We start from the raw sequence: 71,381 nt of genomic DNA, 5'->3' as shown, positions 1-71,381 counted from the left end.
GGTCCGGCGCCGTCGTCGGTGCTCCACGGCCGCCGACACCAGCATCGTCGCGACGGAGAGCGCCAGCCCGACGCCGATGCGCTGGAGCAGGGTGATGCCGCCCTCGTGCTTGGTGAAGCGGCGGAGCGCCGGCACCACCAGCCGGTCGTACACGGGTATCCATAGAGTGAGGGAGAGCATGGAGAAGACGATGAAGGAGCCTTGCGGGATCTCGAAGCTGCTGGCGCTGCTGATCCGGCGATCGGTTTGTGCTGCTTGGAGCACGACGTAGGTGCCAAGCTGGGTCAGCACCACGAAGTAGACGATGCCCGACGACCACACCGGGATGATGCGCGCTAAGCACTTCACCTCCTCCACCTGTTGTATCGTGCACAACCTCCATTGGTTCACTGGCGTCTTCTCGTCAGAGCAGAGCGCGTCCTCAGGGGTCCGCATGGCCGCCTTGTCGAGGCATGTGAACTGGTCGGTGTAGGCCAGCTTGGAGACAAGCTTGCTCCGGTGCGGTGGGTCGAACAGCTCGGCGACGCTACGAGCTCGCCGGAGGTGGCGCTTGCGGGCGGCGGCGACGAGGACCTGTGCAAAGCTAGTCAAGGGGCTGCCCTCGGGGCGGACACGAACATAGAGGCGGGTGCCCATGAAGAAGACGACACATGAGATGCCCATGAGCACGGCGGGGACGGCGAGCCCCAGCGCCCAGTTGACGTTGCTCTGGAGGTAGATGATGACGGTGGCAGAGAGCATGATGGCGATGGTGAAAGTAAAGTAGTACCAGTTGAAGAAGCTGGCGATGCCGCGACGTCCGTCGGCGGTGCGCGGGTCAAACTGGTCTGCCCCAAAGGCGAGGCTGCAGGGCCGAACGCCGCTGGCGCCGACGACCAGGAAGAAGAAGGAGGCCAGGAGAGCGGCGAAGTGGGAGGCGGACGGGCCCTGGCACTGTTGTTGCCCTTTGGATGCGTTGCAGGTGGGAGGGTGGAGGGAGGGGAGCGCGGCGGTGAGGGTGAGCAGGAGCATGCCGAGGAAGGAAGCGATGATGGAGATGGCAATGGTGGTGTAGCGGCCTAGGTAGGTGTCGCTGACGAAGGCGCCGAGGACGGTGGCGAGGTTGCTGGTGCCGGAGAAGACGTTGAGGAGGGTGGCGGCGCTGACGCTCTGCATGTGATACACCGTCGTCAGGTACACCAGCATGTTGGACAGCGTCCCGATGGTGCCAAGCTTCTCGAACGTCTCGTTCCCTGCAACAAACATGTCATTTCGCTGTTACATAATTGCATGATCCCAGTCAAATCCCAAAATTTTAATGTAACCACCGGTTGTGTAGCTAGCTAATCCATCAATATCGTCACAAGCTACTTACTTTCAAAATTAAATCCATAAATAAAACTTAATTGATTACTTTTTTATTAGAAGTCAGTTGCCATTTGCCAAAGTTTGTCCAAGTTGCATCAAACATTTGTCACTATATTTTGTGGACTTTGAGCACGAAAGCTTTGCTTTGCTCTAAGACTTGCTTTTTTTTTTTGCGGATTCTAAGACTTGCTTTTACTTAATTAGCTTACGAAACTTCCCAAATATGGCCAGCATAAGAATTATATTAATGATATAAAACATTAAAATAATTACCAATGAATCTCCGGCAGATAAATACTATAAGCAATCCCTGCTTGAGTCTGCAATATTACTCTCATAATCAAACATCACCGTCTAGAAGGGAGGGAAAGAGCATAACATGTCACTGCATTCATTTTTCCCTGCCTAAAAACTTAAGGTTCCATATTAAGTTCCTTCTTCGTCCTCTGTCCCCAACCCACCTTTGTTTCTGGTTTTGTCGATTTTTTCGTCGAGTTTTCTTGTTTTTCCTACCCAAAAAATAAGTAAGGTTCTTTTGTCCTCCCTCTCCACCTTGCCTTCGTTTTCGGTTTTGTCGATTTTTCGAATGGGCTTTCTTTTCTTTCCTAACTAAAAATAAGCATGGTGTTTGTTTCTTTTGTCCATCCTCCCACCCCCACCTTTGTTTTCGGTCTTATCGATTTTTCCTCTTCTTTTATTGAAACCAGCTCTCAGCAGCCCCATGTCTCATTGGCTTAGCAAATAAAATCATGCTTTCTTTGCTAAGCCAATAAGTACCGATAATTATTAGTTAAAATTCATTTTTGGTACCGCGTGGGACACATGGTTAGCAAAATCAAAGTTCATATAAATTCATTTTTGGTACGTAACCAAGTTGGCCAGTAATTTATTTTGATTGCGTACAAAAAAAACTTGTGCATCCATTGCAATGCATGGGCAATTATGAATTATCTAGTATGGTTAAGAAACTAAAGCTTTTCTTCAATTGTGCGAAAAGAAAACGTTGCTCCAGAGAAAACAAAGAAGGCTCTCTGCTGTGAGAAAAAGAGGGTTTTCTCAACAACAAAATAGGCAAAGAATTTTATCAAAAAAATAGGCAAAGAAGCAATCCTAGGATTCCCATGAGTTTGTCCTTGGTGGTTGAAATTAGTGAATACAGGACCCAATGAGTGATTGAGTTGGATCCTTAGAACCTCAATTGATATTGATACGCACTCGATCCATTACTGTCTGCTTTTTCGGTCGGCTCATCAGATCGATCGGCAGGCAGGCCGAGAGCTTGCTAAGATCGATCCAGTACAACTAAAATAAGAGCAATCTCGCAGAGATCAAGCTATGCAGATTGCTACGCTACTGAGTTGAGCAGAGGGTGATCTGAGAGAAGATGTGGGCATATGCCATCTGCATGCAGAGGAAACAAACGGAGGTGGCAATCACCTATGACGTACGGCATGGCCTTCCATCCGCGGTGGTTGTGGACGGGCTCGGCGTCGGCGCCGTTGCCAGAGTCCTGCTCCTTCGTCGTCCCCTCCTCTTCCTCCTCCTCCTGTTGCTGCCGCCGAGGCTCAGCGTCCATCTCTTACTTGGAGCTGTGCAAGCATGAAACACACATAGAAACTGGAAGATGTGGGTAGGTGGCTAGCTAGTGTGCTTGCTGGCTGAAGATGCAGTGCAGGAAGCAGAGGAGGAGAGGCCGGCCGGCTTAAATAAGCCAACCACCGGCCAGACCGCCAGAGTGTAGGATCTTAACTGCTTGAAAGATACTGACAGAGTGCAAGAGTGTGGCGCCCACCTTTTTTTCAAGTGTCATTTTACATTGAGGCTTTGGGGCTTGATCAAAGCAAAATTACGACTTACTTTGACGTCACTTCTTGGCACTTGGAAGGCTCCGTAAAAAAGTGGTGGGAAAGTCGTGCCGGCACGGGCACCACTCAGAGGAAGGCCATGGCTTCGCTTACCATGCTTGTCTCATGGACCGTATGAAACGAAAGGAACGCAAGGGTCTTCCGCAACAAAAGCGCGCCACCAACCATTTTGCTCAACAACATCATGACGGAGGCAAATCTTTGGGTCACCGCCGGGGCTAAAAACCTAGGGTCACTCATGTCGCGAGAGTAATAATCCATGCCGATTGTTTTGGGTCGCTTGTAATAAACTCTATTCTCTTCTTAATTAATAGATGAGGCAAATCTTTTGCCTCCGTTTCGAAAAAAAAAAGATACTGACACACACACATACCCCCCAAGCGACCGTAGCAAAGTTTTGTATTTCCAATTTGACTCCTGGGAACATATGTTCCTGCATGCCAGAAATGCTTGCATGAATGTAGAAAAAAAATACAAAAACATTACATATACATGTTCTTGTCCTTTGATTGTTTGTTTGCAATTTTTTTACATTCACTCAACTTTGTATTTTCCATTGAGGAAGCATAAGTGTTCTGTTTTGCATAAACAATTTCACAAACTGGCACAATGCCCGTGCGTTGCTACGAAGCTATAAAATGTCACTTCTTACGAGCATAATTTTGAGCTGGGATCATATTTTTGCATTTGTTATTTGTGCATTTTGCAAGTGTTCGTCTCACATGAAAGTAGTATTGTACTTGTTTATTTGTTTTAGGTCTCACATGTGAGTAAAAATATATTTGTTTATTTATGTATCTTGGAGGGTTGTTAGTCCTACATGTGGGTAAGGGTGTAATTTTTATTGATCGATGAAGGTTGTTCATCCCACATGTGAACTCACCACCAACTTCAATTTTTATAAGTAGGAAAGATATAACACACACACACAGCCAAAACGCCATCCTCTCGCTCTCCCCCTCTCTCACACACACACAGTGAAACCTACTGTACATAAATGTAGAAAGGAACAGCCTGAGTTAAGTCCTCCATCTGATTTTGTGGAGCCATAGCCATAGCTGGAGCTCGAAGGCAAATAATTGGGGTTCATAATTTGCTTCATAAAAATGTGCGGTTGACGGTTTCTACATGCATGTTTGTGTGTGTGAATGAGAAGCACCCCATGTCGATTATCATTAGTTCAAACCAAAAAAACCATGCATAGAGGAGCTTGGGCCGAGCAGGGCAGCTGCAATCTATATTGGTGAGGCGTCTACATGTCCATGCCCACTGTGCATCACTCACTACCGTTGTGCACTCAATGCCTAGCAAGGGAATTCAGTCACAAGAAAAGTGCGCGCCTGTGTGATCTATATTAATTGCATGTTAATGCACACGTGCAACGCATGTTAATTTTAGGCAATATATTAATTGCATGTTAATATTAGGTATGTTATTATGTGTTAATCCTGTGATTAGTGTAATATTTGGTATGATATTAATTACACGTTAAACACATTTAACGCTTGCCATTGGAGCAGTCTAGGTCGTTGGATTGACTTAGTTCGATGGTCGAGATCAGTTGGAGCTGCCCCTTTGGGCCTTTTTATATTGGTATAGAGGTATAGATTAATTAACTAATTAGTCAATTAATGCCAGTAGCTAGATGCACCAAATTGGGAACACTGCTACATAACTACCTGTCTTGCAACAAATCACGGGCACCAACGGCGTCTGCAGTAGGTGTGTAATTTCATTTTACAAATCTTAGTTTCTGCTGGGTCCAATCAGCGATGGTTTTGCTCAACCATCCACCTTGCAATATTTTCATCCATACATGATCTTTCATGTATGCAACAGACCACCATTGCTTGAAACAAATCGTACAACAAAAAAACATCCACAACATATCCAACATAGAAGGCAAGGTTTGCAACAACGGGATAACAACTTTGTAGGATAACGCGTCCACTGCAAACTGTGATGCCCAAAATCATTGCAGCATGTGGCCTACATGTACACGGCCAAACCGATACATGTTTGTAGTGTACTGGAAAACCTTTCACAGCATAAAAAATCATCGATTTCACTAATTCCACACCAAGAATCAAATACTGGTGCTAGAAATGTTAACTAGTTGCATTTAACCATTGACATTGTTAAAAAATAACCCAATGCATACTTAGATGGGGTTGACAATGCTGCGAGTGGGAATGAAAACTTGGTTGACAGCGACAATGTTGCAAGTGCGCATGAAAACTCAAGATGGGGATGATAATAATTTGAGTGAGCCTGTACATGAGCCACCAACTTTATTTGTCAACGTTTATGATACATGCGATAATCTAGATGATAAAGCATGGGAAATTTAAGTTGAAAAGGGACCCAATTTTTTTACATTATTTAAATATACTCATTTTTTTATTAATGTTCATATATAGTTTATTTTTATCAATATTGTTTTATTACTTTATGTTTCACTTACATTTTAATTACTTTATTTACATTTTAATTATTTTTACTTTTTATTGTAATTTTTAAATATAGTTTAATTTAATTATTTTTATACACTTTATTTTATTTATATTTTTAATATATAGTTTATTTATTCCAATTTTTAGGTAATTTTCTATTCACTTTTTATTTTATTTGTTTTATTTAATTCATTTTTGTTTAGGTTTCATTTATTTCTGTTTATTTTTAATATTGTTGTTCTAATATATTTTTTAGATTTTATTTTTATATATAGTTTATTTTTTGGGTTGATTTTTTTACATTCTATTTTTTTGCTCTTAAGTATACTCAACAAAATTAAATAGTTGAAGACGATGGATCCCCGATCTTTCGACACTCTTGGCGAACATGGGCTCGCACAAGGGGCTCATGTTGATTCTACAAGCTCTGATGGGTCCTTTACCGGCCACACAGCTACTAGGTGAAGATCAGAAACTAAGAGGAGCTACTTAGGGAGAAAATTTTTGTGGACAAAGTGAAATTGTTTGAGGAACAAGGAGGCTGCCAATACTCTTACATATGAAAAGGTTAGTGGTTGCATGCGAGAACAAGCATGCCACCACTAGTATAAGTACCTACGGCGTGCATAGGAGTCATACACCACCACTAACTTATCTCTGGCCAGTACACCTGGTCCCACAAACTTGTGGCGTGTTACAAAAAGTCACGCCACCACAAAACTATAAAGGAGTGTCCCAAATATATCAACACCACTACTATTTGGAAAAAAAAATGACGGCATGGATAGCTGGCGCGCCAACAATTAAAGTTGTGGCTAACCATTTCTCTACTAGTGTCAAGTTAAAAACACATGATGTGAGAAGACCTAAGTTGAGTACTCAACAAATTATCAAGAGCTTTGACCAATGTGGTCCTAGAGAACCGACTTCAAATTCAAATTAATATACATGCAATTTTCATTTATATTTCTTAACACATGCAATATTTTGACTATCTAGACCTTACGATGTTTGCAATGCTATGTGACTATATATTCTATGGTTTTGATGCTTATAGTTCTTGCCCCCTTCAATAAGGATTGGCCCTTTTCTTTTAAAAAAAGAATTGACCCTTTTTGTCTAAAACTGATTGAAAACTGGTTAAACTTAATTCAAACTCAAACTTCAATTCCAAGTAGATAGGTAGGGTTTTAGTCTTCGCAGGGGCGGTGTTTGGACGGATGGCGACACTTCTTCTTCGGGTCAGTCTTTCGGGCTCCGGTCCTCCTCAAGTTCGACTGTTGGGATGGATTAGACGGAGCTCAGGCGTAGATTCCTGCCAGCTCTTCAGGGCAACGAGGTTAGGTTTTCTTGTCATATTTGGTGTCAGGTTCTTCACATCTATTCAAGGATTCAACAACGACGACTGCGGCTCCGGGGCGCTGGTCCTTAGGGGGACGTGCATGCAGACTTTCCGGCTGTCATCGACAAGGTCAAGCTGGCTTTGGTCTGGGGGCGGCGACAGCGGCGCGTTGGCGACTCGTTCTGGCGGCGGCAATGGTCGTACGGTGGTCCATGGAGCTCAATGTAATTTTTATTATGTTTGAGGTGTTTTGTACTTTCGATGAATCTTTATAACAAAATATTGGAATCTCGTCACCTCGCCGGGAGCCGACGGCGGCGCCGCGTCCCTCCTGCCTGCCGCGCCCCTCCATACAAGCGCTGACCAGGTACTCCGCAATTGTTGATCCTCTTTCTCATCCCCGTCGTCCTAGGTAACCAAAAATAAAATATGTTATAGATTTATCATATGACAATAAATGAATTTGCCATGTGACCAAAATTGAATTTGCCGTTTTATGAACAGAAAGCCTATAGAAAAATAAAATGTTACTAATGTGCCATGTGACCAATATGAAATTTGCTACATGAACAAATATGTATTTGCCATGTTAGGGATATAGAGAAGAAAATTTTACCATTATGCATGGCAAATCTTGTATGAAAACCATTGCAAAAATTGTGGCAAATTTGCCATGGGGGAAACAACTAAAGTAGAGCACAATTTGCCATGGCAAAAATCAACAATGGTCATACTATGACATGGCAAAACTATGACAAAAATACTCATAGTTCTCAACCGACGTGGCAAAAACCTATGACAAAAACCATGACATGGCAAAACAGTAAAAACTCACGACAAAACTCTTGTGAATGGTGCGAAGGCAAGTGGATGCGTTGTGTTTTCCCCAATCAATTTAGTTTGCCCGACGTAGCTGCTGTCCTCTGCTAGAAGATTCACGCTCAAATCGATCGAACGGTTAAAAAGACGTTCGCCCCTGTTTCATCTCCTAAAATTCCGCGCTTGCAGTTTGGTCAAAAAAGTTAAACCTAATCCAACAAACAAATACGTGTGGTTGAGTTAGTTAGGTGGACAGTGGTACGCCAACCCACCAGAGTTCAAATCCTGGTGCTCGCATTATTCCTGGATTTATTTCAGGATTTCTGGCGATACGCTTTTAGTGGGAGGAAACGTTCCCGTCGACGACGAGGCGCCTACGGTGACTTTGTAAATCTCAAGATGATATGCCGGCTCAGTCTATCGAAGGTGCTCATAGGAGTAGGGTGAGTGTATGCGCGTGTATATAAACGCTTGTGTCTATACTGATGCTAAAAAAAATCCAACAAACAATACAAGGAATCTCTAAAAACTTTAAAAAATGAATTAGGCCAAACCTAGAACCTGATGTATTTTAGAACTAAAGAAATGTACTGTGTTTGGGATAACAAATAAATTAAGGTATCTACGAGACCGGATGTCGTACACAACGACAGCCCCCTCGGTCCTCGCTATCTCACTCCCCAGCCCCACTCCAGTCCACCCGCTCTCGCTGAGCAAGCCGGCGACCGGAGCAGAGCCCGAGATCCCTCGCCACCGCGCCGGGCCGGGGTTCCCACTAGCCGAGCTCGCAAAAGCCGCTGCCTTTCCTCCCTCTCCTCGCGCGCTCGGGGGAGCACCGGAGCCGGCGGCGCGCGCCATGGGGTCGGTGTCCCTGAAGCTGCCGGCGTCCCGCCGCCGCCACGGCGGGCCCCTCTCCTGCCTCTGCTCCCCGGCGCCGCTCAACCTCCTCATGCTGCTCTCCCTCCTCTGCACCAACCTCCTCGCCTTCTTCGCCTTCTTCGCGCCCCCTCCCCGCCACGACCCCGCCGCCGGCGCAACCCCCTCCTCCTCCGCCAACCTCTCCGCGCACGTCGCCGCCATCGCGCTCGAGATCGGCGGCGCGTCCTCCTCCTCCGGCGCCCGCCTCCCGGACGGCCTGCCCCCGGAGCTGCTCCTCTTCCTCACCCCGCACGCGCTGCCGCTCGGCCGCGACGCGCGGACGGGGCTCACCCACATGCCGGCCTCCGTCGCGGCGTCCTGCCTCCGGTCCCCGTCCGCGCTGGCGCTCCTCTCGGCCTTCATGTCCTACGCGCCCCACTCCGCCTGCCCGCGCAACGCCACCCTCCCGCGCCGCCTCGTCTCCAAGGGCTGCGAGCCGCTGCCCCGCCGCCGGTGCCTCTCCCGCGGGCCCCGTGCCCCGCTCCCGGCCTCCGGCATGGGCCTCGACCACCGCCGCTGGGCCGGCCCCGCGCGCGGCGGCCACGAGTTCCTCGCCGACGACGTGCTGCGCCTCAGCGCGTCCAAGATCCGGATCGGCCTCGACGTCGCCGGCGGCGCCGCCAACTTCGCGGCCCGGATGAGGGAGCGCGGGGTCACCGTCGTCACCTCCGTGCTCGACGGCGCCGGGAAACCGATGAACGAGTTCGTGGCGGCGAGGGGCCTGTTCCCGCTGCTGCTCTCGCCGGCGCACCGGTTCCCCTTCTACGACGGGGTGTTCGACCTGGTGCACGTCGGCACCGCGGCGCTGGACGAGGCCGGGGCCCCCGCGATGGGGCAGGCGGCGACGCCGGAGGCGCTGGAGTTCTTCATGTTCGACGTCGACCGGGTGCTGCGCGCCGGCGGGCTGCTCTGGATCGACAGCTACCTGTGCCAGATCGAGGAGAGGAGGCGAGCGGTTGCCAAGCTCATTGACAGGTTTGGTTACAAGAAGCTCAAGTGGGTCGCCGGAGAGAAGGCCGGCGGTGCGACAACATCAACCTACCTCTCCGCGGTGCTGCGAAAGCCGGCAAGAAGCTGAAATCATACAGAGGATGGCCCATCCGGGCTCCTTGATCGGAGGTACGACTGTACCTTCAAATTGTTTGTAGCTCGCAGAGTTTGATGAGGGGAATGTGAATGTGAATGCCGTATAGGTGCCACAGAATTTTTTAGATTACGGAAGAAACCGGTGCTACGGATTAGCTTGATTCCATTGGTTGTTGAATGTTGAGAGATAGTGACTGAAAATAACTGCAAGATTGTACAACTCTTCTACATTGGTTGTTGAATGTTGAGAGATAGTGACTGGAAATAACTGCAAGATTGTACTCCCTCCGATTCATATTACTTGTCGCTCAAATGGAAGTATCTAGATGTATTTCAGTGCTAGATACATCCATTTGAGTGACACGAAATATGGATCAGAGGGAGTTTCTACATTTGTTGATGCTATTAGGTCGGACACAAGCCGTGCAGTGCTACTTTTGTTGCTCTATTGGTGAATTGCAATTTGTGGAAGAGGTTGGCAAATGGTGTAAACTGTACTGATCTTCCATTTCAGGAAGAACGCGAAATTAATTGACGCTGTTCGAATCGAGCTAGCTACCCATGATATGGTCCATCCAGGTCTATCATTGATATTATGTTGTGCAGCTCCTTTCAATCCAACTGTCTATCATTAATTCCCATCTAGCTTATGCAAAACTGTAAGCAAAATAGTCCGACAATTGTTTATCGTATTTATCACAATAATTATTAACTGACAAAATTATTGACATCTTGTGCTTGAAGCTTGATTACGAATAGTTTTTATTTTCTGAAACAATATATGTTTTGCGCTAATTTGCGTGTCATGCGAAAAATATCATGTCATATTTTGTTGTTTTTCTATTTGACACTGGCCTACAGATATGAATTCATTATAGTTAGTTGTATGAGTTTACCATGTATCAGAGTTATTATATGAGCTGTTCCTGTCCAATTGTCCTAAATTATAGCAACACCATGTCCATATGGATCAGGTTATTACGGTGCTTTGCTTCTTCTGGAGCGGGGGAAACACAACCGATTTTTATCATCAGAAACCAATCAAAATATAGTTGTCGGTGCATTTCATACAGCCATAGCATCACTGATTTTCAGTCTTCGGATTTCTGATGGTCTAAGGCGTCTAGAAAAGGAGGATACACTATATCTCCGAAGTACATGTGAAGTTTTCTTAACCGCAGACTGAAGAGTTGCCATGTAAAAGTTTTTTGCCGAACATAAAACTATCAATTCTAGGAGCACCATCTGATGAAATCAGGGATTTCTGCGCTTTCCTTCCCTGTACATACACAATCTGCTTACCTACAAAATGAAGGTCAGGATGAGTGAATGACTGTTTCAGCCGGGAGCAGCCCTTCCTTCTTGGAATGTAAATTATGAGCTTCCACATACACATCTCCTCCAAAGTGTAAAGGCTGCCTGAAATGCTGCATTGTTACCGTTATGCGACGTACATCATGTTAAGGCTATATAGAACTGTTATAATGTTCCCCCCCTGTTTGCTCTCAGTCTTCGTTGTTACTAGGGAGTGGTTGCAGTTTGAAATGCTAATTCCTTGGTGAGGATTTGTGGCATTTTAGTCGGTGAAATGGTTCGTGGCTTCATATTTTTGATCTTTCATGTTCAGTGCACACATTGGTCCTACTGATTTTGGCAACTGGGTAGGAATAAGTTATGAATTTTGGTTGATCGGCTTTCACCACTTGGCAGAAAAAAGGTTGGTACTTCGGTGATATAAATCTTGTATAAGTGTTGCTAGCTGGGGGTCTTTCTTTGCTGCTGCTTCTGTGACAAGGTTTGTGTTGGCCGGCGTTAATTTTCTGTGACAAGGTTAATTTTCTGTAAGGTTCCATGTCTTTTTGTTTTTGTTCATCATGGTGGAACCTAGTTTGTTCCTTTTACCCCCCAAAAAATGGACCAGGTATAAATGTGTTAATTCCCAGTTCATCTTTATCTGGTTGAAGATTTGTAGCTTGCATGGTGACAGTTTCACCATGGTGTTTCCATTATTTATGTATCTTCAGTCTTCACCATGTTATGTTCTGCTGGAAGGCTGGTATTAGACGGCGTTAATTTTCTGTAAGGATGCTGTTGCATGTCTCTTGTGTTGTTAGTTTACCAAAAAGAAAGAGAGGGCCACTCATGGACCAGGTGAATGTGCTAATTCAGCAATTTCAGTGATCTTTCTCTTGTTGTTTACTTCAGAGATGGTGAGCATTAGATTGACCATTCGTTTGGGAATGTTCAACATTTCGGAAACTAAAATTATCAGAAGTACTTCACACACGATGCTTTGGTGAATGATACTGGAACGATGCCCAATCGAACCGACTGGAGCTGTTTAGCCTTGGCCTTGGACGGATAGGATATGACATGTCGTCTGTATTTCGTCTGGGAGTGTCGTGTGTGAAGCAGTGCTGCTCTAAAATTATTGATGGATACTGTAATCTGGAGCCTTTTTTTTTAAATCCTGGAATGTTGCGACTGTCTCTTGATGTGGATGCTGAATTGGCGAGATTGATTGGCTTTTTTTTGGACATTCGATTTGACTGAATAAATTTGTTGACCAGTGTTTTTGTTCATCATAGTGTAACCTGGTCTTGTTCCTTTTACCATTAGTGTGCTGATTCCTAGTCCATCTTTATCTGGATGAAGTTTTGTAGGTTGCTTTGGTGACAGTTTCACCATGATGTTTCCATTATTTTTACCAATAAAAAAATGATGATAATTTAGCTGATTCAGATGGCGACAATTTCCACAGCAACACCTCGAGAAGTCGAGATGTATAAAAGAACTTAAACTTACAAAAAGATTAAGGTGCGAATCCAGGGAATTAAACTTACAAAAAGATAAAAAAAATGAGAAGAAATGCGCATCCACTAGATTCTAAAGTATTCAGATTTGCAAAAAGGAAGCGAAACCTTAAAAAGTATTGGAGAAGTGGGGTATCGATCCCCATACCTCTCGCATGCTAAGCGAGCGCTCTACCATCTGAGCTACATCCCCTTGTATGCTGTTAATGGTAATCTAGGAACTCATCTAAGCAATGTAAGGTCCATGCAAGAACCATGTTATGTTAACCAAAGCAGGTGCAAAACTGCAAATGGAGGTCAGTTTGGATTGTTGGTCCTGTCCGAGAACCAGACCAAACCCTCATTGCTGCGAAACCACCCTCCCAAACGCTAGAGGGCAGTTTGTGCCGCTTTTTTTTAGCATCAATTTTTTTGCGACAGTTTTTTTTAGCATCAATTGACAGAGGAGAGGCTCCTATTGACTTTGTAAATTATTAATAACTAAGGTATACAAGTGTGTTACATGGTGTTCCACTGTCTAAAATCTTCACACCATCCACCCTCCAGCACCAAGTACTGTTAAGTGTGTGTGAAGACAAAGAGAAGAGCCAACTAGTGCTAAGTTACAAGGTTTGAAAAAGTTTCTACGGTGATGATTACCTGATTTTAAAGCCTTCAATAGTATATATGTTGTGTCCCTGCTAAAAAAATAGTACATATGCTGTGCGGAAGATAAGAGACGTCAACGATATGTAAGATCAAATGTGTTCTAGATCAATGATGTAGACTGCTATTTGTATAGGGCCAACACAGTTCGTAAGAGGGGGGAAGGGGGGGGGGGAGCCGCGGGTGAATGGTTGCGTCCTTTGCCAGGTTCTACTTACTCTTGAAGGTTCCATGGAAATATGGATTAATAATAACTAAAATGGGCTATTTACTCCTAACAACATGTAAACATTATAAACATGTGTTTAGTTCAAATCAGTTGGTTCAAATATACTTAAAATGGAAAATACAAAGTGTTCACTTTGATCGTAGTCAAATTCTATTAAGCAAACCAGAGTACAAACACACTTGAGAAATAAAGAAACCACGTCGAGGTCCACACAGGATGACCATCTTCATCCTCTCGAACATGACAACACCCAGTGGCATGCCTCTCCAATGCTAGAGCTAGCCAGCCTATCGATGTTGATCGTGGATAGGAAGTCATGAACACCATGGTAATGCCAGCCAGCGCCTCAGAGAAGAAGCCATCACTGTCTGAAGAGTTGCAGATCCAAGAGCCTAACCTCCACTATTTCTCACAGGTCTCACGGCAACCCCGAAGGCCTCTGTGAAGTGACGCAGATGAGGCGGGAGGACCAGACTGCAAAGGGAAACCGCCACATGAACAAACCATGAAAACCGTAATCTCACCGGGCATAAGGCCGCATCGATGTGGCGTAGACGAGGTGGGAGGGTCAAAGGGAAGTCACAATGCCAACAGACCCTGCAAACCATAACCTCACTGGGTAAAAGGTCGAGCATGAAAAAAATACACCATTGAGATGGAAAGGATCCAAGAGACCTTATTCGTCGGATCGGGAATTTTTTACAACGATCATCTATTGTGTGTGGGTTGGAACACAAGGACACCTTTCATGCGCTTCGCAGGCGCCCTCGGTGTCTACCTATGGTAGAAGAATGAAGCCCGACTTTGACTTAAAAAAGTCATCAATCGGTCAAGAATTCCATCAGAACACACAACTAACAAGAGAAAAGGGTATATATGGCAGATACAAGGTGCTTACAAACAATCCAAAGACTACAACAACACAAGCATACCAAGACAGAATAGAAACACTCCAAAATGAAAGCACTTGACCCTGTGGCTATCCGTTTATGACGTCGAAGAGGACTCCATCCTCTTGTCCCGGCTCGAAGGATGCCACGCCGTTGACATAGACGGAGGTTTACACTGGAAACCGATGAAGCCATATGCTGCCAGGAAACGCAGGAGGGTCCAACCAAACATCCCTTTGCAAATCAAGAACTCCACACTAGATCGATATCGCCCACAGCCACATGAGAGACTCAAATTGCTGAATGGAGATGATGCAAACCTGAGAAGACACAGGGCTAGTAGAACGACAACTAAGAGGACATGCACCAGCCTTAATGGAACACTAAGCCACCGACATCCTTGACAAGACACTATGGTCGTAGAGGGGAAACCTCTCCCCTCTTGCCTACACTCGAAGGCGACGGTCTTCTGACGAACAAGGCTGCAAGAAGGGAACACCAGATACCAAAGCAAACCAATTCCACCACGTAGCTGGTTTGATCATGACAATAGAAAATCTACAACATCAACCTCCAAAATCGCACCAACTCAAACACTGACTCCTATGTTCCACATACGAAGCCTCCAAGGAGGGGAACAACGCTGGTAGCACCGCCATTGTTGTGGTCGTCATCGACGGTCAAAGGACCCCCCCCCCATTGCAATCCCCAAGACCTCCCTTCGACCACCATCTTTAACTGACGAGCGTCTGAAGTCCAGATGTGGGGGAGGACGATAGCACGCAAACTGTGACAGGACTCTTTCGGGAAGGGTGCCTAGCTAATGAAGAACCAGGGCACCACACCTCTCAATCATCGGCTCCTCGCCGACCACACAGGCCGAAAGAGCCGATCAAAACACCCGGAGCAAGCCCCATCGCAAGGACATTGTTGTCGTCACCACCTAGGGCCGCCGCCCTCGATCTCTAAGCTCCCCCACGCCCGCATAACAGAAGAAAGAAAGTTGGCTCCTTCTCCACCGTGAGACCCAACTACGGCTGGCAGAGAGGGGGAGGGGAAGGATTGGTGCCACTAGGGTTGGTCGCCTCCGGTGTTGCCCCGGACGGAGCGAAGCGGGTGCTGCGGAACGTTTTCTTCTATATCAACAATCATGCATTCACTCAAAATTCACAACATGAGTTGCCACTCAAAATTCCCCGTTCATATTTATCTGGTTGAAGATTTGTAGCTTACATGGTGACAGTTTGACCATGACGTTTCCATTATCTTGGTGATAATTCTGACCGATTCAGATGGTGGCAGTTTGCACAGCATCTTCATTAGATGTACAAAAACTTAAAACTCACAAAAACTCCTATGTTCCACATACGAAGCCTCCAAGGAGGGGAACAACGCTGGTAGCACCGCCATTGTTGTGGTCGTCATCGACGGTCAAAGGATCCCCCCCCCCCATTGCAATCCCCAAGACCTCCCTTCGACCACCATCTTTAACTGACGAGCGTCTGAAGTCCAGATGTGGGGGAGGACGATAGCACGCAAACTGTGACAGGACTCTTTCGGGAAGGGTGCCTAGCTAATGAAGAACCAGGGCACCACACCTCTCAATCATCGGCTCCTCGCCGACCACACAGGCCGAAAGAGCCGATCAAAACACCCGGAGCAAGCCCCATCGCAAGGACATTGTTGTCGTCACCACCTAGGGCCGCCGCCCTCGATCTCTAAGCTCCCCCACGCCCGCATAACAGAAGAAAGAAAGTTGGCTCCTTCTCCACCGTGAGACCCAACTACGGCTGGCAGAGAGGGGGAGGGGAAGGATTGGTGCCACTAGGGTTGGTCGCCTCCGGTGTTGCCCCGGACGGAGCGAAGCGGGTGCTGCGGAACGTTTTCTTCTATATCAACAATCATGCATTCACTCAAAATTCACAACATGAGTTGCCACTCAAAATTCCCCGTTCATATTTATCTGGTTGAAGATTTGTAGCTTACATGGTGACAGTTTGACCATGACGTTTCCATTATCTTGGTGATAATTCTGACCGATTCAGATGGTGGCAGTTTGCACAGCATCTTCATTAGATGTACAAAAACTTAAAACTCACAAAAAAATAAGAAAGAATTTAAGAAATGCGCATCCAGGGAATCGAACCCTGGTCAGTACCGTGGGAGGGTACTATGATACCACTACACCAGATGCGCCCTTTGATGGTGCTTCTTTTGTTTGTTTCATCTGATATAATGTACTCAGATCTGCAAAGAAAAACAAAAATTAAGAATTGGAGAAGTGGGGTATCGATCCCCATACCTCTCGCATGCTAAGCGAGCGCTCTACCATCTGAGCTACATCCCCATCTGCGTACAGAATTTAACAATCTTCTTTTAGTAGGGGTAACCTATATGTCTTATTGACAATCGCTATACCCAATTTCAGAAAGTTCAGCACGTTAACAAATTGGGATTAGTAAACGGATCTGGGGGCATGTCAAATGACAAGTTACATTTATCTGCGTATTATGGCATACATACGTACCATGTAATTATTCCAAGCCATTGACCGCACCATCAGAAATTTCCATTCATTAGGTTTTGTATAAACATAGCTCCAAGCATATCTGAACAGCACACCACTTCTTGAAACATTACATAGTCAAAGACACCCTCCTCCATGGCAATAGGAGACTCCAGAATAGATGGTTAAGGGAAAATTTGGCATGCTTACGTTTTACAAAGATAATAAATAAACTAAGTCTGATTAAGAAGAAAGATAAAGGGAATGGTAAAGTAACTGTCATCACCTAGAAATAGTTTATACTCGCACTGCGTGTGAACAAAGACTATACATGTGATTTGCATTGAGGTGCAAATAGAGTAAGTGGATACTCACATGGCACACTTGATGGAAGGCCTCATGTCGAGAGAATTAGAGTTAGTGGGATCAACTATTTAGAATAGTTGATTAGCCCATTTCCCTCCCGATAGCATAGATGTGCCACAACCCTTTTTCTAAAATCAACCCGCACTTATCGAAATTTCCAACTAATGCTTCCATTATGAACTCAGGTGGCATAATGCACTCCAATGTTAGTTGTCTAGTGCTTCAATTGAGGATTGAACCATATTACAACCTGTACAAAGGGCAATCGCTCTTGTGTGGCCCTCGCCTAGCTAGTCTGTTAGACGTCGAACATCTGTTATGCAAAGCCGACCAGATGAAGAAGCGACATCTCAGCGGGGCACGAGACTCCCAAACAACTATAGCTGCCGGATCAAGTTGTAGGTCGGGCAAACTTGCATGTGTAGGTTGAATGTGCAGAATACACACCGTTGGGCTCCCAAGCCATCTGACAATGTCCATCACACCCGGCTGCAGGGTGACCACGCTAACTTGCTCCCATAGGGGCAGGTACTCCTCAATTTATGCCGCGGTCAAGTCAGGACCCACGTCCCTTGGCCATGCACCATTCCCCGCCTCCTCCACCTTACTAGTAGCTGTAATACGTAGTCGGAATCGACCATACAGTTTTAGGGCAATCTCTTGAATCCTCATTCCGTTAATTCATCTGTCCTCCCAAAAAAGAACCTCGCCCATCTCTGAGATCCACAAACACTACGGCTTGATATATAGCACGAGACTCCAATGACACATTGAGGTCGAACTCCCCCCATGGTCTTGATCCATCTAAGCGCGTAAGCCATAGCCATCTCGCACGAAGTGCAAAGTTGAGCCAACGTAGATTGTGTATGGCGGACCCAGGACAAAAATGCCCCGGTGTCCCATGTCTATCGCATACTTGTGGATATCGAACAATAATATGGATATAGTAATACACTTAACAATTCAATATGTATAGAAAACCGTGTAATAGTGAAAATACTTAAAGAAATCCAAAATGACGAGTTTAAATTAAAATGGTAGTTGATCGGAGGGAAATGAACAATAATGGATCATCGAGTCTCCAAGAAAAATGCGACATTAGATGTCAATTGCCTACAAATAAACAAAATCACTTAGTATAACTCATTATGTAAACTTGCGTAATCGAAAAACTGAAAAATTAAGATCGTTATATTCAAAATGGGATAAGGCATCATTTTGTTAATGTGAGGGGGCAACATCTTTACCTTGAATCAATTTTAGGTCCCCCTTTTCCCTAGAAACCTTCCCAATGAAATCCACTAACCTATAATTTGTCAAATACTATGTGAGCATTACTTTAGATGTAGAAAGAAGAAATGAATTATGAAGTCACATGTACATGCTACATGGATTTCACATAGTTATAGAATGAATCAATTAAACCTGCTTGTGCATCCGGCCGGCGCTCCAAGAATATTGCAATCTCCTCCGCACGCAATTTGGCGCTCGTGGGCGCCCGACGGCGCCAAGTTCTTTCTCTGGCTCGCCTTGATGGATCGCTGCTAGACGGCCGAGCGCCGCGCTCGCCATGGATTGCCGCACGATCCCCTCTGCAAGCTCTGTTGCCAAGAGCTCGAGTCCCTGGATCACCTACTTTCCCGGTGCGTCTTCTCCCGGCTTACTTGGCACGAAATCCTGTCATGGTGCCGACTACCAATCCCCACGCCATGCTCCACCGATGCTTTCTTCGATTGGTGGTGCAAGACCAATAACACTGCCCCAGCTTCATCTTGCAAGGGGACGAACTCGCTCATCGCGCTCACTGCCTGGTCCATTTGGAAGCACCGAAACGCCGCTGTCTTCGATATTGCCCGGCCCTCAAATGATGATCTTGCTCGCACAATCAAAGATGAGGCCCGCCTGTGGGCACGTGCTGGAGCAACTAAGTTAGTATCCATCATTCCTGTAACCTAAGATCTAATGTAGCGAGGCTGAGCACCCTCCCCCCCTCCCCCCTGCTCATGTTGCACTCTCCGGGTCACCTTCGGCGCACTATCCCTAGAGTTGCACCCTGTATTCTCTCCCCCTATCAATGAAATGATACGCAACAATGCGTATTCATCAAAAGAATAGTTATTCCAAATTCCCAATAATTTTATTCCCAACAGGCCAACAATTCTCAAATCCCTAGCCGGATACCCTAGTCCAACTGCCCTACAGTTTGAGAAACGAGAATTAGGGGTTCTAAAAAAGAAGTGAAAATCGAATTTCCTAAAGAGGTGCATCGCAGTGGAGATTTGATGCAGAAATTATCGTACCTTATTTTTCTCGATTGCTCCGGCGACTTGAGTTGATAGGATCTGCGACACGAGTACGGCGAACTGACGAGGGAAGAAAGTGCGGCGCATGGGGTCTGTTTGTTGCTTGAGCAGAGGAAGAGGTGAACATACCGTATCCATCCAGAGATCTATTGATTTTTTTTAAACAACCCAGAGATCGATTGATGGATGTGGTCCTGGCTGCATCGGTTGCTGGGCCAGGCACTCGCTACTGGACTGGGCCTCAACGCCTCGCGTCACGCTGGATAGCTTTGCTGGATCGCAATGCTTGGAATTTCCCAATGGCCGGATTTACCGGTGTCCATGTAATTAAACATGGGGTGTCACATCCGTATATGAGCTGCATATACAAGGCAAGATCAAAACTTACCCGGTGTCCTGTGGACGAGACTTGCCTGCTCCCCGCGCGTGCGCCCATCCATGCTCCCGCATATGTGGCTTGATTTGATTGAAACAAAATAAGGCCCGACCCCACCCTCTTAAAATCAGGGGGGAGATGATTTGATTAGAAAGGAAAAAGAAAAAAAGATAGCCATAGAATGAAGTAGGAGCACGGATGGGAGCATGAGGAGAGAGCAGGCAAGCCGGATCCGTGTCCTGTGACCCCCGCTGGGCCAACGTGGGCCCGCCCCTGCCAAAGGCCACCCGACCACTTCGGGGTACACACGGTGCTCCAAGCCACTTCGCATTGTCCAGCTCTCACGTTTGCACTCCCGGCCCACAAGAACCCTCTGCAGATTTTGGTGACATTGGTTATAACCTTCGGTGGCACATCGAGGGCCATCATGGCATGGATGGGCGTCACACATAGCACCGTTAGAACAATAACTAGACACCGATCCTTGTCCATGGAATCGGCTTTCCATGTTGGTAATTTGTTGGCGATCCCATCGACAATCTGTTGGAAGTGCAACGCTATTGGCTTCTTTAAGCAAAGTGAAAGGCCCAAGTATCTGCATGGGAAATTTCCAACAGTACATCGGAGTCCATCTCGCGGTAGATCCACTTGATCCGGAGAGCATCTAATTGACAGAAGAACACACTTCGTCCGGTTAATCCTTAGACTAGAGGGTTCCCCAAAGTCCTCAAGAAGAGCATGACAATATCAACAAATATCGACAGGCAGTGAGAGGGCCCACGATTACTCGGGGCAGAAAGCATACCCTGCTCAGGATACTTGGAAACTTTGTACTATAGTACTTTCATTGAGAATATAACTGTACTACCACCAACACCATAGTTGTGCTTCAACGGCACATCAACTGTCTGCCACCATCATACTAGTTGTGCAGCAGTAGTGAGTTAACATCTTCCAAGTCACAGGTCATTGGAATATAAGGCCCATTCTTGCTTCTATACAGACGCTGTTATCTTTTATTCGCACCAGAGTAGCACACATCAATAGTAATTTTTTTTTGCGGAATCACATCAATAGGTGTTTTAATGTCATAGCGCATCATTAAGCAAAGTCAGCGATCAAAATTTAAAATAGGCCTATAGCTTTTCGTTGCTTCTCTCGAGATACAAAACCTTTGTATTGCGAGAGTTGTCCTGGCCATGTCAAGCCTGAGCCCTTTCACACATCTCTCTGTAAAATGTTGCTAGTGGAATGTAAAACATTTTGTTGTTAAAAAAAAAGAGCTTCAGCATTTTGCTCAGTGCAGTCGTCGACCCATTTCTAGGAGAGCCTGGAGAGGAGATTTGAGTTGACCACCACAAGAGTCCACTCCACTGTCCATGTCCCACTGCACAAGACAAACGAAAAAGGTTGTACTTTTCGAGTTCGCCCCCACCCTTCCTCGCCGCCGGCGCCGTCCACTCCTCATCTTTTCTTCGTAGCCAGAATCTTTCCTCGCGTCCGGGGCTCCTCCTCATCCCCCGCCCGAACCATCGTCCCTGACCTGGCCGGGGACGCATGGCGGCGAGCGAGGACGACAGCAGGAACGGCGGTGTGGAGGCCTTCCTGGCGTCGTGCGCGGCGTCCGGAGACGAGGCGTACGGCGACGTCAGGGCCGTGCTCGAGCGCCTCCAGGCCCCCGCCACGCGCGCCCAGGCGAGGCGCCTCCTCGGCGCCGTCCGTCGCCGTCTCGCCGACGACCCCGCCGCCGGGCATGAGGAGGAGGAGGAGTGCTTCCGCGCCTTCAACCTCCGCATCCACGACGTCGTCCTGCAAGGTCGGCCCACATCCTCCCCACTCCCCAGCAAAACGAATCGGTCAAAGTCGAATGTTGATCCGGCCATCAGCCCATCACCCATCAGTATTGAATTTTGTAATCGGTTTGCTTAAAATTCGGAATCTGATTCCCTTTTGTGGGGATCACTTCTTAGGGTATCTGATTCCTAAAAGCTCTTTATATGAATTTATTATATGCATTGTTCAGACATATGCTCTAAGCACCATTGACGGTTTAGTATCGCAAACTTATTGATATGACAACTAATTGCGGAGGGGAAGGCTATCAGAAACAAGTATAATAGGACATCATCTGTCCACCATGTATATTTAGTTAATATCATATATAGATGTTTTTAGGGTTATTGTATGATGTAGTGGTCTTTGTGCAGGAAAAACTGCAATTTATAAGTTCCTTACATTATCTGGACTGGAGTCCGGACCTGACATGATTCCTTTGTTATTACTTGTACATATAAATTATTAACTGTTGTCTTTAGTTGGCGCATGTCACGATGGTAAAAACTTTCGTTATTACTGATTTTTGTTCTGGTTGCATAAGAAATTTATCAAATGCTTTCAGGATCCCAGCAAAGAAAGAAGCTGATAATGATGGAGATACCTAGCGTTTTCGGTCCCGGAGATAGGTCCATCACTCTCTATGAGGGCATCAATCATCATCCAGATCCAGATTCCATTTTCAGGAGTAAGACCGTCGCACAGCTGGGATGTGGCGACGATCCATTGCGCTTGCAGAAAAATGGTGCCCTTCCAAGGTTGGTGTCTCTTGTCCCATCTCCTGTGGACATTTATCTTATGATCGTCGCTACGTAAGTGGGAACTGCAGCAGTTTGACATTTGTTTATAGAAGTGGGAGCTCCATAGTTAGGTATTTACTCAGGTTTGATGATATGATACTTCTCAGACTTCTGATAATCTGCCGATTGTCTAAGTTAGTCGGCAGATTATTTGAGCCTCAGATGCCAGGGAACCAAATTAGTTCTGGCTCAGCTCTACATTACCTCAATAGTCCAGCCATATATTTTTGTCAGAATCCAAACTGAGCATCTTTTGTTTCTTTGAAGGTCTATGGTCTGGATATTAACCCAAGGGCAATCAAGATTGCATGGATAAATCTTTATTTGAATGCACTAGACGACGATGGTCTTCCAATTTACGACAGGGAGGGGAAAACACTACTTGATAGAGTTGAATTCCATGAATCTGATCTTCTTTTTTACTGTAGAGACAACAGGATAGAACTTGATAGCCTTGTTGGATGCATACCGCAGGTAGGGTCAAACGAAATTGTAGTAGACCCAGAACTGAAGGAAAATGCTGACTCTTATAATCTAATTTTCAGATTCTTAAACCCAATCCAGAGGCAATGTCAAATATTATCACTGAAAATTTAAGTAAGGAGCTCTTGTATTCCTTGAGCAGCTACTATGCTCTTCAAGTAAGTCACGCATCTTTTGCATGTTCATCACTTCAGCCATTTAATCTACCAAATACCAACGGTGATTTATCTTAACATTTTTTTCTTTCTAGCTCGGTTAGGAGGATCAAGAGTGAACTTAATTTACATATTTTTTCTGTAACTGCATTATTGTTCTTTATAAACAGATTAGAAGAAAAAACTGTGTTTCAAACATATGTCATTTCCTTGTAGGCATGTTCCTACCCCTGATATAATAAAAGTATAGTTCAGAAATAATATATGATCTGTATGACTGCATTTCTAACTTGATTCCACAAGTATAATGTTAGCTTTGGGCTCTACACTAACATGGGCAACCAGAACAAATGATGGACAGTAGAATTACTTTCTTGGGGAGTAATCTTTTCCATCTCAACCTTGCATGGCTTTATTGTGTTACAATTTATAACTATAAACATGATTAGCATTCCACACTTTTGCATGAAAAATGAATGAATGATTGCCGAAATATGGAGTTATTCACAGTTTCTTCTAGAATACTGGAATTATTAGCAGTGATATTCAATTTCTCTCTGTTTGAATAGAGTTTTGATTTGTTGATATGCATTGATAATCTGTTTGACATGATGTACACATATTTTCTCATAAAGCCAATATTTCTTATGGTGGCTGATTGTTCTGTTCCAATTTCCCTTTTGTTCATTTCTTGTATGCTTGTAAACTTACTGCATGACTTACTGCCTCCAGGGTTTTGTGGAGGACCAATTTGGCCTCGGGTTGATTGCTCGGGCAGTTGAAGAAGGGATGGCTGTCATAAAGCCTACGGGTACTATGATAATCAACATGGGAGGCTGACCAGGTCAAGGTGTCTGTGAATGCCTATTTCTACGCCATGGATTTCGCATCACTAAGCTCTGGCAAACAAAAATTATGCAGGTAGCATTGCTGTGACATACCATATGTTAATTAATCAGGAATTCCTGGTTTGGCCAACAATATATACTCTGAGATTTCGTAAAAGAAGTACTTTGAGTTGTACTACAGTTAGTAGGGTTCTATATTGCAAGGAAATGCCGGCTTATCATTATATATTAAAATGCAATTTTTTGTGTGGATTACCAACTAGTTGGGTTGTTTGCAGGCTGCGAACACGGATATTTCAGCCTTAGTTGAATTTGAGAAAAATAGCCCGCATCGATTTGAGTTCTTCATGGGTTCTGTGGGGGATCAGCCCGTTTCTGCACGCACTGCCTTGGCGTACATGAAATCTGGTGGCCATGTTTCACATGCTTTGTCCGTGTATAACTGTCAACTTCGCCAACCCAACCAGGTTCTTTATCGTTCTCTTTAGATTTGTAAAACAGTATTATAGCAACATAAATATTACTAATTCAGAATTTTCAGGTGAAGAAACTAACTGAGATACTTAAAGATGGATTCCATGAAGTCAGCAGGTCCCTCGATTTGTCCTTCGCTGATGATTCTACTGCCCATGAAAAGATCACATTCCTAGTATACCTAGCTAGTTTCTTAAATGCGACCAAGCCCAATCCTTGTCAACCTCCAGCTGGATGTTTGAACTTCAGGAAACTTGTTGCTGAATTTATGAAGAGCTACCACCACATCCCATTAAATCCTGATGTAAGGCTTGGTGGCTATTGTCTTTACAATTACTTATACCATAATTTCTCATATCGAGCTATTCTGTGCTTGTATCTTATGCATTATATGATGCTCCCTTTTCATTTCTTGTACACCAGAATTTTGTTGTATTCCCTTCCCGTGCGGTGGCAGTCGAAAATTATCTTCGACTGTTCTCACCAGCTCTTGCAATTGTTGATGAACATTTGACCAGACACTTGCCCATGCAATGGTTAGGATATTCAGAAATCGAGGTACCTCTCTGTCTGTCTGTCTCTCTCTTTCTCTCTCTGTGTGTGTGGGTGTGTGTGTGTCATGCAACACTTCTTGTTTGAGCAGCATCTGATCTGTACTGCTTAGTAGTGTTTTATAAAAATATCTTGTTTGATGGGAACAGTGGAAAAGACATGCCTGTTATGTGAAGAAAAATGTTGGCTCAAGAATGTTGAATACTACTGCTTCCTTTTGAAATTTCAGGGAAGAATAGATTGCAACAATGCTGAAGGCGTGATCACTGTAATTGAAGCACCACGCCAATCAGATTTACTGACTGAGTTGGTCAGAAAACTGAAGCCTCAGGTTGTCGTTACTAGCATTGCCCAGTTTGAGGCTATCACCAGTGCTGCTTTCTCGAACATACTAAGCGCAACAGAAGATGTTGGTTGCCGGTTGTTCCTAGATATTTCAGAGAACCTGGAGTGGTCTTGTCTGCCAAGCTCAAATGGTGTGTTGAAATATCTTATTGGAAACACCCTACCTTCGCATGCGGCTATATTGTGGGGTCTAGTAAAGAACCAGGTGCCTATAACTTACCAGAGAAATTTATTTTTCCCATTTCAGAATGACTGCACATATGGCATGTTAAGTACGATTTTGTTATGATGAATTAGCAACCTGATCTCTCTCACCAGATATTTACACCATAAGATGATCATGAGTAAATAAGACATACTTTGAGTTGTGCTTTCTGTGAAGGGGACTTATATACCATTTCGTACCTACATTGGAAACAGTCTTAAGGTTTCATTTTGTATCTGCTCCATCTTAATTTTGGTTAAAATTTACAGGTTTATTCTGATTTGGAAGTTGCTTTTGCCATTTCTGAGGATGCATCTGTCTGCAAGGCATTATCACAAACCATTGAGCTGTTGGAAGGACAAACTTCTGTGATCAGCCAGCACTATTATGGCTCTCTTTTCCATGAGCTGCTGGCGTTTCAAATTGGTGACCGGCATAAGCATGCACATCAAGTGGTAAGCAGAATTTTCCCTCCTCCGATTCTCCGCCTCACGACATAAGTCAGCTAGTTCTAAAATCCTGGGTTTGTCGCTCCTCCCTTATTTGGATACACACTTATTTACAGTGACCAGCTAAATTTATCAGTAGGATATTTGATTATGTTTTCATCATGACTAACAGTAAGTAAAATTCCCCGCAAAAAAATGTAACTGAAATTATTAATAATATGGCCAGGCACCTATGGAATACCACCCTCAAGAAAAAAAAGGGCGCCTGTGGAATACTTTTGTGACCTAAATGTTTAACTGTTTTTTTTGTTGGCTTTTAATCTCTTTTTCAGAGACAAGCGACAGAAAAGGTACCTGAGAAGATGATACAGTTTTCTAATTCAGCCATGTCTACCCTAAAAGAAGCTGAATTTTTCACTCCTGATTCCAAGGATTCTAGTGTCATTCATATGGATTTAGACCGCAGCTTCTTACCAGTACCTTCTCCACTGAGCGCCTCCATTTTAGAAAGTTTTGCTCGGCGGAACATCATGGATTTCGAAACTGACGTTCGTTCCAGCATCGAACAGCTGGTGGGAAATAACTATGGTTTCCCAGGAGACAGTTGTCCCGACGTTACATTTAACAACCGTTCATGTGGCTTCTCTAAGGAAATTATATATGGCAGCACCTGTCTCACACTCTTCAACAAGCTTGTCCTTTGCTGTATGAGGGAGCAAGGCGCCTTCCTTTTCCCCATGGGTACCAATGGGCACTATGTCTCGGCAGCAAAGTTTATGAATGCAAAAACATTGACGATTCCAACAAATGTAGGTTCAGGCTTCAAGATTGAACCGACTGCTCTACGAGCAGCTCTGGATGATGCATATGAGAATGAGAATGTATATTGGCCATGGGTGTATATTTCTGGCCATACAGTTAACCCTTCCGGTTCCCTGTACAGTGATGATGAGATAAAAGATTTGCTTTCTGTTTGTGCTGAACATGGAGCTAGGGTAGTGATAGACACCCCCTTCTCTGGTCTGGAGTTCCAAACTGGAGATGGCTGGAGCCTGTGGAATTTGGATAGTTTTTCTTATAATATTGCTTCATGTCTCGCGCTCAGCGTTTTTATGCTTGGGGAGCTGTCCCTTCAGCTGACCATGAGTGGGTTTGACTTCGGGTTTATGATTTACATTGACCCGTCCTTGATCAAACATATGTTAACAAGCCTGAGTCAACCACATCGCACATTGAAGTATACTTTCAGAAAACTGTTGTGTCTTAAGAACAAGAGGGACCAGCGCTTCTCTGATCTCATTGAGGAGCAAAAGGAGACACTGAAGCATCGTGCCGACAAGTTGACTAAGGTTAGCTCTCTATGACATTCTAAATCGCCCTCTCAAATTTTGTGTTCCCTCCCAAATCTTAGTCCAGAGATGGGAGGTTGGTAGTTCAGAGACAAAGGATAAAGATTGGCAGTTCAGAGAAATCTTATGTTTGACATGCACGCCCCTTTTTTGTTTTCATTTTTTGATTTCCTGCAATGAACAGACACTCGAGAGCTGTGGCTGGGATGTTGTCGGCTGCCATGGTGGTATCTCAATGCTGGCGAAACCAACGGCCTACATCGGCAAATCGTTCAAGATAGACACTTTCGAAGGCGAGCTCGATGGCTGCAACATCAGGGAAGCGCTCCTTAGATCCACTGGACTCTGCATATCCAGCAGCAAGTGGACCGGGATACCGGACTACTGCCGGTTCAGCTTTGCTCTTGAGAGCAGCGAATTCGACCAGGCGATGGACTGCATAACTCGGTTCAGGGAGTTGGTTCTAGGAGACAATGCACAGATGAATGTTAATAGTAGCTAGGGGTTAATTTGAGTCGTCCTCATGGAAAGTAAAACCTGAAGAGATGTAGTAATGTTTTTTTTTCTTTTATCTGCTTGGTAACTGATTATAAAACGGAAATGAGGTTTTCTGATGGAATTGCTGGCGAGTGGCTTATATTCTGGAGAATATAGTGGAGTATTCCTTCACTATGGGTATATCATAGGACCAAACCGGATGCTAACTACTTTATCTACTGGAATAAAATACTTCCACTAAATTTCACAAAGCAGACGGTTTAGTGGCTCAACTTTTCAAGATAGCCTGAAAAACGTTCTTATATTATGGGACGGAGGGAGTAGTTATCACCGTCCCTGAACAATGAACTGACTTCAGCAGATTGACTTGCTCGATTTGTATCGCTTTACCTGTTAATCATGCTGCCAGCAGCACTACCATGTTTAACTGTGGGCAAAGACCCCAAGTTGTTGATTCAAGATACCCAGTTCTTCTTAGATGAGGCATCACTAAGGAAAGAATGCTGAAAGGTAACTTTCTATTTCTGTTCTACAATTATCTGCTTAAATTGCGAAAGAGTATCCAAGAAGCAACTTTATATCATAATAAATTGTTCGTGTTCCTTTGTATTGGGATATGGTTTTGACAATAATTTTCTTACTGGCCCTCATCCTTCATGCATTAAAATCTGAAATTTATCTTCTACTGTACAGCAGAGTTTGGATCGCGGCTTGAATTGTTTCCGAAATTGGTTCAGTGTAGTGATGTGTCTAGGCAAGAATCTTCTTAGCTAGATGGTGGAAAGCCTTGTGCATTGTGGAAGGATTTATTCAAGGCAATGATATTCATGTTCTTTTTGCAGTATATCTGGAAGTGTATGACCTGTATTTTAGTTTTTGCCCCTAATAGTGATTGGTATTGTAGGTTAGGTTTCTTGGATACCGTCTCTGACTAAATTTGAAAGAATCTAAGCCTGGGCTGTTTTGGTGCAGATTACTAGATGGGAAGGTGAAGTTCTCAGAACTCTGAGGTAAAGTAGTTGGTTCGTCACAGAATTCTTGTGCGACATGGCTGCACTTTGGTGTTTTACTATGTTTGTCACCCTTTCAATTAAATCTTGATGTTCGTATGACTCTTCGGTTACCCATGATGGCAGATCTGTACTGACTATATATTAATACCTCTGTTTCCTACTGCTACAGGCATTAGGCACATAATGGACAACGAAGAGCCTACGTTAATAATCAATAGTATATTTTTGAAGGTTTTTGTGTTGAGGGAATTTTTTGTTGTTTGATAGTTAGACCGTCATCTTTGAGTATCACGAGCATTTGATCATGTAGGTGTCAAAAGTCTTTACCCATACTGACATGCCAACATCAGATCTCCACAACAATTGTTATAGCGTGGTCCTTACTGAACCGCCATGCCATGGTGTAACTCACACTCTTTGCGCCTCACTAAAATTCGGTTATTTCTATTACGCACCGGACGCATGAGTGCATGCGTGGCTCATGCTTCCTAAAGCCTCCCTTGAAACCAGGACTGGGACACTCAAAAAAGCTTCACAGCTCAATGCAGCAATGGCGACTCTTTTTCTCCCTGTGGCACACCCGCAGGTCTCCCTCTGGCGACAAGGGCGGCGGCGACTGCATGGCTTGCCAAGCTGCCAGTTCAGACACGCCGGGAGAGTGCAATCCAGCTACAGGGGACTCGAAGCTCTGTATGATGATGGGTACGGGACGGTCAAGGACCTGGACTACTTCTATCAGGCACTTGGGCAGCTGGTTGAGCATGACAGTGGGCCGCCCTGCTGGTTATGCCCCGTCGACGCCGGCTCGACAGTCGAGGATGCTCCGCTCATGCTGTATTTGCCAGGTAAACGACCGAGTATGTGTGGAAATGATGTGTCGTCGACATCTTCCTGTGTCTCTCTCTGCATCTCTTTCCAGTGTCTTGATGCCTGAATGTTTAGGTTAGTAGCACACACTGATTTCAGGTGCTGATTATGAGATTATCTTTTCAGGGGTAGATGGAATGGGGATGGGGCTCTGCATGCACCACAAGGCTCTTGGAAGGTTAGATACAAATAGAAGTTCCCTGGAAAATTTATGGCAAACCAGGAGGGCAGTTATGATACTTTAAATATATTATACACTTGTTTCTCCATTTGCAGGATATTTGAACTTAGATGCTTGCACATTCCTTTTCACGACCGCACGCCATTTGAAGGTATCAGATACCTGTGCATTAACTGATTATTTCTCTCCGAAGCATTTTGCATCTGAATTGAAAAATTGAGCTTACTGTAAGATTCAGAGTGAAAGACATCCTTTTGGCTTGAAAAGGAAAATTTCATTTCTCCCAGCGTCCACACCAAGAAGTTGCACACAGCACATGAAGTCGTGTTTAGATAATACCTTCAGGTTAACACGTGGGAAAGGCAAAAGATGCCCAAAACACATTTAAGCAGAGCCGACGTCAACTAGCCGCCTGGTCAATCATTAAATTAGAAAGATTATTTGTATGATTTTAGCTGCTTCTCTTTTTCAGAACTTGTCACAATGGTAGAAGATGTTGTGAGGGCAGAGCATTCCACTTCTCCTAATAGGCCCATCTATCTATTGGGGAATTCGTTTGGAGGATGCTTAGCTCTTGCAGTTGCTGCTCGCAATCCTCGTATTGATTTGATACTGGTACTAGTTAATCCAGGTATGCAAGAAAATCTGATGGTATGCGAGTGAACCTTCCTATTTATGAAATTTCTAATATGCATAATTTTGTTTTGTCTCGCTTTTTTCTCCTGGGAAAGCTACATCGTTTGAGAGGTCAGAAATAAAAAAGCTTCTGTCGGTTTTCAGCCCGTTATCAAACAACGCCTGTATTGCAATGACAGCTCTACTGAACTACAACATCGGTAAGTACGTGATGCATTTGTTGAACTTCAGGTTGTCTGATAATTAGCACGATATACATCTGTTTACATCTGTTCTTTAAGTTGTTAATACTTGCTTCTTCTGTTCTTCCTGATCATGAGACCAGACAACGAGGTGAACATGGCACTGAGTAGAATGCAAAGCGGGCAGCATCCGTTAGAAGCACTCATCAGATTGACAAGTAACATGTCAACTTCCCTGAAGCATACGGTTTGTACCATCGACTTCGTTACTGTTTCTATGTATCTAGTTTATCAAGAAAATACTAATTAAGGGAGAAAATAAGTTAATAAATTGTTGCCTGGATCAATCGATGCAGAAGCCAGAGGTTATTCTCTATAGAAGAAAAATACAAATTAAGGAAGAAAATAGTCTGAAAATGAATTCCTTTGCCTACTACTCCCTTCGTTCCAAAATAGATGACTCAATTTTGTACTAACTTTAGTACAAATTTAGTACAAAGTTTTAAAGTTAGTACAAAGTTGGGTCATCTATTTTGGAACGGAGGGAGTATCTTTTTTTTCTCATGTTTCTCTGGGTGATCTGTAGGTTAAGGTGGTTTCAGAATATGTGCATCTTTTAAGGAAAATATGTGTGCTTTTAATTGCAGAATATATTGGACAAACTACCAAAAGACACACTAAAATGGAAGTTGAAACTGATGAAACGGGCTGCGCAATACGCTAATTGCCGTTTACAATCAGTTACAGCAGAGGTGCTACTGCTAGCCAGGTTTGTGGCCTTAAGCTCAGTTCTCTACTTCCAATTTCATCGTTAGCCTTGCAGAATTTTGTCACATGGTAAATTCTAATGCATGATTTAGCAATGTTTCTTGTCTGAATGTGTATTTGTTGTCGTATTTTTTATCATGACTGAAGTTCTTCTCTATGCTTGCACTCAGCTGCGATGACAACTTACTTCCGAGCAAATCTGAAGCCTACAGGCTACAGAACAAAATACCTAAATCCAAAATCTTCTTCTTTGAGAAGCATGGGCACAGCTTACTGCTGGTGAGTTTTAGTTGACTTTATCAGACTGCTGTATATCTTTTGCACTGGAAGGAACAAGTCATATAGCTCGAAGGGACAATGCCGATGATGTCCATTCCAAATTTCAGGAGCATGGTGTCCATGTCTCATCCATCATCAAGTGTGCTGGTCTCTACCGCCATTCGAGGCGCTATCATCGGGTTTTCGACTACATCCCGCCATCCACAACCGAGTTAAAGGAAGTCGACAAAGCTAGCATGTAATCAAAGTCACCACCCAGCAAATCGTTAAATCATATGCCTTGAATCTTGAACACATGATTGCACGTCACATTTATGCATTGGTCAATGCAGCGACCTATTGTTCAGAACGTGCCCAGCGATGTTCTCGACGCTGGAGGATGGCACGGTGGTGCGGGGACTCGCCGGGGTGCCCGAGGACGGGCCGGTGCTGTTGGTAGGCAACCACATGCTACTAGGGATCGAGCTCATCTCTCTTGCCGCAGAGTTCATGCGGCATAAGAAGGCCGTGGTCCGTGGCATCGCTCACCCGCTGCTGTTCCCGAAGAAGACGAAGACGTGGTCGGAGGGCCACGACTTCTTTGACTTCCTCAACCTGTGGGGAGGCGTGCCCATGACCTACAAGTACATATACGAGTTGCTAGCAACCGGGGAGTTCGTGCTCCTCTATCCGGGTGGCTACAGGGAGGCACTCCACTGCAAGGTACTTGCAGAATAAAATTTGTTGATTTCATTGGTTGGATTTATTATACTCCAGAATTCTGTCAGAGTAAATTCTACCGTTGTGAACTTACTTACATTTGAACTTGTGGATTGTAGGGTGAAGAGCACAGGATTTTCTGGCCAGAACAGACTGAATTTGTTAGGATGGCAGCGCAGTGCAACGCCACAATCGTGCCATTTGGAGTCGTCGGAGAGGATGACCTCGTGAACGTAAGCCATTACTGGATTAGGTCATCCCTTGCTTAATTTGCAAGTAAACGTTCTTCGGTTCAAGTTTGGATCCATAGCCAAAGTTTATCAATCCTGAAACCTCTAGAGATTCAGAATGTAACCATCAGCTGATTTATTCTAAAAATCACAGCTGCTTTGCACATTCGACAATATCAGGAGCACGCCCTTCGGCAAGGAGATAATGCGGGCCTACAGTAAGCATCTGAATCTCAGGTATGGTCCGCCCTGCTGCTACTAACTCCTTTTGTCAGGTCTAGTTCATAGCTACAAGGAATAACCCATCTGTCTTCTGGCTGCCGCAGGGATGCCAAGCATGAGGTGATCTTCCCGGGTGTGTGCATGAAGATCCCGGGCCGGTTCTACTACCGGTTCGGAAAGCCGATCCCAATGAGGGGGAGGCAGGACGTCCTCACCGACCGTCGGGCCGCAACGGTTCTCTATGCACACATCAAGTCGGAGGTGAAAGGCATCATCTCCTACCTGCTGGAGAAGCGGGAGGAGGACGAGTATAGGAAGATCTCGCGGAGGCTCATGTTCATGGCTTCCCAGGGCTTCAACACCCAAGTTCCGTCGTTCGATCCTTGACATACGCTAGTTGCCACATGGAATGAGAATGTCGCTACTGAATATTCATTTTTCGACCTTCGATCAGACATTTATGCAGAATAATGCTTGTAATTTGTGAAGGTTGAATTTTCAGCATTACTGTTCACAAATTAAATTCGTGTGTGCCCTCTATCGGCCATGACAAATTGTTCAGTCTAGGCAAGCTCGGATGGTGGGAGGCCATGGCAGCTGGTACTCGTACGCTGGCCCGTTGGAGTACTTGTCGCTGTCTCATGCGCCTGAACTTCATGGTGGAGAGATCGAGATGATGCCAGAGCATCCCGCCGCCCCCAGCACGACGGACCCCTCCACCACCGTGAGGATCTTCCTCGGCAGGCGCATTCGTCCACCGGAATCTTGAAGCCCCAAGATCGACTGCGGCAGCAGGATCGTCCTCTCTGCCCACTCATCACGACCGAGGTTGCTCCGTCGACCGAAGGTCCTAAGTTCGTTCCTGTACAGCAGCGCGATCCGCACCAGACCGTCGTTGCAGCGCACGGCCCTCAGCTGGGGGTCGCACCGGTACGGCAGCTGTGCCGGGAACAGGGAGGACGAGAACTCGTGGGTGCGCTTGTCGAGGGCGACGACCTCCGAGCGCATGTTGTTGGTGTTCCGGGCCGTCCAGTAGACGGCGTCCTGGGTGTTACCGGCGAGGAAGAAGAAGCCGCCCCATGGCCCAGCGTAGGGGATCCCGCCGACCCGCCAGTTGTCATCGGCTGAGGTGAACAAGCTGGTCGTGACTGCGCCCTGGTCGTACGCCGCCGCGACGATTATCCTGAAGTTCGACGGGCTGATGCCCCCGCCGTCGCCGTCGAGGAGGAAGGCCCCGAGGCAGCTCAGCTCTTGGGGAACGAAGGGTGGCCGATGACGCTGCTGCAGCGCCGCGTGGTGGGATCGCAGACGATGAGGCAGGGCCGGTAGTCGGAGTCGCCGCGGAAGCCGGGGCACCTGGTGAGGAGGAGCACTCCGCCCCGGCTGTCGGCGAGGTCCCAGCCGCGGCCGCCGCGGCTGTCCGGGAGAAAGCAGAGCGAGAAGTGCTGGGGCCACATGCCGGCGGTGTCCGCCGACGCCGAGAGGAAGAAGATGGGATTGCAACCCGGGGGGCGCGACCCATGCTTGCGCTCGTTGACCTGGTAGTGGCCGGCGATGACCGGGCGCGCGTGGAGCGAACGGAAGCGGCCGAGGAACCCGCCGCCGGCGATGACGCGGCGCCAGCGCTTGCACGCGCACGCGGCGCGGACGAGGTGGAGGGACGTGGGGAGGCGCAGGAAGATCAGCTCGAGCGCGTCGTCGGGGACGTCGTGCATCGTCGCAACCGGTGGCGCGGTGTTCTCGCCGCGGTCTACCATGGCCGCCTGCAGAATCAAAATTGGCCTCACGGCCGTGGTGTCGTCTTTCGGTGATGGAGGCAAAACCCTAGCAAAATTTTGTCAGGCTAACATGATCTGGATGAGCAGGTGTACGTCGTCTTATCTCCAACGAGTCTTCTTTTCTATATAAAAAGAATCTGGTTTAGAGAAAGTTGGATAAAAATTGTGCTTTAACAAGCCCTGTAAACGCGAGTTTTTTTTAAGGAAAACCATCATGACGGTTTATATTTCATGTGAAAATAAGGATACATTGTTTGATAGAACGTCCATTAGAAAACCCGAAGGCTCTGACTTCCAAACAATAGTTCGAGAGGTCTCCGAATTTCTAGCCAACACATCAGCCACCATATTGGCCTCCCTAGGACAGTGATTAAAAACAATAAAACTAAAATTACAAGCTAAGAAAGTGCATTCTTCATAGATAGCCGCCATAGGTCCAAGGGAGGTTTTTTAAACGCGAGTTTCTTTTAAAGGGTGCACTATATAAACAGCCCTGCTTCTCTTCGATATCCTTTCGTAATAAACCTTCTCATAAAAGTGCCGCATTAGCGTGCTACCGCCGTACCGACCGCGTCGCTGCTTCCGACCACCGCGCTGCCGCTGCCGACCACCATCACCGCCATCGACCACCACACTGCTGCTGCCGACCATGTCGGCCCGTGGGCGTTGGAGTATTTGTCCCCGCCGCTCACGCGCCTAAACTCCATGGTAGAGAGGTCGAGGGAGACGAGGCTAGAGACTCCCGCCGTCCCAGCATGATTGTAACGCCCCGAGACCGATGTGCCAGGTGTCCTCCAGTTATTCGCTGTTGTTGCCTTGTCATTGCTTGCGTGTCATGCATCTCATATCATGTCATCATGTGCATTTCTTTTGCATACTTGTTCGTCTCATGCATCCGAGCATTTTCCCCGTTGTCCGTTTTGCAATCCAGCGCTCCTATGTCCCCCGGTGTCCTTTTCTACCTCTTTTTTCGTGTGTGGGTGTTAAACGTTCTCGGATTAGACCGAGACTTGCCATGTGGCCTTGGTTTACTATCGGTAGACCGCCTGTCAAGTTTCGTGGCATTTGGACTTCGTTTGATACTCCAACGGTTAACCGAGGGACCGAAAAGGCCTCGTGTGTGTTGCAGCCCAACACCCCTTCAATGTGGCCCAAAACCCACCTAAACCTCCTCCATCACCTAGGCCGTTTGATCACTATTGCGTGGCTGCAAACCGCACCTCATTTGGACACTCCTAGCTTCCTCTACCTATAAATAGGTGTCTCCCTCCGAATTTCCGCGCAGATCAAACCCTAGACCCGCTCCTCGCGCCGCCGGACAAAATTTTCCCACCGCTTGGACATGTCCGCCGCCGCCTTCGCCCAATCCTGAGCTGACACGTGTCCACCCGCGCCCCACTTCGCCGCCTGGCCCGTGGAGCCCATCTCCGGCCCGCCCCAGGCCGCGCCGGGCCCGAGGAGACCCGCAGCCTCGCCGCTCGCCTGATCTTCGCCGGACCTCGCCGGATCTTCGCCGGACCTCGCCGTCAGCGCCGCCGCCTCGCGCTCCACCGCGCGCCGCTTGCCGCCAGGTCGCCGGCCCCGTCGCGCCCTCTCCTTCCCCCTCTTCCTGCCTGCCTCACCTCTCTCTCCCTCTCCCGCAGGGGTCCCTGCCATGGCCGTCCCGCCGTCGCCGTTACCAGATCCCGCTTCCATGGACGTCACCGTCGACCACCGTGGCCAGATCCGGGATCCCCGTGCCCGGATCTGCCCGTTTCCGGCGCCTCCCGCGCGTCCCCGGCCTTCGCAGCTTCGCCGGAGTTCCTATGCGCCGCCGCCGCCCCTGCCATGGGCGTCACTCTTCTGTTCGGGTGGGAGGAGGAGGACGAGCGCCCTCTCGGGCCCCGCTCGTTCTCTCGTGGGCTCGCAGCTCCTTCCGGCCCAGCAGCGCCGGTCTCCCAGGCCTGGCCGTCCTTCCTCGTCCTGGGCCGAGCCCATTGGGTGAGCACCCTATTCCCCGCCTGTGCGCCGTTTAGTTATCTAGCCCTTGCATGTTTTTTTCCTGAAAACTGCCAAGTCCCAGAATCCATACTTTTTCATGCATAATTCATCAGCTCATAACTCTGCAACCGTTGCTCCAATTCGTGCGTGTAGCATATCGAAATGTTCGTCTCGACGAGTACTCCATTTCATCTCATTGCATCATTTTCATTTGAGCTCATCTTGATGCCCGAAATGCTGTTGTAAGAGGGCTATGTGATGTTAGTTTCAGATCCGTATCAGCATTTGCACTTTTGTCATTTTTGCCATGATTAATGTGTGCATGCTATGATTCTGAGCTCTACATGTGTCTTGTAGTATGCCATGCCATCTTTACAGGGGTGTATGCCATCTATTTTTGTGATTTCTGTAGTGACTAGCACAAGCATGCAAAATAGCCTACTTAATGTTGCCGATTTCAGAGACTTAGAAATATTTTAAGTCCTTGTCCTGTTATTATTTTTATGCCATGTGTTCATGTTGCTACCGAGAGATCTATGCCTCTTTGAGCATGATCAGTAAGGATGTTTTGTAGATAATGTTGTGCTCTATACAACCATGTATTTGTTTGCAATTATGGAGCACCCTAGCTTGACTCAATCGAACTCTACTTTTGCTATAAAATGTTCCTGGCAGATTGTTATCGTGTTTGGCAATTTTGCCGAGCTTGTTGTTGTTGATCCGTGCATGCTATATTGTTGTTATTGCCATGTCCAGCTTCTATGCCATGTCTACTTGCTGGGTGTATACTTAGTTTATCATGCAATGCCTCATAGTGAGTGCATCGAGCTCGTAAACATGCCTACTTGATGTCTGTTTTGCCATGCTTCAGTTTTTCACTAAGTCTGAATCTGTTATCGTTAATTGCTATGTTCACATGCTTGCAATTGTATTTTCTGATCCCTTTTGGCTTATGGTCAATAATGGACTTTTGTTGTGTGCTTTGAGTAGCTTCATGCCATACCTTGCTTTGCCATGATATGTTCCTATAGCATGTAGTTATCGTGCTCTAAAGATTTCTTCTTGATGTTAAATTCCTGACTTGTTGTTAATTTCAGTAAGTCTGTAACCTGTTATCATTTGCACTTTTGCCATGCTTGTTTGAACCTGTTAATGGGTGATTTAGCCGTAGCTCAGTGTTCATCTTTTGTCAAGCATCTTGAGTGGATCCCTTCCATGTATTTTGTTGCTATGTTTGAGTGCAGTAGCTTATTTATCTTGATGCATTTAGTTGGCTATGTGCTATTAATCGCAGATCGGTGCCATATTTGTTTTGCTTGCCATTTCCAAACCATGCATCCGATTTCGGTGATCTTTATATCGATTTCAACCGAAATCAACTCCTCTTTCCAGTGGCACGCTTGGTTTTCCAAGTTGAGGCCAGGTTCAATCATTCCTTTCCGAATCATGCATATGCATCGCATATCGCATCCCGCATCTCATGACATGTTTTGCATCATGTTGTTTGTGCATTGCACGTGGTTGATCGTGTCTCCCTTTGCTTGTGTTCTTGCTTTGGGTAGAGCCGGGAGTCGAGTACGTGATCGAGGAGCCCGTTGAGTACGTTTTTGAGGATCAAATTTTTCGTCTTCTCAGAGAACTTTGCAGGCAAGATGACCATACCCTCGAAATCACTTCTATCTTTGCTTGCTAGTTGCTCGCTCTTTTGCTATGCCTATGCTGCGATACCTACCACTTGCTTATCATGCCTCCCATATTGCTAAGCCAAGCCTCTAACCCACCTTTTCCTAGCAAACCATTGTTTGGCTATGTTACCGCTTTGCTCAGCCCCTCTTATAGCGTTGTTAGTTGCAGGTGAAGATGGAGTTTGTTCCATGTTGGAACATGTATATTTGTTGGGATATCACAATATCTCTTATTTAATTAATGCATCTATATATTTGGTAAAGGGTGGAAGGCTCGGCCTTATGCCTGGTGTTTTGTTCCACTCTTGCCGCCCTAGTTTCCGTCATATCGGTATTATGTTCCCGGATTTTGCATTCCTTACACGGTTGGGTTATAATGGGAACCCCTTGACAGTTCGTCTTGAATAAAAACTCCTGCAGCAATGCCCAACATTGGTTTTACCATTCGTCACCTAGCCTTTTCTTTCCCTTGGGTAGGCCTGCCCAAGGGTCATCTTTATTTAAAACCCCCCCTGGGCCAGTGCTCCTCTGAGTGTTGGTCCAAACTAGAGCCCTGTGCAGCGCCCCCTCGGGGAAACTCGAGGTTTGATTTTAGTTATACGGAGCGCTCATCTGAGTGTGCCTTGAGAACGAGATATGTGCAGCTCCTATCGGGATTTGTCGGCACAGCGGGTGGTCTTGCTGGTCTTGTTTTACCATTGTCAAATGTCTTGTAACCGGGATTCCGAGCCTGATCGGATCTTCCTGGGAGAAGGAATATCCTTCGTTGACCGTGAGAGCTTGTGATGGGCTAAGTTGGGACACCACTGCAGGGATTTGAACTTTCGAAAACCGTGCCCGCTGTTATGGGCAGATGGGAATTTGTTAATGTCCGGTTGTAGAAAACCTGAAACTTCTCTTAATTAAAATGCACCAACCGCGTGTGTAGCCGTGATGGTCTCTTTCCGGCGGAGTCCGGAAAGTGAACACGGTGTTGGAGTTATGCTTGACGTAGGTTGTTCTAGGATCACTTCTTGATCATAGTTTTTCGATCGTGCTTTGCCTTCTCTTCTCGCTCTCATTTGCGTATGTTAGCCACCATATATGCTAGTGCTTGCTGCAGCTCCACCTCACATATCCTTTCCCTACCTATAAGCTTAAATAGTCTTGATCGCGATGGTGTGAGATTGTTGAGTCCCTGTGACTCACAGATACTTCCAAAACCAGTTTGCAGGTGCCGATGATACCGTGCAGGTGACGCAACCGAGCTCATGGAGGAGCTTGATGAAAACCTTATTTTTTGTTGTTTCGCTTCCTTTTGATCAGTAGTGGAGCCCAGTTGGGACAATCGGGGATCTGTGTAGCATTTGGGGTAGTCTTATTTCATTTTGGGTTCCGTAGTCGGACCTTGTTTGTATCTGGATGATGTAATGCTTTATTCATGTATTGTGTGAAGTGGCGATTGTAAGCCAACTATGTATCTCTTTCCCTTATGTATTACATGGGTTGTGTGAAGATTACCTCACTTGCGACATTGCTTACAACGCGGTTATGCCTCTAAGTCGTGCTTCGACATGTGGGAGATATAGCCGCATCGTGTGCGTTACAATGATGGACCCCTCCACCACCGCGAGGATCTTTCTCGCCAAATGTAGTTCACCGGTTTTAACCATGTCGTATGATACGCATGTCATGTCTTGTGAACACGATCATACTGCAGCACTCTCGCAAATTAAAACAACTAATGATACATAAATTGAAAATGCTAACAATGCATATGCCCTTATAAGTGGAAAGTTTCAGTGGTATACAACATTGATTTCACTTTCGTTGAAACTTGATTCAATTTGAAACATTGCAGTACACACAAACTTAGTAACCTTCCAGTCACATAATTTTGAATGCATTGCAAACATTAAGCGAACATAGTTGAATTTCTTCCAAAATTGTCGCACTGCGACACCCTCCGATACAACACCTAATAGTATAAACTATTATAACAAACTAATATAGCCATATGGCCACGGTCACCGTGTAGTTTTGTCCATGTTCATGGTCATCGTGTAGTTGTTTCCACGGCCATGGTCACTGCCTAGTAGCGGCCACGACCACGGCCATGCCGCCCGCCATTGACATGGACGTCGATCCATCCATGTCCAGCACCACGACCGGCGCCATCACCACGCCCGCCCAAAAAAATGTCATACAATGCGGCATCAGCAGCCTCGGCCCAATGCAGAAATTTTTCCACATCCATCTGCTCGTCCTCCGCCTCAATTGCGCTAAGCGCGGGCGCAGGCGCTGGCACGGGAACGTGTGCGAGCGCGGGTGTGTCCATCAGCGCAGCCTCCACCTCCATCAGAGCATCCTCCTCCAGTGCCTTGTCCATCTCTGCCCACAAGGGGGCCAGAGGATCCTCTCCTGCTCCTTCTCAACGATGTCAAAATACAAGACTAGGGGGTGCACCATGGACGAGGTGTTTGTGCTGGATTGGAGATGGCAATGGTGTGAAAGAAGGGACAACTGCTATCTTATAGCCTGCAGCAGGCGAGCTTGACATTAAGGAGAAGATGGTTGAATAGGCGGCCGCTGGCAAGAAAATGTGTTTTATGAGGATAGGTAACATGTAGGCCGATAAATAGTTATTCCCCACATAGATCACTAATTTGCTGCGACGACCCATTAATGTATGTTGGAGTGATGATCTTGGTATGTAACAAACAAGTTACAAAATTATATGAAATGCCAACAGAGATGATACAGAATAAAGATAGCCTGGTGACATAACACAGTAAGTAGGTTGAAGAGCAACCTTCATGTTCACTTAATGATCACTATGCGCTGCACTTTCAAAGTTCTCCACCAACAGCATATTCCATGTCAATGGCAAGGTGCGACGGGTTAAACAAACATGTTCTTGATTGATACATAAAATAAGACTATTATAGCAACTCCATTCAGTTTTATGTATTGGACAAAATTTGCTAAATTTTAAATAGTAATAATGACTGGCACATTTATTTCAAAAATAGTGGTCATTTGTGCTTTTTGGAGTGTACACATACTGACAAGTAGGTCAGAGTTCATATTTCAGAACCTTCAAAAGTTTCACTAATCTAATGTACTCCCTCCGTTCCAAAATAGATGACTCAACTTTATGGGAGTAAGTAACAACCATCAAACTTAGCAAACAAGTGCCAAGTCAGGATTTCAGTAATTTTACCTCCTAGAATGATGCGATATTATGGTGCCACCGTAACCGGTGATTGCTAATCTGCAAGCACACAAACAAACCCCAAAACCGCCCAACAACAAAAATCTAGAGTAATAGTCATCACACTTCCATTACGGATTTCCGTAAATTTACCTCCTAGAATCATACGATGATATGGTGCCACTGCAACCGGTGCTTGCTAATCACAAGCACACAAACAAACCCCAAAACCATCCATCCAACAAAAAAAATCTGTAGTAATAGTCATCACACTTCCACTAATTAAGGATTAATCCATCACCTAGGACCTCCCAACTTCACCGGAATCATCAACGAGCAAACTCCAAAACTAAGCACATATGAAAGGAGCTGAAAACCACAACATATACCTTCTAGCCCTGCTTGATATACTTCACGATGCCCTGTATAGCCTCCTGTGTCCGTGTTTGCCCGCCACGAGACACTGACATTGTCATCGGCATTTGCATCCAACACTTACCTCATGGTTGGGAGCTGAGGGACAAACGGGAAGGGACAAAGGAGACATATGGATCAGCACCCAGGACGCGACACGAGAAGACTAGACAACGGCGCTGCTAGCATCCCCATGGTGGATATCGCTGCCTTCCAGGCCGCCTGCGGGGACGGTACCCTTGCCACGCGACCGGTTCTAAATTTCGAGTGGGTTATACACATCCGGATGCATACATGACACGTAGCCACCACAATCTCAAAGCACACATCCAAAGATGCTGCGTCGGTAGTGGGGGGCAGTGCCGTGGCCACATGTGGGTGGTGAACGCGGTGGAGCCCGGCTTCAGCGTGGTCGACAGCCTCCTCCACCTCGGCTCCTCGCGCCATGGTACCGCCATCAACCGTGGCCGACGTGAGGCCGGCGACGTCCTCCAACTGCAGCGCGCGGTAAGGTCCCGAGTAGCCGTCCGCCATGGCCAGGGGTCTAGCGGAAGCACAGTAGGCAGCAGCAGATCACCAAGGCCCAAAGGTAGATAAGCGCTCGAAGAAGGTCCCTAGCCAGGCGTTGTTCGGTTCAGTTTTTCGTTCCCCTCGCATCTCAACCATCTCCAGAGTCGAACACACGCATACACAAACAATATCATCGTTGCATCGTGCTATGCATCCCCTGCTTGAGCTGCACCGCCATAGTGCCACATAGCGCTACAATGCCCAAGCGGCTTGCTTCCCTCCTCTGGCCTCCCTGCTCCGTACTTCCTCCGCCCATTCCGCCTGATGGCTGGTCCACCTTTGCGCGACTGTGCCATGCCACCGTTACCTTCTCCCGGGCCAGTCCTAGTCCTGGCCATTGGGATCCTGCAGTGTTAACGTCTTGTATTATAGCTACTCTACAGTTCACAATCACTTCTTCAAAAATTGAATGTCGGAGCCAGGTCATGCCCAAGATCACAATGCATCTGCTCCATCTCTCTAGCACATATATAGCACATAAAGCAATACAACAGTAAGCGCCACAGGTGGCTTTTCCAGCTTAATGGGCCTGCCCTCAAAGGATACAAACAGGGATTCGAAAACAAGATGTTCTTGGGAAGAAAGAGAGAAGGACAGTCATGTAAGGAAGATCCTGTGTTGGGAGATATTGGTGGGTGTCATCTCGTTCAATTCTGGGAAGGGAAGAACATGACTTGCTGATTACAAACGTGGATTACAATAGGTTGTCTGATCGGAAAAAGAAATTGGAAAGTTACATTTGGTCATATGAATAAGAAACAAAAATACATCATTTATCTAGTGTTCTCTACTTCCTTTTTACTACGCCGACATAGGGAAGCTCCACCGAACCCAAGTAGAGTTTGCCGTCATCTCTTTCCATGATCTCGGTTGGCCTGACTTTCTTTGACCCTCTCATCTGCTCGACTATCTTCCCGTCGGCACCAACCCTGACAGCAAGAAGATGGCTGTCACGGCCAAAGGGCAACTCATTCTTCTCACGGTGCAACGCCAACCAATAACCTCCTTTCCTGTCGGGCCTGACGTTATCAGGGTAGCCTGGCAGGTCGGCAAAAGGCTCGGACTTGCCCGCGTCGACCCCTTCGATCCAGTGCCTCAACAGCTTGCACGGGCCAGTAGATGCGACCACGAGGTGCGTGCGGTCGGCGCTGAGCGCGACGCCGTTCGGGTATGTCATCCTTGGTTGGAGCACGGTGACGTCCGATGTTCGTGGATCATACATCATGAGGCGGCCCGTCGAGTCCCCCGTCTTGGTGACCATCTCGTGTTCTGGCCTGTCGTAGTTCATCGAACTGTGGGTGAAGTAGACTTGACCGGTGACTTGATCGACGTTAACCCCGTTGGTGAAGCGCAGCGGCATGCCATCAATCTGGTGATACGCGGAGATGGACTCGCGCAGGCGGAGGTTGCTGTCTGGCGTCATGGTGACGTCGATGGCAGAGTGGCCACACAAGGTAGAAGCCTCAATATGATCTGAAGATGGACCTGCAGAAGATGGTGGCGACGACACACGAGTGCGTCTGACCGGATTGTGCCCCAGACCCGGTATGTCGCTCGGCTGGGGCTTCCGAATATGTTTCGGTTTGCGGCTTTTTGATATTAGGCTTAGGTGAGTGGTTTGGGTAGTGGCGCAGCTAGCACCCCTTCATTATTTTGAATAGGAGTAGTGGCATGTGTTGCCAAGATGATGGATTCAGGCTTATTGTTGTAATACTTTGTAAGGTCCTCGAGAATAACCAATAAAGTGGCCGTATGCATCTCTCAGATGCAGAGGCCGGGGTCATCCTCCTTTTTTTTAAAATTTTTTTTCTGGTCGACCAACACGGTGGCCTCCCCGCCGCCGGGCGGCACACGCATCCCTTTGTACGCATCGGCCACATAGAGGTCGCCCGTTTTCTCGTTGAAGCGCAGGCCAAGCGGGTGGCAGCAGCGGCTTTCTATGTCCGCCTCCGTGTCAAACCCGTGCACGTTTCGCTGTCGTAGCCTGGTCCGTAGGCGTACGTTGTCCAGCCGAGCTTGGGCCGGTTCCACCTCAGGATGCGGCCGTCGGAGACGCCACTGTAGGGGCCTCGGCCCTGAGCGTCGAAGGCGACGCTCTCCGGCCCGTGCACTTCTCCGGGCGGCAGGGGCAGCTGCTGTGTCCGGGAGGCGTCGAAGCTTGCAGCGGCGGCTGCCATGGCCCCGGGCATGAAGAGAAGGACGAGTATGACGAGAGCGACGGTGGCCTTGAGGAGGCGGCTCATGCCGCAGCCCATGTTGGCGGCTACCCTCCTCGCTGGCTACCTTAAGCTTGTTGATCGATCGGTACGTACGTACTTGTTGGATGGAGCTTGGTCGATCTTCTGCTGGATGTGGATATGGTCAGGGGCGGAGCCAGAACTTTTATGAAGCCCGGGCAAACTTAAGCGTGAATGTCTAACATGCAAATAAAAAATTCCGTACCGGGTAGACAATATATACTATGCATCAAACTTGCAAAGCACAAATCCACATTAATATTGAAGTGAAAATACGGACATAACAGTCATACAACAGTCATACAAATGTAATATTTAAGCGAACTAATATATCAATATTCCATTTCAGAGAGCAAATGAAGTTGTGACTTGACAACAAGAGACACGAAATCAAACCGAAGCATAGAGCCAATCAGCCAAACTAGCCATCTTGCCAACAAAAGTGTAGCCGTCTAAATCACCATGACACCATCAATATATCCTAGAAGACACTACAGGATAAGAAAATGGATTTGTTATTCACAAAAATTCAGTGTTGTGATTTGTTTATTTATTCAAAACAGAGAGTTTGTAACAATAGAAAAGGTTAAATGGAACGTACCAATAGTGTGCTAAAGAAAATCACGAGGCAAATGTCCTTTCCGAGACTTCATGCTGTAAATGTTCGAATAATATCCTTATCATCAACTGACTTGAATAACTCGCGCTCAGTGTAACATATCATCAAGTCGTTGAACCATTCGTTGTTGATCTTGCTACGCAATTTATTCTTGATAATCTTCATTGCTGAAAATGCTCTCTCAACAGATGCAGTTGACACCGGCAATATCAAAGCCAACTCAATAAGTTTGTATACCAATGGAAATACCAGATTTTTCTTAGTTTCAACCATCTTCACGGCCAAACTTTGAACATCATCACAAGTAGAAAAAGAAGCATGCCTTTTCACTTGACTTATATAAGTGAGGAGCTGCTCTCTTATTGTTCCACGATCATCATTAGAGAAGTCTTCATGATAAATTTCAGCAAGACGAGCAAGTTTATCAACATTGAACTTGGAGAAAGAGTCCTTGGGGTCAACACATGAGAAGCAATCAAGCACACAATTTGCTCCTTCACTAAAGCGGTGATCCATCTCCACACAAATTTTGTCAATAGCAACATAAAAAATCTCTGCACGGTAATGGTGAAGATTAGTAACAGTTCTCCCTTCTCTCCTTGAACGACCACGAACTGGTATAACTTCGTCCATATTTGGTACTAGAATACTATTAGCACCACAAAATTCTTGGACATCACCAAATAAATTATCCCAACCACTCTCTCTGAACGTTGCCAACCGATCCATGACATCATTAACTAATTCCATGGCAAGAACAATATTGAGATCTTTTCTTTGCAAGACTTTTGAAAGCTCATTTGTGATGCCAAATAACTTCAACATAAGCTTCAGAATGAAAACAAATTTAAAGCTCTCCATTTTTTCTATCAAACCTGCTGCTTGAGATGGTCCACGTCCATATTCATCAACTGTACTAAGCACCTTTAACACGGAGGACCACATTTGATCCAAACGAAGTAAGGTAGTATGATGTGAACCCCATCTAGTATCCCCTGGTCTAGCAAGAGTAGATGATTGGCGCAAGCCCCTTCCAGTAGATATCTCACCACTCTCAAGTCTATCCAGAATATCTTGGTGTTGTGACTCGGTCAATGCATCCCTTCTCTTGCAAGATGTTGTTGTTGTAGTCACAATCAAGGAGATGTACTCAAAGAAATCATGAATAGATGAGCAACTACTAGCAACAGACACGACCACCAATTGCAGACGGTGAGCATAGCAATGAACATAGAAAGCATAGGGGTTTTCATCTATGATCTTTTTCTGCAAACCATTAAATTCACCTCTCATATTTAAAGCCCCATCATATCCTTGACCCCGTATCCTTGAAATTGATAACTTATAATGATCAAGAATGATATAAAGAGCATCCTTTAGTGACTCGGACGTCGTATCTTTGACATGATGCAAAGCAAGGAATCTTTCCACAACCCTCCCTTCGTCATTCAAAAACCTATAGAGAAACACAATAATGTCAGTTGGTTGCATAGAGAATAAATGACAAACAAACAACAAAATAAAAGTGAAACTACTAACCTCAACATCACAGCCATTTGCTCTTTCACAGATATATCACGTGATTCATCAATAAGCACCGAGAATTGTTTGTCACCAAGCTCTGCCATGATCTTCTTTCTAACTTCATGTGCACAACACATTGCAAGCTCCTTTTGAATGTCACCAGATGTCATTGTGCAATTTCTGCCACCACGGTTAAAAGCATCTCTGACTTGTTCATTCTTAGTTTTTTCCAAATCTATCATCTCTCTAAAGTTTCCCTTGTTTAGAGAAGTAGCTGATTCATCATGTCCGCGAAATGCCAAGCCTTGTGCAATGAGATATCTTGAACAACTTACAGAACAAGTTAAACGAATCTTATACTTTTCTTCTGATTCCTTGCTTGATCTAGCAAAGTTACTTGCCACACTTTGTCTTTGATTATTACAATCATCATAATGCTTGACGCAAGAGTTGTGCTTACTACCATGACCACCAATATGATCTTTGAAGCCTTTATATGCATGCTTCCAATCTGTAAATCCTTCTTTGGTGAAGACTTCATAACCAAAGTGCTCAGCCCTTCCGGGTTGCTTAAAGAGAAAACAATAAAAACAATAAGCTGCATTCTTCCACTCACTGTATTCTATCCAGTCGTACCTTTTATACCAAGATTTGGAAAATGCGCTTGAGGAACGCGAACTTCCAAATTCAGTACGATGGTATTTATTCAAATCTGGTTGCATTGGACCCTTCAATATATATGCTCTCCTCACTTGGTCTTGAATATCAGGAGGATATTCACAAATTTGTTTCCTCTTTCCCTGATCGCGCTCAATCGCATTTGGATTAAATTCATTGGCAACGTTTGGTGCTGGTGGCTCTACTTCTATTTCAGGCTGCGCATCATTCACATTTTCAGTCCTTTGCTCTACTTCTACTTCAGGTTGCACATCATTCATATTTTCAGTCCTTGCTCTCTTAACCAAAAACCTCCTCATCTCTGAAATTTAGTGAGTAAAAAATCTGAAGTTAGTTTTTACACAAATAAGAATATGGACTAATCACAAGTTCATAGTACAGTACAATAAAAAGCTACTTGCATCAACTACATGTATCAGATTATCAAGTATTTCTTGATGTTGCCAAACTAAAGTGAAATCGGTGAAATATTTCTTAAAATTACTAGAGGAAAGAGTCTGCAACCTGCATACTAGTTTGTCAGTCTAATTAACTTACAGTTTCTGTAGTTTCCAATAGCTAACAAATAGATTTTCTCTTTGGACTTTGGTCATAATCATCCCCAATCAAAAGTTCCTAAATAAGCCCTAAGTACATCAATCTCATTATCTCAACCCAAATCAGTTATTAAGTACGCGATCTTACCGGAAGTCGAAGGAAAGGAACTTCCTCAGCCTTCAGGAGAGGAAGGGCCAAAGGAGGGGACGACCGTGGCCACTGCCGGCTCGCCGTCGGCCTGCCGCTCGCCCAGCCCCAGATCGCCGCCTCGCCTCCTCGCCTTCAAGTCCCTGCCGCAATTGGGAGAAACCAAAGAGACGCGAGTACGCGAGAAGCCGAGAAGGCGAGAACTGTTTGGACTCTGGAGCGATCGATGGTATTCCCTGTTGCCTCGTGGGCTGGAGCGAAGCGATCGATGGTATTCTATTTTTTCTAGTGGGCTGGAGTGATCGGGACGTTCAAGTAAATAACTGGGCCGGGCTGTGAAGGAGGCCTAATCCAGTTTTGCCCGGGTAAATCCACTCTGTATCGAGCAGTTTTACGTACTGTGATACGACCACTGTTGCCGTCGGAGTGCCAGCGAGCCCGGGCAACTGCCCAGGGTCGCTGGGCGCTCGCTCCGCCACTGGATATGGTTTGGTTTGATGGATTCAAGGGAGTTGGCTAGCTACAAGTCCTTTTTTTCGAAAAGGGGGTCTCCCCGGCCTCTACATCAGAACGATGCATACTGCCACAAAGATAAATAAATAAAAGTTGTTCAACAAGATCGTCACTCTGAAAGCAAAATAACAGCAAACTCACAAAGAGTCACAAGCGCCAGAAACACAAGGCCGAAAAGCCACAACCGGCTGGCAAAACAAAGATAGATAAACTAATTGCCTATCCTATTACATGACCGCCATCCAAACCGGTTGAAGATATCCCGTGCTACCATCTCTCACCGGACAGATCCAGTAACCAAATGCTCCCTGGCCTCCATCGGAGTGAGTAAGGACCACATACGGATCAGCGCAGTAGCTCGAAATAAAACCTGCAAAAAAATGAATATTTGTTTCTGTTAAAGGTCAAATCATTTCTGCAATTCCAAATTGCCCACAACAAAGCACATACTCCTACACGAATATGTCTGGCTATTTCGGACTCTATCCCAAGAAGCCACGTTCCAAATAACGAACTGACCGAATTCGGAGGAGTAATGTTAAAGGCAATATGCACCGTGTGCCACAAAACCTTTGCCAAAGGGTAGTCAAAGAAGAGGTGCTTGATGGTTTCGTCCCGATCACAAAAACTACACCTAGTAGATCCTGTCCAGTTGCGCTTAATCAAATTATTCTTTGTTAGAATGACTTGTTTATGCACGAACCACATAAACACTTTAATTTTTAAAGGAACTTTGACTTTCCAAACCTCGTTGGAACTAGGTATAACACTTGAGTTAATGACATCGATATACATCGACTTGACAGAGAACTCACCAGACCTAGTAAGCTTCCAACACAACTTATCGGGTTGGTGAGATAGCTGAATCTCCATCAGTCTACTCACCAAGTGAAGCCATGCTTCCCACCGGTCGCCCACTAGCGCCCTCCTGAACTGAATATTAAGGGGAATGGACTGCAAAATCGTGGCAACTAGAGCATCACGTCGTTGAGTAATACGATACAGGGACGGATACTGAAGCGCCAATGGCGTTTCACCAAGCCAAGTATCCTCCCAGAAGCGAGTGGTGTTGCCATTACCGACTATAAACTTAGTTCTATTAAAGAAGGCAGCTTTAACTCTCATAAGCCCCTTCCAAAACGGCGAGTCTGTGGGTCTCACTGTCACCTGGGACAACGTCTTGGACTGCAAATACTTACTTTGAAGAATTTGCGCCCATGTGGCCTCGGTTTGAACTGAAAGTTAATACAGCTACTTGCTGAGAAGACATCTGTTCTTGACTTCAAGATTCTCAATACAAAGGCCCCCATGGTCCTTTGGTCGACAGATGATATCCCATTTGGCTAGTCGGCATTTTCTCTTTGTTTCATCACTTTGCCAGAAGAACCAGGATCGATAGAAGTCCAGTCTTTTCCTAACACCAACTGGGACTTCGAAAAATGATAAGAGAAACATAGGCATACTCGTGAGCACCGAATTAATAAGTATTAGTCGGCCTCCATAAGACATGAGTTTTCCCTTCTAGCAACTTAGTTTCTTCTCAAACCGGTGTTCGATGCTCTTCCATTCTCTGCTCGTCAGCTTACGATGGTGAATGGGTACACCTAAGTAAGTGAAAGGTAACGCCCCCAATTCGCATCCAAACAATTGCCTATAAGCCTCATGTTCCTCATTGGCTCTACCAAAGCAGAACAACTCGCTTTTATAAAAATTGATCTTCAGTCCGGTCAATTGTTCAAATAAGCATAACACCAGCTTCATATTTCTCGCTTTCGCCAAGTCGTGCTCCATAAAGATGATTGTATCATCAGCGTACTGCAGGATGGACACCCCTCCATCAACCAAATGAGGCACCAATCCACCCACCTGACCAGCCTCCTTGGCCCTTCCTATCAGAATTGCCAACATGTCAACCACGATGTTGAACAGAATAGGAGACATTGGATCACCTTGTCTCAGGCCCTTGTGTGTCTGGAAATAATGACGAATGTCATCATTCACTTTAATTCCAACACTCCCTTTTTGCGTAAAGGATTCAACCTGGCGTCGCCAAGCTTTGTCAAAACCCTTCATGTGTAGGGCCTGCTGAAGGAAAGGCCATTTGACTTTATCGTGCGCTTTCTTGAAATCCACCTTGAAAACAACTCCGTCTAGCTTTTTCATGTGGATCTCATGGAGTGTTTCATGAAGGACCACAACCCCTTCGAGGATGTTCCGGTCCGGCATGAAAGCAGTTTGGGTAGGCTGCACCACATCATGTGTGATCTGTGTGAGCCTATTAGTCCCGACCTTGGTGAAAATTTTGAAACTAACATTGAGAAGACAGATTGGCCTGAATTGCTCAATTCTCACAGCCTCTGTTTTATTAGGAAGAAGGGTTATCGTTCCAAAATTCAAATGGAAAAGCTGAAGCTGCCCAGAGAAGAGATCATTGAACAAGGGCAACAAATCCCCCTTAATGATGTGCCAGCACTTCTTATAGAACTCAGTCGGAAAACCATCCGGGCCGGGAGCCTTATTATTTTCCATTTGCGATATAGCCTCGAAGACTTCTTTCTCAGTGAAAGGGGCCGCCAAAATATCGTTCTCCACTGTTGTAAGTTGAGGAACATCCTCAATTCTGGACTCATCCAGACACACACAATTATCCTCTGGGGGTCCAAACAGCTGCTTGTAATACTCGGTAATGTATAGTTTTAGGTTTTCCTGTCCTAAAATCGTTCCTTCATCTTGCTCAAGCTGGAAGATCCTCTTCTTTCTGTGTTTACCATTAGCGATCATGTGAAAGAATTGAGTGTTCACGCCCCCCTGGACTACTCGCCGGACCTTGGCCCGCAACGCCCACTTCAATTCCTCCTCTCGAAGAAGCTCTTTCAGCCTCATCTCCGCGTCAAGCTTGGCATGAAGCTCCGTGGGTGGCAGAACAGTGGTTTCTGCTTTTACATCTAAGGACTGAATAAGGTTAAGGAGCCTTTCCTTTTCGACCTTATAGATCCCACTAAGATGCTTAGCCCATCCACGCAGAAAAGTTCTCAAATGCCTGATCTTATTCTGCCAGCGCTCAAGCGCATTCTTACCTCCGGAATCCTTAGCCCACTCCTTGGCTACGAGATCAAAGAAGCCGTCTCGCTCAAACCAAGCAAGCTCGAAAGAGAACACATTTTTATTTCCCACATGGGTGGCCTCACCAGAGTCAACAAATAACGGCGTGTGGTCAGAAATTCCACGGGAAAGAGCCTGAACAGTTACAAAGGGAAACTTTTGTTCCCATTCAACGCTAGCCAACACGCGATCCAACTTTTCAAACATCGGAGTTGGCATCGCGTTAGCCCAAGTGAATTTTCTTCCTGAAAGCTCAATCTCTTTCAGATCCAAGCTTTCAATGATAGTATTAAACATGAAAGACCATCTGCCATCAAAGTTGTCATTGTTCTTCTCCTCACGCCTTCTAATGATGTTAAAATCACCCCACCAGGATAGGTAGCTGCTGAGAGCCACAAATCCTAACAAGATCAGCCAAGAACTCAGGCTTATGTTCAGGCTGTGTGGCCCCTTATACCGCCACCAAAGCCCAGTTGAACCCATCGGCCTTTGACCGCACCCGAAACTTGACTACAAAATCTCCCATAACCACACTTTGAACCTCGAGCGAATCGCATCAAACTCCGAGTAAGATCCCACCCGATCTCCCTCTCGGTGGCAAACAATGCCAGTCAAAATCAATTCCTCCTGACAAGGTAGTTAGAAATTGTGGCGCAAAATTATCTCTACCAGTTTCCGATAAAGCGATAAAATCTAATTTATGCTCAAGAGACGCCTCCGCCAGAAACCTTCTTTTAGCCAAGTCTTTCAGACCTCTGCTATTCCAAAAGATTCCTTTCATACTTCATCATGGAATTTTTTTGCTGAACCGATCCTAGCACTCCTACGCACTACAGACACCAGATAAACCTTCCGGTTCCACTTGCGTTTGGTGGTATTCTGACTCTGCAACCGGTCCTCACAACCTGTCTCAGCAGGTCTCACGACATCAATCACAGATGTCTCATCCTCCTCCTCCGACTCAGGCATGGGAGGAATAAGATCCGCACAAAAATTATCGAGCACTCTGACCCCCAACGCATCAAACTCTGAATCACTCCTGGGCTTAACCGTTGCTAAGTAACGAATCATCTCTAAAGCCCGCTCAACCTCTAAATCCAGAAGGTCATTAACAGAATTTGAAATTTCAGTAGCATTACTACCTAGTGAAACTCCTAACTGATTTGCATTATCGACAATCTCATCGGTAGAAAAATGCAAAATGGAATGAGATGTATTGACCGACATACCAGTAGTGACCTCAACGTCACGAAGCTTGGCCGCCCTCATAGCGCACCGCTGCTGAATGTCGTCCACCTCCGGATGATTCTGGAGATGGCAGCTCAACAGTCGTCCCTCAGAAATCGGATCCGGAATCCCTCCAAACGCAATGACCTCCTCACGAGAAATCCTGCTCGGGGTGTGGCCTCCTGCCGCACCCCGAACACGAAGCTGGTCATCCTCCGCGGACGATCTGGCGTTAATGCCAGCACCCGGTGAGGCCCTCGCCGACGCCGGAGAAGTCGGACGCGCCCCACAAGGCGGAGACGGCAGCGCACCGGGGGAAGGAAGTGCCTGGGCCACCTGCCCGAACTCCCCCCCCCCAGCGCCGGAGGGGCGGCCACCATAGGCACCCCAAGAGAGTAAGGCCCCGAGGCCTCCTGCCCCGAGCCCCCTCTCGAAGGCGATACCGCAACCTCCAAAGCAGACCAAGCGGCGGGAGAAGGGGGATCCGAGCCCACCTGCATCGGGATCCCTCCCAAAGGTAAGACCGCTACCGTCGAGGCCTCGTCCAGCACTAACGGAAGGGAGGACACGGGGGCCACCTGCCCCAAGTCCCCAACAGAAAGCTGAACCGCCCCCTCCATCACCTGCACCTCGGTAGAAGAAGAGAGAACCACGTGCCCACGCACCTCATCCTCTCCCCTGACCGAGATCATCAAAGCCCGAGGAGCGGGACTCACAGCATCCTCAAAAACCAAAGCAGGTAGCGCGAGCTCCATAGCCTCATCCGAATCCACTGATACGTCTCCAACGTATCTATAATTTTTGATTGCTCCATGCTATATTATCTACTGTTTTGGACATTATTGGGCTTTATTATCCACTTTTATATTATTTTTGGGACTAACCTATTAACCGGAGGCCCAACCCAGAATTGTTGTTTTTTGCCTGTTTTAGGGTTTCGAAGAAAAGGAGTATCAAACGGAATCCAAACGGAATGAAACCTCCGAGAACGTGATTTTCTCATCGAATACAACTCAGGAGACTTGGACCCTACGTCAAGACACGTAACAGGAGGCCACGAGGTAGGGGGGCGCGCCCTCCACCCTCGTGGGCCCCCTGTAGCTCCACCGACGTACTTCTTCCTCCTATATATACCCACGTACCCCCAAACGATCAGATACGGAGCCAAAACCCTAATTCCACCGCCGTAACTTTCTGTATCCACGAGATCCCATCTTGGGGCCTGCTTCGGAGCTCCGCCGGAGGGAGCATCGATCACGGAGGGCTTCTACATCAACACCATAGCCTCTCTGATGAAGTGTGAGTAGTTTACCTCAGACCTTCCGGTCCATAGTTAGTAGCTAGATGGCTTCTTCTCTCTTTTTGGATCTCAATACAATGTTCTCCCCCTCTCTTGTGGAGATCTATTCGATGTAATCTTCTTTTTGCGGTGTGTTTGTTGAGACCGATGAATTGTGGGTTTATGATCAAGTCTATCTATGAATAATATTTGAATCTTCTCTGAATTCTTTTATGTATGATTGGCTATCTTTGCAACTCTCTTCGAATTATCAGTTTGGTTTGGCCTACAAGATTGATCTTTCTTGCAATGGGAGAAGTGCTTAGCTTTGGGTTCAATCTTGTGGTGTCCTTTCCCGGTGACAGCAAGGGCAGCAAGGCACGTATTGTATTGTTGCCATCGAGGATAACAAGATGGGGTTTTCTTCATATTGCATGAGTCTATCCCTCTACATCATGTCATCTTGCTTAAGGCGTTACTTTGTTTTTAACTTAATACTCTCGATGCATGCTGGATAGCGGTCGATGAGTGGAGTAATAGTAGTAGATGTAGGCAGGAGTCGGTCTACTTGTCTCGGACGTGATGCCTATATACATGATCATACCTAGATATTCTCATAACTATGCTCAATTCTGTCAATTGCTCAACAGTAATTTGTTCACCCACCGTAGAATACTTATACTCTCGAGAGAAGCCACTAGTGAAACCTATGGCCCCCGGGTCTATCTTTATCATATCAATCTCCTACTACTTAGTTATTTACTTTGCTATTTACTTTGCCTTTATTTTACTTTGCATCTTTATCATAAAAATACCAAAAATATTATCTTATCATATCTATCAGATCTCACTCTCGTGAGTGGCCCTATAGGGATTGACAACCCCTATTTGCGTTGGTTGCGACAATTTACTTGTTTTGTGCAGGTGCGAGGGACTCGCGCGTAGCCTCCTACTGGATTGACACCTTGGTTCTCAAAAACTGAGGGAAATACTTACGCTACTTTGATGCATCATCCCTTCCTCTTCGGGGAAAACTAACGCAGTGCTAAAAGAGGTAGCAAGAAGGATTTCTGGCACCGTTGCCGGGGAGGTCTACGCCAAACTCAACATACCAAGTACCCATCACATACCCTTATCTCCTGCATTACATTATTTGCCATTTTCCTCTCCCCCACTTCACCCTTGCCGTTTTATTTGCCCTCTCTCTATCCTCCCTCTATTTGCCTCCTTTTGTTCGCTTCTTTCTGTTTGCTTGTGTGTTAGTCTCCCTCAAAAACTAATGATACGTAATTGCCCTACTCATGGTTTAAATTTGTGGATGATTATACAATTTTTTATGCCGGATTCAATTTTGCTTCTAGAAATCTTTTAGATTCGGCCGCCGGAGGCACTTTTATGGAAATCACTTTAGGAGAAGCTACTAAACTCCTAGATAATATTATGGTTAATTATTCTCAATGGCACACTGAAAGATCTACTAATAAAAAGGTGCATGCGATAGAAGAAATTAATGTTTTGAGTGGAAAGATGGATGAACTTATGAAATTATTTGCTAATAAGAGTGTTTCTTCTGATCCTAATGATATGCCCTTGTCTACTTTGATTGAGAATAATAATGAATCTATGGATGTGAATTTTGTTGGTAGGAACAATTTTGGTAACAACGCTTATAGAGGAAATTTCAATCCTAGGCCTTATCCTAGTAATCCCTCTAATAACTATGGTAATTCCTACAACAATTCTTATGGGAATTATAATAAGATGCCCTCTGATTTTGAATCTAATATTAAAGAATTTATTACTTCGCAAAAGAATTTTAATGTTATGATTGAAGAAAAATAGCTTAAGATTGATGATTTGGCTAGGAACGTTGATAGAATTGCTCTTGATGTTGATTCTTTGAAACTTAGATCTATTCCACCTAAGCATGATATCAATGAGTCTCTCAAAGCCATGAGAATTTCCATTGATGAGTGCAAAGAAAGAACCGCTAGGATGCGTGCTAAGAAAGATGCCTTTATAAAAGCATGTTCTTCGAGTTGCTATGAAAATAATGATGAAGATCTAAAAGTTATTGATGTGTCCCCTATTAAATCTTTGTTTTGCAATATGAATCTTGATAATGATGGGACTGAATATGATCCACCTTTACCTAGAAGGCGTTCCAAGAACTCAGAATCTTTTGATCTTGATGCTAAATTTGATAAAAGTGGGATTGAAGAAATTAAAACCCTAGATGTTGCTAAACCCACTATTATGGATTTCAAGGAATTTAACTATGAAAATTGCTCTTTGATTGATTTTATTTCCTTGTTGCAATCCGTGCCAAATTCTCCTCATGCTTATAGTCAAAATAAAGCGTTTACTAAACATATCGTTGATGCCTTGATGCAATTTTATGAAGAAAAACTTGAATTGGAAGTTTCTATCCCTAGAAAACTTTATGATGAGTGGGAACCAACTATTAAAATTAAAATTAAATATCATGAATGCTATGCTTTATGTGATTTGGGTGCTAGTGTTTCCACTATTCCAAAGACTTTGTGTGATTTGCTAGGTTTCCGTGATTTTGATGATTGCTCTCTAAACTAGCACCTTGCGGATTCCACTATTAAGAAACCTATGGGAAGAATTAATGATGTTCTTATTGTTGCAAATAGGAATTATGTGCCCATAGATTTTATTATTCTTGACATAGATTGCAATCCTTCATGTCCTATTATTCTTGGTAGACCTTTCCTTATAACGTTTGGTGCAATTATTGATATGAAGGAAGGAAATATTAGATTCCAATTTCCATTAAGGAAAGGCATGAAACACTTCCCTAGAAAGAAAATTAAATTACCTTATGAATCTATTATGAGAGCCACTTATGGATTGCCTACCAAAGATGGCAATACCTAGATTTATTCTTGCTTGTTATGCCTAGCTAGGGGCGTTAAACGATAGCGCCTGTTGGGAGGCAAACCAATTTTATTTTTATTCCTTTCTTTTTGCTCCTGTTTAGTAATAAATAAATTATCAAGCCTCTGTTTTGGTTGTGTTTTTGTATTTAATTAGTGTTTGTGCCAAGTAGAACCGCTGGGAAGACTTGGGGAAAGTCTTGTTGAACTTGCTGTAAAAAACAGAAACTTTAGCGCTCACGAGAACTGCTGCCATTTTTATTTGGAAAGTGATATTTAGTTAGTTATTTTTAAGATTATTAATAGATAAATTCCTCACTTCCAGAAATTTATTTTAGAATTTTTGGGGTTCCAGATCTTGCGCTAGCTACATATTACTACAGACTGTTCTGTTTTTGACAGATTCTGTTTTTCGTGTGTTGTTTGCTTATTTTGATGAATCTATGGCTAGTAAAATAGTTTATAAACCATAGAGAAGTTGGAATACAGTAGGTATAACACCTATATAAATAAATAATGAGTTCATTACAGTAGCTTGAAGTGGTCTTTTGTTTTCTTTCGCTAACGGAGCTCACGAGATTTTCTACTTTAAGTTTTGTGTTGTGAAGTTTTCAAGTTTTGGGTAAAGATTTGATGGATTATGGAACAAGGAGTGGAAAAAGCCTAAGCTTGGGGATGCCCATGGCACCCCCAAGATAATCTAAGGACACCTAAAAGCCAAAGCTTGGGGATGCCCCGGAAGGCATCCCCTCTTTCGTCTACTTCTATCGGTAACTTTACTTGGAGCTATATTTTTATTTACCACATGATATGTGTTTTGCTTGGAGCGTCTTGTATGATTTGAGTCTTTGCTTGTTAGTTTACCACAATCATCCTTGCTGTACACACCTTTTGAGAGAGCCATACATGATTTGGAATTTGTTAGAATACTCTATGTGCTTCGCTTATATCTTTTGAGTTATATAATTTTGCTCTAGTGCTTCACTTGTATCTTTTAGAGCACGGTGGTGGATTTGTTTTATAGAAACTATTGATCTCTCATGCTTCACTTAGATTATTTTTAGAGTCTTAATAGCATGGTAATTTGCTTAAAATCCTAATATGCTTGGTATGCAAGATTAATAATAAAACACTCTTATGAGTGTGTTGAATACTATGAGAAGTTTGATACTTGATAATTGTTTTGAGATATAAAGATGGTGATATTAAAGTTGTGCTAGTTGAGTAGTTGTGAATTTGAGAAATACTTGTGTTGAAGCTTGTGATTCTCGTAGCATGCACGTATGGTGAACCGTTATGTGATGAAGTCAGAGCATGATTTATTTTTTGATTGCCTTCCTTATGAGTGGCGGTCGAGGACGAGCGATGGTCTTTTCCTACCAATCTATCCCCCTAGGAGCATGCGCGTAATACTTTGCTTTGATAACTTGTAGATTTTGCAATAAGTATATGAGTTCTTTATGACTAATGTTGAGTCCATGGATTATACGCACTCTCACCCTTCCACCTTTGCTAGCCTCATTAATACCGTGCACCTTTCGCCGGTATCATACACCCACCATATACCTTCCTCAAAACAGCCACCATACCTACCTATTATGGCATTTCCATAGCCATCCCGAGATATATTGCCATGCAACTTTCCACCGTTCCGTTTATGACACACTCCATCATTGTCATATTGCTTAGCATGGTCATGTAGTTGACATAGTATTTGTGGCAAAGCCACCGTTCATAATTCTTTCATACTTGTCACTCATGCACCATTGCATATCCCGGTACACCGCCGGAGGCATTCATATAGAGTCAGATTTTGTTCTAAGTATCGAGTTGTAATTGTTGAGTTGTAAGAAAAATAAAAGTGTGATGATCATCATTATTAGAGCATTGTCCCAGTGAGGAAAGGATGATGGAGACTATGATTCCCCCACAAGTCTGGATGAGACTCCGGACGAAAAAAAGAGAAAGAAAAGAGGCCATAAAAAAGAGAAAAGGCCCAAATAAAAAAAAGAAAAAAAAGAAAAAAAGAGAGAAAAAGAGAGAAGGGACAATGTTACTATCCTTTTACCACACTTGTGCTTCAAAGTAGCACCATGATCTTCATAGTAGAGAGTCTCTCATGTTATCACTTTCATATACTAGTGGGAATTTTTCATTATAGAACTTGGCTTGTATATTCCAATGATGGGCTTCCTCAAAATGCCCTAGGTCTTCATGAGCAAGCAAGTTGGATGCACACCCATGTAGTTTCTTTTTGAGCTTTCATATACTTATAGCTCTTGTGCATCCGTTGCATGGCAATCCCTACTCACTCACATTGATATCTATTGATGGGCATCTCCATAGCCCGTTGATATGCCTAGTTGATGTGAGACTATCTTCTCCTTTTTGTCTTCTCCACAACCACCACTCTATTCCACCTATAGTGCTATATCCATGTCTCACGCTCATGTATTGCGTGAAGATTGAAAAAGTTTTGAGAATGTCAAATGTATGAAACAATTGCTTGGCTTTTCATCGGGGTTGTGCATGATTTAAATATTTTGTGTGGTGAAGATAGAGCATAGCCAGACTATATGATTTTGTAGGGATAACTTTATTTAGCCATGTTATTTTGAGAAGACATAACTGCTTTGTTAGTATGCTTGAAGTATTATCATTTTTATGTCAATATGAACTTTTGTCTTGAATCTTTCGGATCTGAATATTCATACCACAATTAAGAAGAATTACATTAAAATTATGCCAAGTAGCACTCCGCATCAAAAATTCTGTTTTTATCATTTACCTACTTGAGGACGAGCAGGAATTAAGCTTGGGGATGCTTGATACGTCTCCAACGTATCTATAATTTTTGATTGCTCCATGCTATATTATCTACTGTTTTGGACATTACTGGGCTTTATTATCCACTTTTATATTATTTTTGGGACTAACTTATTAACCGGAGGCCCAGCCCAGAATTGCTGTTTTTTTTTGCCTGTTTTAGGGTTTCGAAGAAAAGGAATATCAAACGGAGTCCAAACGGAATGACACCTTCGGGAATGTGATTTTCTCATCAAATACAACTCAAGAGACTTGGACCCTATGTCAAGACACGTAACAGGAGGCCACGAGGTAGGGGGGTGCGCCCTCCACCCTCGTGGGCCCCCTGTTGCTCCATCGACGTACTTCTTCCTCCTATATATACCCACGTACCCCCAAACGATTAGATACGGAGCCAAAACCCTAATTCCACCACCGTAACTTTCTGTATCCACGAGATCTCATCTTGGGGCCTGTTCCGGAGCTCTGCCGGAGGGGGCATCGATCATGGAGGGCTTCTACATCAACACCATAGCCTCTCCGATGAAGTGTGAGTAGTTTACCTCAGACCTTCGGGTCCATAGTTAGTAGCTAGATGGCTTCTTCTCTCTTTTTGGATCTCAATATAATGTTCTCCCCCTCTCTTGTGGAGATCTATTCGATGTAATCTTCTTTTTGCGGTGTGTTTGTTGATCAAGTCTATCTATGAATAATATTTGAATCTTCTCTGAATTATTTTATGTATGATTGGTTATCTTTTCATGTCTCTTCGAATTATCAGTTTGGTTTGGCCTACTAGATTGATCTTTCTTGCAATGGGAGAAGTGCTTAGCTTTGGGTTCAATCTTGCGGTGTCCTTTCCCGGTGACAGTAAGGGCAGCAAGGCACGTATTGTATTGTTGCCATCGAGGATAACAAGATGGGGTTTTCTTCGTCATGTCATCTTGCTTAAGGCGTTACTCTATTTTTAACTTAATACTCTAGATGCATGCTGGATAGCGGTCGATGAGTGGAGTAATAGTAGTAGATGCAGGCATGAGTCGATCTACTTGTCTTGGACGTGATGCCTATATACATGATCATACCTAGATATTCTCATAAGTATGTTCAATTCTGTCAATTGCTCAACAGTAATTTGTTCACCCACCGTAGAATACTTATGCTCTGGAGAGAAGCCACTAGTGAAACCTATGGCCCCCGGGTCTATCTTTATCATATCAATCTCCTACTACTTAGTTATTTACTTTACCTTTATTTACTTTGCATCTTTATCATAAAAATACCAGAAATATTCTCTTATCATATCTATCAGATCTTACTCTTGTAAGTGGCCCTATAGGGATTGACAACCCCTATTTGCGTTGGTTGCGAGGATTTATTTGTTTTGTGCAGGTGCGAGGGACTCGCGCGTAGCCTCCTACTGGATTGATACCTTGGTTCTCAAAAACTGAGGGAAATACTTACGCTACGTTGCTGCATCATCCCTTCCTCTTCGGGGAAAACCAACGCAGTGCTAAAAGAGGTAGCATCCACCCGATCACTCCACAACCTCGGTGGTGCACACGCAGGCTCGAAAGCCCCAAATCTCAGAGTCGTTGTAGGCACCGATGATGGTGGACCCACCCCATCGTCAGTCGGCGTAGACCCGGACCCCGGTCCCTTGGACAACTATCGTCCCGTATCATCGACCGAAGTCTCCTTTGCTCCCGCGCTTTCATCACCCTCATGCATATTGAAGTCAGCCCCGTTAGCCCCCTCGGCCAACAGGGTCTTGTCCTCAAACTCAATCAGCAGGTCAAAAACCTTTCCACGATAAGCCCACTTGACGACCTCAAGCACATACTCAATATCCAAAATACTAACTAATATACGAGCAATCCCGTGAGCTCTGGTGAAAGCCATATCCACACTCTCAGGCTTCCCCACCATGATTCCCAAGCTAGCCACAACCCTAGCATCCTGCATCGCCTTGGAAGGGGCCCCGAAAAAACGCAACCACGCCTGAGTAAGTGGCTTTCCATGAGGCTCCACTTGTTTCCACTCATGAAACTCAAGGATGCAATCGGTGCCCGGCACTTTGCACATCCCAAAACTGAGGAGCCTCTGCAGATCCTCCACCGAAGGAAACTCAACCCGAAACATCTTATCCGCGAGACTGACAAGCTCCCACTGAAAGTCCCCAGGGGACAACTCCCGGAGCCTCTGCACAATCTGAGTCTCGGAGACCTCTCTTCTGGTCACCTTAACAATCCCAATAATCACACTCTAGGCCTCATCAGGAACCTCCCTCTCATTAGGAGATTCAAAGAACGTGAGTTTAGCACAATACATGCCGTACATCATGAGAGATGGTGCCTGATCTTGCAGAAGTGGGCAATCCCCCGAATCATGAGCTGGCTTACCACAAGTGTCACATAACACAGCTATGCACTCAGCAATAAAATGACCCTTGTCACCACATTGATAGCACAACATTTCATCTTTCTTGCGCGCCCACTTGGACGCCCTATCAGCATCAGTCCTGTCCGGCATCTCCACGGACACATCACCCATAGTCTCATCCTCTGGAACCTAAACACTAGCGAGAGCCGTCACAACCTCCATAGCCTGACCGGTCAACACCGGCTCCTCGGTACTCCTGCCAGCGGTCGTCTACTCGACAACCACAGTGGGCGGAGGTTGTCGTGGGCGGTACCGACCACCACGACCACGATGACTGCCACGATGGCCGCAGAAACCACCCCGCTGCCGATGACCCGGGGCAGATGCCCCCTCGACAAAACCACCGGTAGGACCCAAGAACGGCCTCTCCGCTGATCCGTCGCTCTGCCAAGCAAATCCACGACCTCCACCCGTGGACGAGGAACCCCGGTGCTGCCCAGCTCCATAGGCATTATAACCTTCATCCCCCCATTGACCCCTGGGCGTAGCTGAAGCACCACCAACAGCACTGCTCTGCGGCGGCGGTGCCTGCGACCCCACCGGCGTAGCCCGATTCTGAGGCGGCCGAGCAACGTAATGCGGCGGCGGAGCCGGCTGTGGTTGCAAGCCCATCGTCAGCGCGGGAGGCCTAGGCGGCGCTGCACCCCGACCCACAGCAACCACACTGGCCACGCCGGGCGCCATCGGGCGAGGACCGGCCCTCCACGTCCGGCCGAGGGAACGACCACCGGAGATGTCGTCGGCCGGGCAACGGGCAGACCGCCAGCGCCGCGACTTGCCGCAGCATTAGGCGCTCCACCAGCAGCTCCTCGGCCCGCCATAGTCACTGCTCCACGACCAGCGCTGGATGCCGGCGGTGGCGCAAGGCCCCTGCCGCTGCCCGGGCCCGGCGGCAGCGCCCCTCCAGCGCGGCTAGCCCCACCCGGCGCAGCCGGCTTCTTCCCCGGCGGCGGAGCACCTCCAGGCCCCGCCATGGCCCCTAGCGGCAAGATGCGGCGTGCCCGGCCACTCCCCGCAGATGGTCGTCTCGGCGTTCGTCTAACGAGAGCCCTAGGGCACGACGCAGGAACCAGCGACAACGATCTGGACGTGCATGCCTCGATGCCCTGGGATACGAGCGAAACCGGTTCCTGCTGGGCCTCATACCCAGCGGACCCTAGCCCACTCAAACCCACCGGCCCAACACCATAATACAACGCGTCTCGGCCCAGGAGCGAATTCAAACGCTCCTGGCGAGCCGCCCCGATCCGGATCACCATGACCGCTGGTGGCGCAACCGCGGTCATCTCCGGCGCCGATCGAGGCACTACCCGGCGTGCGCTCTTTCTCCTCTTCACAGTAGTCTAAGAATCCGGCCGAATCAGATCGAAAATGGTTAAATTCGGTAGACGTACCTTAGGCAAGGGGCCCTTCCACGGCCGGATCGCCGTCGCCGCCGTTCTTCGGTGAACCACCCGGCGCAGCATCTCCTTAGTTTCTCCCGCATGAAGCCCGACCCTAGCCGGATCCTCGAGGAGCAAAACCTTGTCGACGGTGGAAGCGACCTCATCTTCGTCATAACCTACACCCAAGAACTCACACAACAGATCTGAGGGCGTCGGAGTAGGCTGGCGCCGCATCTGTGTCCTTATCCCCCTCGTCCTCGTCGGCGTCGGCAAGGGCCCAAAACCGTCCCCACCTGCCGCCGCTCACCGGAGGGAGCAGGCCGCGACCCCGCCGGGATCCCGGCGGTCGCACTCCCTGTCGCCCCCCTCATCGCGTGATCGTCCTTTTTTAGAATTCGCTCCTGGGCCCCGCTTTAGGTTGTACGTACTCTTATGGACAGCTACAGGTCCGAGTCGGTCCATACATGGTTCAGTCATGTAGGTAATGGAGTCCGAGTCGTATTCGTAGGATTTTAAGGAGAACCGAGCCTGGCCGGGTACTACCAGCTCATCTCTACTATTTTCACGCGGCGGGGCTGTGCAGCACGCCCGGGAACTCCGTGTCGATGGTCACCTTGGAGCGGGACGTCTCTCTCTCTTCCTCCCCCGTAGCTAGGCTAGGCGAATAGTCTTCTCTTTTCCTTTTTCTTTTCCTTTTTTTTGTAGAATTAGGCCGAGCTCCGACCCAATCAAATTAATTTTGGGACTCGCCTGACCTGTTCGCCGCCGGCCTGGAATCGCACGTTTCATCGCCGCCGCTCGGCCGCCGTGGTCTTCCTCGCCCCACAAGACGACATGATCTCCCCCTCCCCCCTCCTCCTGAAGCTGCACTACACCGGATCGGACGAGACCACCCTTTTCTTCTTCTTTGCAGACAACAACAAGAATCCTCCCACCAGAGCGAGAGGGAGGGAACCTTTCACCTACGACCCGGCCGCTGCCATCCGCCAACGACCTCCTCCCCTCAGGCTTCATATATCTTCCTCGACCGACTTCTTCCAAAACAAGAAGCCAGCGAGCTACAAGAGCAGCGTGAGTTCTATCCCATCTCCCGTACCGTACTGTGAGAGATTCAATCAGCATATATGGTCCCCGTCAACGGAGCACTCACCGGCGACGACTAATCGACGACTAGGAGCGAAACCACCTTGTCACAAGGAGAAGGAGAGCCTCGCCTCTCGCCGACCATCACCCAAGCCCCAAGCCATAAGTCACACGTGCACCCCGCATGCGGACGAATGCCTCTCTCTATTATATATAGAGATGGTCTGGGAAGGCATGGTGAAGAGGAGCAGGAGGCCGCGGTGCCGAGGATCAGTGAGGTGGCACAAGCTGAACCCTCCTTGGCTAGTTGGTGGGCATCCCCAGGCATGCATTCATTTCTTTAGAGGCTTTGGTTTCTCATGGGAATGGGATTGGTCGACGCTCTTGCGGCTGCACTCTATTTTGCTAGTGCACGTTGATAACTAAATAAAATAAATAAATAAAGGCTAGTGACTAAGGCTAGTGCCAACAATTTGAGTGGTTCTTTTTTCTGCACGATACTTCATTTCTTCGGCTCATCGCCCGCCAAATTGTAAATTTTACACCTGTGTTCATGGTTTGGACATAAACTAGACTGATGCAATTAATACAGACTACTTCCCCAATACCTATTTGTGCAGAGTAATCTACTTCCAGCCACGAAAGCACACACAATCAGATTTGCCCGCTGGTGATGTTCATGTTATTAGCCTGGCTTGAAATATTATAGCCATCCCGATTGAACGAACTAGGTGCAGATAGAGCCCATGATTCCAGAGTTCCCATTTGAGAGATTCATTCACACAATATGTAATCAGAAAGCAGCAGCAGCAGCTATTCAAACCCTTTCCTCAAGATTTCATTGCATTTCAAACCCATTCCATCTATGCTTGGTTGGGGACAACACATACACAAAGACAAGGATATTTGAGTTTCCTCCAACACTTGGGCAACACAACCGGCCAGCCCACCAAGAGAGCAGCATGCAACAGCCAAGACATTTTGTTTTATGTATGTACACACAACAACATCACCACCCATATCAACAGTTAGCACTTCGCCACAACAGACAATGCACACACTAACACGATCCAGCCAGATCGCCTTGCCACTTCATCTGGTGCTGGCAAATCTCGGATCTTGGAGGTGCTTCTCTCCTCGGCGCCTTGCAGCAGCATCATGCGTCATCAATCTCAATGGTGCCAAACTGTCACTGCCATGCATCTGAAAGCACGGTGCTTGCATCAAGTCAGCAACAGTTTAATACTCCCTCCTTATCAAAATACAAGACCTTTTTTATACAAAAGGAGTATCAATAAAGTCTTATATTTTGATACAGAGGGAGTACATAAAAAATCCTAGAATTTATAAAGGAGACATGTAAAAACAAGTCAAGCACCACAAATTACTTGTACATCTGGGAAAGGAAGCTCATCACGAGTCAAACAATCTTATTACTCACAACACAACACAAAGGAATATATCAAGCATGACACCGTCCTTGCTTTTCCGTTCTACTCGTCTATCCAGCAACACAAAAGCACATAATTAACTCTTGGTAAAAAGATCAAGTGGCACAACCATGATCTAATTAATTCTACTAAAAAATTGAACTTCTCAGGAATTCTTTGCAAATACTCATGCAAGTAACTTACAGAAAGATTAAGTTGATAGTCCAATTTATCTATATGGTTAAGTCTACACATCTAAGGAAATCATCCCTTTCATATCAAAATCTACATCCTGGCCAGCGGCATGCCAAGATCCTAAATGAGTATCAAATATAAACAAACAACCGAATCAGGTTTTTATTTTCATTAGGTATGCTCCCTTGTCCCTTGTAATAATATCCAAACCGAAACTGAGCCAGGTTTCTCTAACAAGAAAACACAAGACAAGACAAATATGGCTGCTAGTTTACAAAGCACCAGCAACCGACCTCATGTAAAGGCAAAAGGAGAAACCTTTTCATCAACATGAAATGGCTGTCAAGTTAGAATGATATTTAATAGCCAAGCTCATGAAAAGAATGTTGGACAGTAAAGCAAATAAACAACTCGCATATGCATCAAGGTGCAACTTGTAACAGCCAATGGCACATGAAAACCACGAGTTTGCAAAGGCGGACAACTAATACACACGATACAGTGCAATTATGCAAAGAAGGCAAGCCGCAATGGGAGATACATCGACGGAGGATTAAAATCGCTAATACACCTAGCTTGCGAGGCACTAACTAGGCAAGCTAGCTAGGAGCGCCGAGTACTCCTAAAACAGTCTCACACAAAGTATTAGAAATTGCTGCCTGAGAAAAGCAACAACAACATATGATCGAACTGCAGGGCCTGAATTATTATGCCGGAGGCCGCGACATCAACCACCAGGTCGCACCAACGAGAGCTGTACTTCTGAGTTTGTACTCGAGCCACTACAAAGAATTGCAAAAGAGTAGCTAGTCATATTACAAACATCAAATCATTATGGTTAACTTAAAAGTAAAAATGCTTCTGTTGACACCGAATGAATAACTAAAACAAGATCTCATTCTACTACAAAAAGCTTCTCTGGAATGAGTATCAAACCCAAACAAACAACATGCACAGTAGCAAAAGATCCTAACTAGCACAAGGACTAATTTCAACAACAAGAGCATCACAAACACAAGTTTGTGGTGGCGATCCAGTGGCCAGCACCACAATCAGCTACGTCTCAATGGCCAGGCTATCTCAAGGCACATGGATAAAGGAAGAAGACCAGGGACTCACCGGAACCAAGGAAGAGGTAGCCACCACAGCCACTGTTGCAGGCAAACCTCATCTCATGGAAGGAATATTACTTAGTAAAGTAAATAAACAACTCGAAGTGCCACTTGTAACAGCCAATGGCACATGAAAACCATGAGCATGCAATGGCAAAGGCAGCTAATACAGACAAAACAGTGCAAATATGCAAAGGCAAGCTGCAAGGATCGACCACAATGGGAGATACATCAGCGGAGGATTAAAAGCACTAAGATACATAAGATACGGGCCCTAACTAGGCAGGCTAGCCTTACAGACACAATATGAACTAACTATATGCTTCATTCTTGATTAGCGTGACATGCAAGTACGCGCTCGCGCGTGCCTACTGCTATAGAGTTTCTAAATTGCTGCCTAACCAAAGCAGCAGCAATGAGATCCAAATGCAGGACCTGAATTTAAAGGTTGATCACAACTATCAATATATAACAAATAACAACAACTTCAACATATTAATACTACTAGATTATTTTGAAATATATGTTTATAATGAATATTTGGTTCAATTTGAAGAAACATAATTTTCATAGGAACTGATAGTCAAATTTGAAAACAATGAGCTATCAATATTGAAAACGTCCTAAATTGTGAACTAGAGATGGTAAATAATAGATATATCGTTCACTGCTTATCCTTGCCAACTATAGCCTGAAGAGACTAAAGAGTGTTGAGAGATGCAGCAAGATCCTAAGCCCAAATGTTCCATCCGTCTACTCATGAAGGAGAAACATAAGAGATCCCAAACCCTTTGGAGATTATCGCAAAAGAAATTTGAGTGCTCGGGACACAACGAGTCACAGTGCCACATGAAAATCAAGGAAACTCGTAGCCGGAGGAGAAAACTATATACTACTCATCAGTGGTCATTAACAACCTTGCTGAGCAAGAGGAGAAATAAAACTGCACAGACTGTTTTGTTTTGCTGGGCAATACAACATCAACAAGGGAAGCAATAAATAGACACCCAAAAAACCATGGACCCTGTTTAGGAAGCAGGATTGGTTCCTAGAAAAAATACTATATGAGCTAGTATGTGAATTAAGCTGTCAAAGATTACACTTTTTTTGTTAGAGGTGATAATTTTATGCATCTAGTTTATTCCAAAAACATTTTCTGCCTCAAGTTTAGCTTAAAAACTACATGGGACCTTGAGCATCGCGGATTCAGAACATGTGTAACAATCGGAAGTACCAAATAAGATGGCACAATGCAGCCGCAACCATAGCAAGGAAAATATTTTGGTCGCCGTTCATTCACAAAACAAAAATGTGTGACACCATCACCACAGCCCCAAACCCATCCCAAGAAATGTCCATGGTGCAATGGCCAACATACAATTACCACGGCTCGATGGTTGTGCACACAAGTCAGGAGAGTAATCATGCAAAAGAAAGGAAGCGATTGGATCACCTAGGTTGTAGTCAGAGAAGAAGTGTTCACCGGAGGCGTCAGAGGAGGGACAGCAGGTGTGATTTGCGCCGAGTCCCATCTCCGATGCGGCCTAGGAAACAACAAAAATTGTTGAGCTACAGAAACTAATTAGCTAGCGTAGCAAAATAAAATAAACGCCCATTTGTCTAGCTAGCATAGCAAACAACTGACAATCAAACATACAGCTAGATTAAATATATCCATCCAAGACGAGTCAAAAATATTGTTAACGCATGCATGATGGCTCCCTCCAAGCACATAAGGATAGCACTTGTTCTATCTATACATGCACATCAACACTACAACAGTTAATAAGCAAGCGTTTTCTTTCTATTTGATGATAGCCATTATTAACAAATCAACATCCCAGCATAAGCAAGGATCCTACCAAAGCTAGAACATGGACCACTACCAAACCATGTAACATGCAATGCAAAAAGATATAGAAATGGATAAAACAAAGCATATTCGTCGAGGCACAACAGAATCTTGCATAGGCAAAAAAGCATAGTAGCAGGCTAGTAGCAACATACACACATGGCCTCTTAAAGCACAAGTATTATGACAGGTTTAATCGACAAGAAAGAAATATGACTACAATCCCAAGATCATGGTAGTGGCCGGAAGACCACCACCAATACACACATGATGACAACAATTGCCCACAGCTCAATGAAGAGGCCTTCTAAAAGCAGAGAGAGAGAGAGAGAGAGAGAGAGAGAGAGAGAGAAGGGGCTCACCGCAACCCATGCAGCCTAACATGGAAGTCCCGATGATGTACGGTATGGTTCACGTGCTGTCGACTGGTAGTCAAGTCCCAGTGGAGGTAGGTCGCTATGCTGTCGGCTGGTAGTCAAGTCCCAGCGGAGGTAGGTCGCTGGTGACATGACGAGATGCTCTCGAATCACAATATGCTTGGCAGATCAACGACACATGTTGCCTGTAGCAAAAAGAAAGCACCGTTCATATACATGTAGATGCCACTGATACAATAAAGTGTTTCTTCATAGCAGCAAGGACAATTGTCATATCGTCATTGGACAAGCACATGTGTAACCAAATAGAGATAACAAGGTGGTGCAAAGCAACCACAATTACAACAACACAGCAGCCAACAACAACAGCAGACTCAGAGTTCTAAACTTGAGGGCTAAATCCACTAACTATCATGCCAGAATCATCACGAGACGCACAACCCAGAATCCTAGAAATTGCCATGGAATTAAATGAACCATGAATGGATGGCCGTGGGAAAACAAAGTAGAAGAGAAAGCGAAGTAGTGGGACCAACTGAGTGGCTTACCTAGGCAAGCAGTGGTCACTAGAGCAGAGGCGCCGACGAAGCCACCACCTCCATGGGGGTGCTGGCACCGCCTGATGTAACCATTGCACCTATAGGTACCTGCTCTAGACCTCAATCTTGTGTGTTGCACTGCAAGACGAAGCTCTCTCACTCCTTGAGCATCTCAAAAATCTCCCTAGTGGTCTGCCCACTAAGGCCTTCAATGGAAGAAATCAGAAATCATGTCTATCATCTGCACCCAGGAATCAAAATGTAAGTATTGGAGTTCAAACCAGCTGCATGACCATTATGTGGCGAAATAATTTGCATACTATTTTGGTTTGCCAGGAATTACAGAAAATATTTCAACATTACAAGTGAATTCATTCTGTGGTCGAGTAAAACGTCTTCCAAGTCGCGGCCACTTTGTTAATTTGTTGTCAAGTAATAAACAAAGATGACATGTGAATTAAGTTGCCAAAGTTTATACTTGTTTTGCCAAAGGTGATAATTTTCTGCATCTAGTTTATTCCAAAGATCATCTTCTACATCAAGTTTAGTTTAAAAACTACATGGGACCCTGAGCATCATAAATTCAGAACATGTGTAACAATTAGAAGTGCCAATTAAGATGGTGAAACGCAGCCGCAGCCGTAGCAAGGAAAATAATTTTGTCCTCAGTCATTCACAGAAACAGAAATGTAGATTATAGCAAACACCATCACGACAGCCCCAAACCCAGCCCAAGAAATGCCCATCGT

General features: G+C 45.6%; 3 protein-coding genes, 3 non-coding genes and 3 pseudogenes across 7 annotated transcripts in view; 3 read left to right on the top strand and 6 right to left on the bottom strand.

Annotated features, from left to right (window-relative positions):
• LOC125521651 (protein NRT1/ PTR FAMILY 2.11-like) overlaps window positions 1-3,008 on the bottom strand; it is a 3,662-nt gene extending 654 nt beyond the window's left edge. The window contains exons 1-2 of the mRNA XM_048686708.1: window positions 2,785-3,008; window positions 1-1,232 (exon numbers count right to left, since the gene is read on the bottom strand). The exon at window positions 1-1,232 is cut by the window's left edge and continues 654 nt beyond it. Coding sequence (XP_048542665.1) covers window positions 1-1,232; window positions 2,785-2,923 — 1,371 coding nt within the window. The 5' untranslated portion in view covers window positions 2,924-3,008. The remainder of the gene's footprint in view (window positions 1,233-2,784) is intronic.
• Window positions 3,009-8,350: 5,342 nt separating this feature from the next.
• Window positions 8,351-12,331, top strand: LOC125522448 (probable methyltransferase At1g29790). Of its 2 annotated transcripts, none has more exons than XM_048687509.1 (2): window positions 8,351-9,863; window positions 10,805-12,331. In XM_048687509.1, exon 1 carries the CDS (start codon window positions 8,461-8,463, stop codon window positions 9,820-9,822), a length of 1,362 nt encoding a protein of 453 aa, XP_048543466.1. In that variant the 5' UTR covers window positions 8,351-8,460; the 3' UTR covers window positions 9,823-9,863; window positions 10,805-12,331. The 2 variants fall into 2 exon arrangements, with proteins under 2 accessions (XP_048543466.1, XP_048543464.1); XM_048687507.1 differs by lacking the exon at window positions 10,805-12,331 and adding an exon at window positions 10,345-10,522.
• A 432-nt stretch (window positions 12,332-12,763) lies between these two features.
• Window positions 12,764-12,836, bottom strand: TRNAA-AGC. Its single transcript has one exon. It is a non-coding gene; the product is annotated as a tRNA-Ala (tRNA).
• Window positions 12,837-16,532: 3,696 nt separating this feature from the next.
• TRNAG-CCC lies at window positions 16,533-16,603 on the bottom strand. Its single transcript has one exon. It is a non-coding gene; the product is annotated as a tRNA-Gly (tRNA).
• A 78-nt stretch (window positions 16,604-16,681) lies between these two features.
• Window positions 16,682-16,754, bottom strand: TRNAA-AGC. Its single transcript has one exon. It is a non-coding gene; the product is annotated as a tRNA-Ala (tRNA).
• A 4,296-nt stretch (window positions 16,755-21,050) lies between these two features.
• On the top strand, window positions 21,051-27,953 carry LOC125518310 (annotated as a pseudogene).
• Window positions 27,954-29,180: 1,227 nt separating this feature from the next.
• Window positions 29,181-33,466, top strand: LOC125523366 (phytyl ester synthase 1, chloroplastic-like). Its single transcript, XM_048688412.1, has 13 exons — window positions 29,181-29,807; window positions 29,956-30,007; window positions 30,106-30,161; window positions 30,483-30,641; window positions 30,742-30,846; window positions 30,972-31,075; window positions 31,476-31,597; window positions 31,767-31,875; window positions 31,983-32,113; window positions 32,208-32,577; window positions 32,694-32,807; window positions 32,959-33,041; window positions 33,131-33,466. The coding sequence occupies exons 1-13, from the start codon at window positions 29,444-29,446 to the stop codon at window positions 33,411-33,413; spliced, it is 2,052 nt and encodes a 683-aa protein (XP_048544369.1). The 5' UTR covers window positions 29,181-29,443; the 3' UTR covers window positions 33,414-33,466.
• Window positions 33,467-43,433: 9,967 nt separating this feature from the next.
• Window positions 43,434-44,901, bottom strand: LOC125525209 (annotated as a pseudogene).
• Window positions 44,902-45,494: 593 nt separating this feature from the next.
• Window positions 45,495-53,985, bottom strand: LOC125518309 (annotated as a pseudogene).
• Between the last annotated feature and the right edge of the window lie 17,396 nt (window positions 53,986-71,381).

This window comes from Triticum urartu, chromosome 7 (assembly GCF_003073215.2).
Source record: "Triticum urartu cultivar G1812 chromosome 7, Tu2.1, whole genome shotgun sequence".
In the NCBI taxonomy this organism is placed as follows: Eukaryota; Viridiplantae; Streptophyta; class Magnoliopsida; order Poales; family Poaceae; genus Triticum; species Triticum urartu.
Note: the sequence above shows the minus strand (reverse complement) of the source record. Positions and strands in the feature narration are given on the sequence as shown.

What these genes read in the sequence shown, in the direction of transcription:
- LOC125522448 (XM_048687509.1), top strand. Translation starts at nt 8,461, where the DNA reads ATGTCGTACACAACGACAGCCCCCTCGGTCCTCGCTATCTCACTCCCC.
- LOC125523366 (XM_048688412.1), top strand. Translation starts at nt 29,444, where the DNA reads ATGCTTCCTAAAGCCTCCCTTGAAACCAGGACTGGGACACTCAAAAAA. An exon ending in GCTCATGCTGTATTTGCCAG is followed by an intron (nt 29,808 to 29,955) that starts GTAAACGACCGA and finishes TTATCTTTTCAG; the next exon opens with GGGTAGATGGAATGGGGATG. An exon ending in ACTGGTACTAGTTAATCCAG is followed by an intron (nt 30,642 to 30,741) that starts GTATGCAAGAAA and finishes CTCCTGGGAAAG; the next exon opens with CTACATCGTTTGAGAGGTCA.